Source organism: Motacilla alba, chromosome 4A, assembly GCF_015832195.1.
Source record: "Motacilla alba alba isolate MOTALB_02 chromosome 4A, Motacilla_alba_V1.0_pri, whole genome shotgun sequence".
Taxonomy (NCBI): domain Eukaryota; kingdom Metazoa; phylum Chordata; class Aves; order Passeriformes; family Motacillidae; genus Motacilla; species Motacilla alba.
In genome coordinates, this window is record NC_052045.1 from 5,134,423 (window position 1) to 5,203,327 (window position 68,905).

The window sequence follows — 68,905 nt, forward strand, 5'->3', positions numbered from 1 at the left end:
TCTGCTTTGGTAGGAGAAGCTGTAAACCAGCCCTTTTCATGGCAAAAGGAGATCTCTGGGATTCCACGGGTGGCTCATGGTGGTGGCAGAGGATGAGGAGGATGCTGGAAGTGTTGGAGGACCCGTGGCCCTGCTCACAGCTCAGGGGCAGGAGGTGGCCGGGGGCTCTGAGCTCGGGGACATGTCACCTGCCCCGAGGCTGGGGCACCAATCCTGCAGAAGAGGAGGAGGAGGGGGCAGGAGGGAGGGACACCCAAAGGTGCCATCATGGGACGGCTCAAAGCAGCGATGACATGGAGCTAAACAGGGAATTCAGCAGCAGCGACCTCAGGGCTTGCTGGGGGTTCAGGAGGGGAGTGGGCTCTGATCCCATCCGGGAAGGGAAGGGAAGGGAAGGGAAGGGAAGGGAAGGGAAGGGAAGGGAAGGGAAGGGAAGGGAAGGGAAGGGAAGGGAAGGGAAGGGAAGGGAAGGGAAGGGAAGGGAAGGGAAGGGAAGGGAAGGGAAGGGAAGGGAAGGGCGGCTGTGCTGCCGCTGCTGTGCCAGCTGTGAGGTGCAAGGGCAGCTCTGAGTCTCAGCATGCACAGAAAAAAGCCCCGAGGCGGCCGCTGGGTTTCTCCTCACGGTGCCCTGGCAGGGGAGAGGCGGTGCCCGGGGGGATGAGTGGTTGGGCAGCTGCTGCTGGGCAGGGAGCACGGGGCAGGGTCGGAGCAGACCCAGAGCTCTGCTTCCCCCTGACCCTGCACCCTCAGCCGCCTGGTGCCAGGTGTGAGTAAGGCTCCCGAAACTCTCACTGCTCATTCTGAACAGCTCAAGCTCCTCAAGCATCCCTCAAACCACCCCTGAGTCTGTGCTCTTGCCACAAGGGCTTTCCTTTGGCCCAGCAGGAATTAAAGGTGATTCTGTGCCCAAAAGCCACCTGTCACTTCAGCCCAGGGCCAGCCTGGTGAGGACATGGGCAAAGAGCTCAGTGCTTTGCTGCTCAGTGATAACAACCAGAGGAAACCCTTCCTGCAGAGTAAAGAGGATATTTTGGGGTTTGGGTGCTTTTGTTCTCAATTACATTCTCATTCAGATTCCCATTCCAGTGCTGCAGACCAGATTATTCAGATTATTTTAGAAATTCACAGAATATTCTGAGTTGGAAGGGACTCCTAAGGATCACTGAGTCCAGCTCATGGATCCTGAGACACTAAAAATACAGGGCCATGGCAAAAATACCCACGGCATGAAAATCCACCTCCTGCTAATCTAAGGAACATCTTGATTCTGCTGCTGTTGGTGGCAGCATCCCCAGGGGTTGTGAGACCTCAGTGTGTCCCCAGCAGAAGCCACCTGGAGCAGAGGTGCCCTGGGGGAGGGCAGGGAGGTGTCCCCTGGGTTCATCTCCTGTCACCAACCCCGACCATTGCAGCAGCTTCCTGTAAAGAGATAATTAACGCTCATTTGAATGAGTGTCAGGGGGAAGGTCCTCTGCACCCACAGGATTTTCTGGGTGGAAAATTTCAGCTGCTTGAGGTTTCTGTCCCTGAACAATTTCTGAACTTCTGACACCACTTTATGTAACAACTTTTTCCCCTCAGGAGCTAAAAGTGACTCTGGGGGGGTTGGACAGGGCCACCCTGGTCCCCTCCCACGGTGGCCAGAAGGGACAGGGATGGGCTGGATTCCTGCAGCTGGAGGAATTCCCGTTCTCCTGGAACACCTGGCCCTTGACTTTCCTCCCTCGTGCAACAAGAAGAGTGAAATAATTTCAGAGAAGCATCTAAAATGTTCTGCAGGTGCTCAAGAGGCATCAAATCCAGCTGCTGCCACATGTTCATGTGTATTGGTGATGCAGGGGGAAGAAGGAGCCAGGAATTACATTTTAAAAACATTTTTAGAAACGATTATTTTATTATATACAATAGGAAATATAAAAATAAATATTTTTTTGTCACTGTGAATGTGGTTTCCATGAATTATCAGGGCTTGCTCAGCCATCAGGCACTGGCTCAGATTCCTGTAGGGAAGAGGTGCTGGAGTTTTCTTTTATTATATGAAAAAGTTTTTGAAAAGAAAACAAACTTCTTGTGTTCTGACACTCTCTGGGCTTCACATAATTTTCCTACAATGTGTATTTCCCTTATATAAATTATAAAACAACATTTGCATAAATAAAAAATGATACTGTCACAGTATTTTACGCTTCCAAATGTAACATTTGCAATGTTCACAGAAAAATAACATTTTATAGGAAGGTGCAAATGAAATACCAAAGTCAAGCCTGAAGTCTCTTTGGTTTGAATTTAAAGCAAATATTAAAACAACATCCACCTCTGAGCGTTTCTTAAAAATCTCCCATGGCACCTTTGACTTTGCTTCCAGGGAGTTCCCATTACAGCAAACTTTGGGAAGGTTTGGATCCTCTGTTGGGATCCTGCTGCTGTTAATGGGGAGTGGATGTGATGGCTGTGGGTCAGTTATCAGTGAAAGGGAAATAATTTGCCCCATTTTTGGTACAAAGAGGACCTGAAAAGCTTGAGGGACACCTGCCTTGAATAAATACCCTCCAAGCACAACGCCGTGGTTCAAAACCCAAGGCATGGCTCTAACCCTTGGTGGGAACTGATGGCAGAAAAATAGTGTGTGAAAGCTTCCCTGGCTCTGTGATTTGGGGTGATGGCATTTGCTGCGCCCCCAAATGAGGCTTCATTAATTATTTAAATGGGAAGTCCTTTGGGGCCACCTTCTGCTCCTCGCTCCATGCTCAGCATGGCTGGAGCAGGCTCTGGGCACTCTCTGGAGAATCAGTCTCTGCTGAATTGTCTTGTGCTTCAGAAACAGAGAATATTGTGACATCCAGTGATTTTTAGGATCAAATTCTTTCTGCACAGCAAGACCCCAGAATCTTTGCTGTTTCTTGCTGACCAGGACATGGCTGGGTGATGCCATGGGTGACAGAGGGGCATGGGCCACCTCTCCCATGGGTGTGTGACCTACTGCTGCCCAGCTGAGGAATGGAAATGCTCCTGTTTCTATTCAGTGAAAATTTGCACCTGAAGTATTAAATCAACACATTTTTGGTCAGGTTTGGGTATTTTTGAGGAGGGGGCCGTTTGTTTATTCCAACCCTCACCGAAAGCAGAAGTTTGAGTTGTTGTTCTCAGTGTCCTGAGGGAAAAAATTGTGGCAAAGGTCAAAATGTAACGAATATTGGAAGTGCTGGCAGCTGTTTGGGAATCAGTACTCCGTGGTGTCCTCCCCAAGCACATCCCTGGAGTGCCTTCTGCCGTGGCTGAGGTGCTGGAGCTGGATGCTGTCCTGCAGATCCTGCCTGGAGAGGCGTCTCCTGAACTCGTCCGTGGTGAAGTAGTAGATGATGGGATCCACGCAGGAGTTGAGGCTGGCGAGGCACAAAGCCACGGCGTGGAACACCGAGATCTGCACACAGCCCTCCCAGATCTGCCCCGTTTTCACAAAGAAATCCAGTGGGAAGCTGATGTGGTAAGGTGCAAAGCAAATCAGGAACACCAGGGCGCAGGTGAGGATCATCTTTAAAGCCTTCTTCTTCTCACCCAGGTCCCGGGAAGCAGAGTGCCTCTCTTTTAGTGATAAGATTGTCTTCCAGGAGCAGTACAGGATGATGAGCAGGGGGGTCACAAACCCCACCAACTCCCCTATGGTCATCAGCATGATGGAGGTGGGGAGGTCGAGTTTCTTGATGGGAAGATCCACAAAACAGGCGTTTTTATCCTCCTGGTGCTGCATCCTGAGGAGGGGGAAAGGCAGGCAGCCCACACAGACCACGACCCAGCCCACAATGCTGATGTAGACATCACAGACACGCCTGCAGTCACTGAATTTGAAGGGGTGCATGAGGAACAGGTACCTCCTCACGCTGATGCACACCAAGAAGTAGATGCTGGCGTACATATTGACATACTTCAGGTAGAAGCAGAGCATGCAGAGACCTCCTCCAAACTCCCACGTGCCCGTCAGGTAGTAAAAAATCCTCAGGGGCAAGGACAGCACCTGTGATAAGTCAGCAATGGCTAAATTGATCATAAATATCACGGCCCTTTTAGTCTCTTTCATGTAGCCATAGAAGACCCACAAGGCCAGGGTGTTCCCGATGAGCCCGGGGATCAGGATCACTGTGTAGGTGACGGCGTAGTAGGGCTTGAGGTCTGTCTCGCTGCAGTTGGAGCTGTTGCTCATGGTTGTGCTCCGGCTCCGTGCTCAGCCCCGGCATCATAACACGTCCATCCCGCCTGTCCTGCAGCCAGGGGGGCTCAGGATCCCAAGGGAACAGTCCAGCCCTGGAACTGGTGGGGGAGGCTCCGGTCACCGGCTCATCACGGGCAGTTTTGGCACGGGGGGAGTTGATTGCAGTCCTGCCCTCGTGCCCTGCTCATGGATCAGAGCTCGCTGGGGTCACCTGCAGGGTGGGCAGGAGGGATCCGCGCCAGGAAAAGCATCGCTGTGTGCCCAGGGGACAATTCCTCACCGGAGCTGTGCGTCTGTCACCTTTTGGGTGGCATTTCAGCCTCTTCTCTCAGCACAGGTGTTCAGCAGCTGACGTGGCCCTGCAGCTGGAAGACAGAAAGGTGCAGTTGGAGCATTGTTGGGAGACAGGGGAGGAACAGAGCAAGGGTTATGGAAAAATCTGGAGCATCTCTCCAGCAGGACCCTGTGTGTCTTTGGTGGTGATCAGCTCTTGTGCTGCCCAGCAAGCACCATGCCCTGCCCAGTGGAGGTGCAGAACCACCAAGGAATAAACAGAAATTGTGCTCATTTTCTGCTACAACACCTGGGGGTGTTGCTCTTCCTGTGTCCCAGTACGTGGGCAGTGCTGGACCTGCCTCCGTGGAGATATTCTCACCTCCCAGAAACTCCTGAGGGGAACACTCCCCTGCTTCCCAGGAAAGCCCTCAGAACATTCCCACCATCCCCAGCTGCAGGTGACAAGGAAATCTGCTCCTCGTGTAACTCCTGTGCACACAAACCTTTCCCCTGACCTCTGTGTCATGGGCTGGAAGTCCCAGGTCAGTGGCTTTCACCAAACCAGGGCCAACTTTTAAAAATAGGGTCAAACTCAGGTTCATCTTTTAAAAATAGGACATAAACTACCCTTTGCAGAACTAGGGGACCTACATTTGGTCCCCTCTGACTTCCTCACAGCTGCTTTTTCTAAGCCTGTCCTTACCCATCCTGCACATCTGAGGCTGTTGGTAACACCAGAACTGGTACTGAGGAGGCTGGAGGTGGATTTTATTGAAAATTGCGAGCCAAACAGGTGATGTTATCTGAATGTGTCAGACACAAAAAAACCTCAGCCAGATCTGATAAATCTAGAGGAAATTCGGATCTCTGCCCAAACTGTCTCAGGTTTGCATTTGGCTTCCACATGAAGAATTATCCTGCAGGTCTAAGTGGGAGAAGTTTGTAGGTACCAACCCAAATGCCAAAGGCACATTTACTTAATTTAAAATGTCTTAGTGTTCTTAATTTAATTTTTTTAAATTTTAATTTTAAAGTTAAAATGGCATTTGCTGCAGTACCTGCTGGTTTGGTTTTTTTTCCCGGTGCCCGGGTACAAAATGTTCTTAATGATGGTCAACACTTGCTGGTGTGATGGTACCGAAACTTTGAAGTAGTTTTGGGTGGAAGCAGAAAATCTGCCATAAAAGGAAACGTGTCTATTTTTGTATTTTCTCTCACCAAGGAGACTGAGATGTCTTCCTTCCTTCCTTTTAAAGAGGGAGCATCTCACTCAAGCAGTGGGGTAAAATGGCTTGTGAAATGAACTGTTATGGTTCAGAAGTGACAATTAATATTTTTATTTTAACAGTTTTTCTTATCAATTTAAACTAGCTTGCCTCTCCTCTCCTGTTGGCAGAGGCTCCTGTCACCCACTGAGGAAGACTCGATCCAACTCCTTTTCCCCTGGCTGCATTCCCAGGTGGGAAAACCCACCTTAACTCCATCTCTGGGCCATGGGACACACAGAGGGAAGGACAAAGTGCACCCCCAGCCCTTCCACACGTGCACATCCTATTTATCCTGCTGCCCCTCAGCTCCTGCCCATCCCCATCACACAGCAACTTTCCTGCAACTCCATTCCCTGTCCCTCCAGCCTGGCCCGGGGGCAGGGAGGCACTTGCAGGACTCTCTGCCTGTCCCTGTGGCACGAGGGGTCCCCAGGGCTCAGCTGAAGATGGGGAGCAGCGAGGGGGCTCAGCCAGGGCATCCAGAGGCACCCTGAGGGCTGGGAAGGGGGTATAAAAACTCAGCAATGTGAGAAATGGCGCTTTGGAAATCCCAAGCAGCAACATCACAGAGTTCAGCCCCGTGTGCTGTGTAAAAAAACCAGCAGGATGCTAAAAAAATCTCCAGAAAGAGGAAATTTGGGTTTTCATGCTCTGTGCTTGCTTCCCCCTCACTGCGAGGGGGTGGGTGAGAGACTCTCCACAGGCACAGCCTCCTTCTCCCCCTGAACAGCTTTTCCCCCTGATTTTTCCATGGGTACCCCCCAAATCAGCCACGTTGGGGCACTGGATGAAGATTTGTGCCTAATGAATCAGAGCAACAGGTAAAGTTGCAGCCAGCCTAAAATCAGCTTGCAAGAGCTGGGTACATCCTGGGTGAAGCATTTTCCATGTGCTGGAGGGCAGCTGGGTATCCATCTGCTTCATGAGAACCCCTGCAGGAGCTGGGGCTGTGAGAGCAGCCCCTTGCCCTGCTCACAGCTGCCTCTGCCCCACAGCTGAGCCTCAGCAGAGCTCATCAACCCCCAGCTCAGTGCTCAGGCTCCTCACCTGAGGCTGCTTAAGGGTGTCCAATCCTCGTTAGCAAATCCTGGGGGTTTAACCCACAGCAGCTCCTAAACCCAGCTGGGTGGGGAGAGGCTTTGGGAGCAGCTCCTGGCTGGCCTGGGTTTGTGGGTGCTGTCCCTGCTGCTGCCTCGTGCCTGGGATCCCCCCTCAGAGCTGGGATCTGCCAGCACCTCCTGCTCCTGCCCAGAGCCAGGTGAGGGATCAGCCTGGATGGATCCTCCACCTCCTGCCCAGAGCCAGGTGATGGATCAGCCTGGATGGAGCCTCCTCCTCCTGCTCCTGCCCAGAGCCAGGTGAGGGATCAGCCTGGATGGATCCTCCTGCTCCTGCCCAGAGCCAGGTGAGGGATCAGCCTGGATGGAGCCTCCTGCTCCTGCCCAGAGCCAGGTGATGGATCAGCCTGGATGGATCCTCCACCTCCTGCTCCTGCCCAGAGCCAGGTGATGGATCAGCCTGGATGGATCCTCCTGCTCCTGCCCAGAGCCAGGTGAGGGATCAGCCTGGATGGATCCTCCTGCTCCTGCCCAGAGCCAGGTGAGGGATCAGCCTGGATGGAGCCTCCTGGTCCTGCCCAGAGCCAGGTGAGGGATCAGCCTGGATGGATCCTCCTGCTCCTGCCCAGAGCCAGGTGATGGATCAGCCTGGATGGATCCTCCACCTCCTGCCCAGAGCCAGGTGAGGGATCAGCCTGGATGGATCCTCCTGCTCCTGCCCAGAGCCAGGTGATGGATCAGCCTGGATGGATCCTCCACCTCCTGCTCCTGCCCAGAGCCAGGTGATGGATCAGCCTGGATGGATCCTCCTCCTCCTGCTCCTGCCCAGAGCCAGGTGATGGATCAGCCTGGATGGAGCCTCCTGCTCCTGCCCAGAGCCAGGTGAGGGATCAGCCTGGATGGATCCTCCTGCTCCTGCCCAGAGCCAGGTGATGGATCAGCCTGGATGGATCCTCCTGCTCCTGCCCAGAGCCAGGTGATGGATCAGCCTGGATGGATCCTCCACCTCCTGCTCCTGCCCAGAGCCAGGTGAGGGATCAGCCTGGATGGATCCTCCCCCAAGCCCTGCCCTTGCTGCTGGCCCAGGTGAGCTGGGGGTGCTCAGTCCCCTCGTGTTCAAGGCGAGGATGTGTTTTAAGAACACATAAAACCTGTGACAGGGGCACAGCAGCAGCACCCTGGTGTCCCCTGCTCACTTACCCTCCTGGGGGAGCTGGGCTGGGCCGTGCCTGGCACCTCTCTTGTGTTTTTCCTTCTTCTCCTCCACAACCTAAAATAAAAGCAGAACATGCACAGGGGAAATATCAAATGGAAATTCAGTTTCCTGTGAGAGTGAAGGCAGGGTGAGGGTGGCTCTGTCCCTCCAAAGGGGCCCTGTGGGGCGGGGAGAGCTGGCCCAGGGGTGGCCTGGGCTTCTCCCAGTGCCCGCTTTGTTCTCTGGCTCACCTGAAATGCTGCTGGCCTGCCTTGGCAGGAAGCAGAATTTACAAGGTATGAACTGAAAAGAGAAATGCTAAAACCAGAAACTGAATGTTGTATGGGGTTGGTTTTTTTGTTCTTTTAACAAATGACAGAAGAAGAGGCTTCTCTGCCTTGAAGTAGTTTCCTGGTAGGTATTTGGGATTTATCTCTTTCTCCATCAGAGCAATATTTCCCCTTGCTGTGCTAACTAAATTCCAAGAATATGAAGCGGAAAAAAAATAAATGCTCTGGTTTAATGCCATGTGAAATACTCTGCTTTTGCCTTTTAATCCTTTGCAAAAGCTCTTGTCCTCCTTTGTTAATATTTATCCTGGTTAAGAAGGGAAAATAACCGGCAGCAGCAGTGCTGTGTGTCAGCCTAATCCCCCACCCTCCTTCTCCCTTCCTGGCACATTCTGATATCCCTGAGAGATGTTTCTGGCACCAAAGTTGTGAGTTATCCCCCCAAACCATCAGCACGCGGCCCCCAGGGATGCACAGCCACGTCCCTGTGCTGTGATAACCCCGTCCTCCTCCTCCCTGGTTCTTGCAGTCAAATGGAAATTGGCCCATGGAAAATCGGTGTGGTACCACTTGTGAGGAACAGACCACTTGGGAAAACTCATGGGACAAACAGAGAGAGACAAACCCAAGGAAAGTGTGGGAACTGGGTCAGTTATCCCTGTGCAGGGGGGATGGGGCTGCGTGGCCTCATGGGCCCCTTACAGACCAGTCCCATCCCAGGTGGTGCTGGGTTTGCAGAGGCTGAGAATCGCTGGAGTTGAGGTTAATCCTTAAATTCAGCTGCTCACTCAGTGATAGCAGAAAACACAGCTTGAAACATCAAGGCTGGGTGTTTTAGCTTCAGCCATCCCCCTGCTCTCACTCGGATGCTCAGAGCATCCCATGGGCACACCCGGGAGCTCTTCAATAAATGAAGTTTTATCTCTTCAATAAATGAATATAACTGGGCTTTGCATCTCCTCCCTTCTACCATTTACTCTGGGAGTTCCACCAGGTCTGTGGTGAAGGCAGGACCCCCCTGGCTGTCCCTGGGCTGTCCCATCCTCTCTCATCCCTCCCGGCAGAGCCTCACCAAATCTCCGGCACAACAACCAAAAAAATCCCAGCTGAACCCCTCCAGCGTGACCCGAAGGTAACCGGGACAGAGCAATCCCAGCCCTACCTTTGCCGGCCCGCAGGCTGTCCCGGTGTGTCCCCGCGGGGCTGCAGAGGTCCCCACGGCGGGTCCCTCCCTCGCCGCTCAAAGCAAAAGCGCAACCGCGGGGAGCGGCTGCGCCCTGGGAGCGGGACGGGCACGGCGGGGCCCCGCTGCGGGCTGTGCCTGCCCCGGCTCCTGCCTGCGGCCCCCGCTCTCCTTCACAGCTCTTCGTCAGGGTGCTGATGCTCTCGGGGGTTTTGGGAGCTGTCGCGGTGAGGTCGGTGTCACCCCAGCTGTTGGCGCTGCCAGGGTGGGGTCAGGAGCCCTCAGCCAGCTCCTGGGGACGGGGAGCTGCTGGCAGAGCCCCTCTGGGACAGCTGAGGATTCATCCATTATTTTCCTTCCCCAGCTTTCTGGGAAAGGCTCCATCCCGCTCCCCTGGGTGTTTGCCCCCCTGTGCTGCAGTCCCTGCTCCCAGGGGTTTGGGGGGATTTAGGGTCCCCCGAAGCCGATCGAGGGCACATCTGGGCTCCCCAAAAGCAGCGAGCTCTCCGCGGTCATTATCACCCCGTTCGGGGGATTCCCACAGCTCCCATGGAGCAAACAGGGTGAGAGCCAAGGGCTCTTCTCTTCTCTTCCAAAAGTGCCACGAAGTGGTGTCACCTACGGCCACTTTCCCGGGCCACCGCGGTCCCCGGCCATCGGCAGAGGGCAGAGCTGGCTGCGCTTTGCGTTTGACGAGCAGCGCTTCCCTGCTCATCCAGCGGAGGACTCCAGCTCCAGGAACATCGACAAGAATTCTTGTTAAGGGAGCAATGGTTCAGTTGGTTAATTTGGAAAAGTGCCTTCGCTAACCATTTCCAGAGAAGCTCTGTAGAGATTTGCGACTTCTTAATTTGCATTTATTCATTTTTCTTCTGCATCTTCCGAGGAGAACAGCATACATATATATACATTATATTACACCTGCTCCTTTAAAGCATCACTGGTTTACCCATATCCCAACTCCAGCTTAGGGTTTGTAGCTCTCTACACTCCTTTTTTTTTATGGTGGTTTACAGATTAATGGTTCCCACAGCCTCTCAGGGCACAGGGTTTGTCACCCTGTGGTGACAAACACCTTCTCCAAGGCTTTGGGGACCACATCTCCCAAAAATACAGCTGTGTGCCTCTTCCAGCAGCTGATGCTCTGCTGGTTAAAGCTTCCAGCTTTATTCAGAAGCTGCTGATGACTTGATGGGCTTTTATTAATGTGGGAGCCAGAGCTTTCAGCCCTGTGGGATCTTCTCTGCAGAGTTGTGCCCGTGGTGCAGGGCTGGGTTTTGGACTGATGTTTTTGGGCTGGCAGCAGTGGGGGTTGGGGTTTAGTGCTGAAGGGGGGTTCTGTGGTGCTGGGGTCTTGCTGAGCGCTCAGAGGAGGATGCTGCCTCAGGTCATGTCAGTCCTGGGGTGTTTCCCTAACTGCAGCAGGATCTGGGCTGTGAAACCTTCCCAGCACCTCCCACCAGCTGCCTCTGCCGTGCTCTCATTCACTTCCCCTCCCTCTCCCCAAAGCTGTGTGATGTGACACCCTGGGGTCCCCAGGCTCTCCACCAGCATTCCCGTGTGACCCTGGCACTTCCTGCCTCCCACGAGGATTGAGGGGGATGGTTTGGAGGTGACTTTAATAGACAAGAAAACTGAGGCCAGTCCCAGGAATCACCAATCCCTTGTGGCAGAGCAGCACCTGGGCCTGGGGATGCTCCTGTGCTTTCCCCACTGCAGCAGGTGATGGATTCTCTGCTTCACTGCCATTTCCACAGCAGTCAGCCTGGTTATGGAAGGCAGAGCCTGAGCTTGGGGCAGGGAGTGGATGGATGTAGGCTACTGAGGGAGGTTTTGTCTCAAAACCACCTTGCAGGGCACCCTAAATCCTGTTTTGCTGGTGCCACGTTCTGTGTGCATTGCACTGGCATCCATCCCATTTCCCATCACTCCAGGAGTGTTCCTGGGCTGTGGGGTGGGAATTGAGGGTGCCTTCACCCTCAGGCAAGCGCCACTCTCTGAGTTCTGCTGTCCCCAGGGAAAACCCTGGCTAGACCTTCCAATCCTGCTGCAGTTGAGGCCAACAAAAATCAGGAGGTCTTGGAGCTGGGCATCAAATCACTAAGTAATTATCTTACGGCATAAAGTAAAATTTTTAAATTGTGTTTTTCTCTTGTATTGATAATATATTTTTTTTTCTTTACTTACATTTGTGTCTTAAAAGAATTGGAAGTTCTCAGTTTATCTGTGCTTGTGCTTCATGACCTCACAGGAGCTCCTCAGAGAGAACCTGCTGAGGTCTGTCTGATCTGCACTGCCTGTCTTTAATAGAAATAATTCCTGGGAAGAGGTCGTCTGCCTGCTCTCCACACAGCTGGGGCTGTCTCAGGGGAAAGGAGCGTGTCTGGAAAGGGGGAGCAGGCTGAGGTCCATGGATGCAGCTCCTGCATCAGCAGGGCTCAGGCGGAGCCAGGGATGCAGCCGTGCTGCTGACACCAGGCTGAGGGCTAAAAACTGCTGGGTTTCGCTGCCCTGTGTGCCTGCAGCAGGGAATTCTCTTTAAAAACCAAAAAATCCCTGCAAAAGGAGCAGGGCCGGGCGATGGCGTGGCAGAGTCTGCCGGGAAGGATGTGCTGGCTGTGCCGGGATGAGGCTTCGGCTGCTCCTTGGAATGCTGAGCGCCCTCCCAGTGCTGAGCGCTGCCACGGCATCCACGCACAATTCCCAAATCCTCTCCCCGTGCCCTGAACAGGACCCTGGAGCGTGGGAGGGGTGATGGACACACCTGGGGCTGTCACACGGTGCTGTCCCACCACACCCCAAAACTGGGCTTTGCAGAGCGTTGCTGGCTGAGCACACGAATCAAAAAATTGGATTGGGGTCTGATGATATCATGGCTGTCTGTAAAACAGCTCCCTGGCTTGCAGAACCACTCCTTGGCTTGGAGAACTCCTCCCTGGCTCGCCTGGGTTTGAAGCAGCAAAATTCTCTTTGGGTGTGTTGGAGCTGTGCTCGGGGCTGGAGCTGCTGGTGTTTGTTCCCTTGCCAGGGACAGCATTTCCCCTCTCCAGCACGAGGTGGGTGGGTGGAGAAGCTGCCCCTTGCCAGCAGTGGTGCCAAAAGTCAGGAGAGGCTCGGTTGTGAGGGCTCCACAGAGGCTGAGTGGTTTTCCAGAGGCAAAGTCACTTTGGGGCTGGACTGGGAGCATGTGGTCATGGAGGGAGGATAAAGGTATTTTTAGCAAGGAGAAAAGCAGCTCCCTCCCTCCCTGTGGGGCCCTAAAAAGTGCCGTGCAAGGGACAGCTTGGATACTCCCAAGTTCTGCATAATTTTAGGGATATGTAAGTGTAGGTTTTGATGGGATTTTGGGAAAAAATTCTTCCCTGTGAGGGTGGGGAGTCCCTGGCACAGGTTGCTCAGAGCAGCTGTGGCTGCCCCTGGATCCCTGCAGGTGTTCCAGGCCAGGGTGGGTGGGACTTGGAGCAACCTGGGCTAGTGGAAGGCGTCCCTGCCCATGGCAGGGGTGGGATGAGCTTTAAGGTCCCTCCCAACCCAAACCATTCCAAGATGAACCTACAACTGATAAAGCAGGAGCCTGGCAGGCACTGGAAGAGGAGGAAGCACCAGTTTGTACTGGAAAAGGATGTTCCTTCAGGGACTGATTTACAGAAAACCCAGCAAAATCCTTGCTACCCAGGGCGTGCCACCCTGCAAGGGATTTTTCTGCTGCTTGAGGCAGACACAGCCTGAGGGAGGGTTTGCTCTTGAGTCTCCATGTGACATTAGGGAGAGTTTTGGGTTTGCTCTTTCCTGTTCTCTGTTTGGAAGGGGCAAGCTGTGTTGCAGAAATGCCAGGAAAGCAATCTGAAAACAAACTGGCAAAGTCCCAGTGGGAACTGGAGCTCCTGGGAAACCTGGAGCTGGTGCTGCCAGTAAAGTTACAGCCACCATCCAGGATTTGCCGTTGCTCAGGGAGGGCTTATAAATCACCTGTCCATGGTCATTCAGGGCCACTGGATGTCCAGCCCAGCTCCTCGGGGTTGTGCCATTCCCAAAACACCTGGGAAAAGCCACAGTCCTGGTGAAGATCCTGCTGGTGTGGCTCGTCCTGTCTGTGGGAGCTGCCCTGAGCCAGTCCTGGCATCGGTGAGGTTTTATTGGGTTTCCTGTTTTGCCTCCACACTCTGCTGGGTTTGGGCCATCTGAAACAGCATTTTCCAGTCCTGAAAGCTACTTTTTCCCCCCCCCAGGCAAACAAGGAAAACATGGCCTTTTGTTATTTATATTTTTTGTGAGAGGAGGAGGAGATTTGGGACAGAATGAGCCCCAGGGCAGCGGCTTTTCTGCCTGCTCCTGGAGTTTTCTGCCTGTCTCTGGCACACTTTAAGTACCAAAGCAAATTCCTCCAGTTTGTCTGGATCTCCCATCTGGTGTCCCCCATCCAGCCTCAGCACCCATTCTGTGCTTCCCAGAAATGCTGCACGAGGTGGAAATGTGCATCCAATCATGAGAAAAGCTGTTTTCTATCAATCCCTCTGCCTACATTTACTTAAAAAATCCCCTGAGGGTTTTTTGGGAGGAGGAGGCCTCAGAACCCCTGCACTGGCCACTCTTCAAGGCTTCTCCAAGCCCCAGACTTGGGTGTCCCCCCAAACCGTGTCACTGCTTTGAGAGCAATGTGGAGCATAATGAGAATATTTCCAAGCATTTAAAATAATAACCTGAAGCTCGAATACACATTGGGATCATTTTATTTCCTCAGAGCTTGAAGCTTTCAGGGCGTACTGGAGCCAGTTTTGTAAATTTTCTCGGTACCTGGTGAAGGTTGGGATGTTTTTTAGTGTTCAAAGCAAAACTGAAACTTTGGATAACATCTTCATGTGCAACCACACACGTCAGCAACATGACAAATGACACAAGATTCCCAAGAACAACACAAGAGACACCAATGACAAGTCCCTGTTTTTGCAGCTCCCACCAGAGCTCTGTGAGTTAGTGTTCCCTGGGAGGTATCACATCTCCCTCTTTGCTTGTGGCATATCTATCGTAATTTGTCTTCCAAATATTGATCCCCCATAATCAGCCAAGCACCTGCAGCTCCCAGCAGCCAGGTGGATCCTTCTGCTCAGCTCTGGGTGCCTTTTCCAGCAGTGTGAGCTGAGGCCAGTTTGTTGAGCCCTCCCTTGTAACACTGATGTGAAATAGGTTAATACTCTGTTTGGTTGCATCTTGCAGTTGGATTAGGCTGCACTGGAGACAGGCGATGGATTTTTTGTGGCGGAAAAGGTTCAGTTTTCGTGGAGATAATGAACTGTCCTGATCCAGAGCCCCGTGTGAGCATGGTGGATGCTCCAGGTGATGGTGGCTGTAGGTACCCAGGATCAGGGCTGAAATCCCCAGAGCTGTGCCAAGGCTGGGCCTCCCACCCACAGCTCAGGGTTCAGAAGCATTCCCAAATGGCAAATCTGCAGAAGCACTGAAACACCTGAAATGAGGCACCTGAACAGTGCAGTTCAGCACAGGGGAAACTTTGGCATCAACACTGGCTTTTGAGGGGATGGAAGACAACAGTCCCCAGCAGCAACAGCGCAACCAGCAAATCTTTTGGCATCACAACATCCTCGTGGATCAGGTCCTGCCATCTGCGGCACACAGGGACAATTCCAGACAGATCTGGAGAGCAGAGCAGTCCTCACTGCAGCTCTGAGAAGCCTCTCACGAGAAGCCTCTCACGAGATGGACTCCAGCAGCAGCTCATCGGGTGGCACAGTGGGGATGTCCATGCTGTTTATTTGGCCAAAGAACTTGGGAAGAGACCAGAATTTGAGGCGGGGGAGATTCCTCTTCCTGACGCGAATGTCGTGGGCGGTGTCGGTGCCGGAGGCGCTGCTGCGGCGGGGCGGGAGCCGTGTCCTCAGGGCCACGCAGCCGTGGCGCAGCAGCTGCGCCTGGAACTCGGAGGTCATGAAGTAGTAGAGCACGGGGTCCAGGCAGCAGTTGAGGCTGGCCAGGCACAGGGAGATGGGGTGGAAGCGCAGCGTGCTCCGGTGCACGGCGCAGTCCCGGATGACGTTCTCGATCACCATCATGAAGAAGGGGAAGTTGATGTGGTAGGGGGTGAAGCAGATGAAGAAGACGGCGGCGCACATGAGCACCATCCTCAGGGCCTTCCGCTTCTCGCCGGCGTCCTGCAGCGCCGTGGAGCCCTCCCGCAGGGAATGCCACATCCTCCACGTGCACCAGGCGATGGTGCCGAAGGGGATGACGAAGCCAAAGAGCTCCGCCACTGTCACCAGCGTGATGGCGGCCCCGGGGCTGAGCTGCTTCACGCCCAGGTCCGAGAAGCAGCTGTTGATGGAGCTGGACAGGGCTGGGCTCCTGACGATGATGAGGGGCAGGCAGGCAGCCCCCACCAAGAGCCAGACCAGGGCGCTGATGGCCACGTCGTAGCGGCGCTTCCAGCCCTTGGCTCGGAAGGGGTGCCGCAGGAACAGGTACCGCTGGATGCTGATGCAGCTGAGGAAGCAGATGCTGGCGTACATGTTGAGGTACTTCAGGTAGAAGCAGACCTGGCACAGGAAGCTCCCGAAGGGCCAGGTGTGGTTGATGTAGTAGTAGGTGCGCAGGGGCAGCGAGAGGACGTGGGCCAGGTCGGCCACGGCCAGGTTGATCATGAAGATGACGGCTTTGCTCTTCCTGCTGAGGAACCGGCACAGGACCCACAGGGCAGCGCTGTTGGCCAGGAGCCCCGGGATGAAGATGAGGGTGTAGGTGGTGGCGTAGAGGGTGGACTGGAAGGACATCTGGGGGTCGGAACAGTTCCCGGAGGACACATTGCTCTCCATCCTGGCTGGGTCTCTTCGCTCATGGGGTGGTCATAGCAGGGGGAGGGGTTCTGGAGAGGGTACAAAGATGCTGTAAAACCAAAATCTCTCCATGGAGTAAGTGTGATTTAGGACAGAAGAGTCAGTTGTGTGTAGGTGTGTGGGGGGGAAGGGTGACCCCGCTCCCAGGGAACGATTCCAGGCATCCTCCACCCTCTCCCTGCAGAGGTGCTCTGCAAGATCTCGTGAGATGCCCCAATTACAGTGAATACCCTGAGCTCTGTAACATCCATCTCTTGATTGCCAGAGAGCTTCTGCAGCTCCTCAGGTTTTCCAAAACCACTTTTTATTTTATCAAGTTTCCCATTGCACTCTGTCAAACTGGTGCTCTACATCTACAAGCAATTTCAGCTGGACTGTAAATAAACAAGGAATTGAAATGGATTTAGGCACTGTCTCTGCAGATCCATGCAGGGATGTGATGTGAATCGGCAGCAAAGGCAATAATTAACATCCCCAGGCAGCTGCAGCCAGGGGAGAGCTGCAGACAGATCCATCAGCTCTGGCTCCAGAGTTAAGGCTGGATTTATAAGTTAATAACTGGCCGAACACACGCCAGTTGCTCTGCTGGTCCTGCTAACTCAATTCCGGCACTCCCGGCACATTGTGCAGGCATCGTGCTGGAGCAGCAGGAATTATCCCTCAGCAGCAGGAATTATCCTTCAGCAACTGCTCAGGACATGCAGGGAGATAAATACAGCTCCTTTCTAGTAAAAGTAGAAATCCTTCTCCTCCATTTACCCATCCCAGCTCACGCAGTGCTGAGGGGATTTATTAGCAGGTCACGGGGAGTTCAGGTGCTCCTGCTGCTCTCTGGAGAGGTGATGGATTTTGCTATTCACGAGCAGATCCCATGGGAAAGAATCTCTTCTTTTGGGAAGAGGGGATTTGGCAGCAGCAGGAAACAAACCCAGGGGCTGCAGCATCGTCTGTAACAAAGAGTGGGGATTTTCCCCGTGGAAATGGAGCCTGTGAGAGGTGGGCAGCCTGCCCTGCCCTTCCCTGCCTGGAGCTGGGGCTGGCAGAGCCCTCAGCACCTCCTGTCACTGTCACCCAGCCCCTCATCAGCAGTAATTAATTAAGAAACAGCCAGAGTGCTGTTTCCCAGAGCCTGGTGTTGGTCACAGGGATGGATTTCCAGCAGTGAATCCATCCCAATGCTTCAAGGTACAGGATTAAGTCTCCTCCATCCTACTCTTCCTCACCTGGGCAGCTCTTTGATGGGGTTACCACATTTTCAGGATCAGCAGGAAATCATAATTCTAGATATTTTATATTTTTATGTGCAGATAAATATCTAAAATACAGCCCTGGCCTCTTTGCTGGCTGCCCCTCACCCTCACCTCTGATGTCAGCAGGGTCAGTGCTCCCACCCTGCTTTCCAAACTGAGCCTTTCCCAATCTGCCTTCCTGCTTTTCCTTGTTTTTCCAGTGGAACTGGGGCTGCTGAGTGAGGGCACCTCTCGGCTGCCGACTGTGCCAGAGGTTTTTGATTGCTCCACTGAGCTGGGAAAGGCAGGGGAGAGTGGACATCTGTGCTGAGGGAATACTGGGAAACAGCTCCTTGGTCCCTGCAGGATCCCTGTGCTCCTCACCTGCCCAAAAATCCATCAGGGACTTGTGCCCTTTGCACTCAGTCTATTTAACCCAGGCAAAGGGGTGGCAGGACTTGTCTTCACATCCCTGCAGAAAACAGAGAGGGAAAACTGCCAGGGAGCGTGGGGGATGCAGCTGTTCCCAGCTCCTGGCGCAGCTGTCCAGTGACAGAGGTGGCGCTTGGTGTGGGGCTCATGGAAGGGGCTGCAGAGCCCCCGGTGTCCCTGCCACACAACTCAGCCCAAATCCCGCACCTCTTCCATGGGGAGCCTCCCTGCTGCTTTTCTCCACGTTTTTGACTTTTCCTGGCAGCACGGGAGTGCCTGTTCCCGCTGGGAGGGCGGGCTGGCACTCCTGGTACCTCACACAGCTTTGGAGGGCACCGGCAGGAAAGCAGCAGAGATCCCCACCCTGGGCGTGGGTCAGGCCAGGCTTGTTCACTGCAACAATTCCTGGGAAAGTGGAGTTGTACATTTTTTAATTGTTTTCCAGTTTTCCCTTTGTCCCACGTCCCTCCAGCTTCTCCCTACCTTGCTGGTGGTGTCAGGACAGAGATGCTCCTGTGGGCTCTGTCTGGAGTTTGGTTCTTCTATAAAATATTCCTGCTGTTCTTTGATTGTTTTCCCATTTCATCCACACATGGATTTAAACACAGGCAAGAGCGGGGAGTGTTTTTTTTGGCAAGGCTGAGTTTTAATCAGCTGAAATTCCACGAGGGAGCCCAGTATCAGTGCCCGGGGAGTCAGAGCACCGACTGTGGATGAAGCACCGCCATTCATTAAACATCAAATAACTGCAATTAATTAGGAGGCCAAGGCAGCTCTTAGAGCACCCGGGGCTGATTTTTGGAGTGCTCCTGGAGGCGAATGTGGCTGTCAGCGCTGGAAACCGCCCGGCTCCTGTGAATCAGCCCGGGCCCCACCCAGCCACACACCACCGGGGTGTTCCTGCATTTGCTGCTCCTGATCCACTGGCAAACTCGCCCTCATCTTTTCCATGGGCTGCTCGGACAACCCAGGCTAAAGCTGAACTCCAGGCATGGCTGGGGAGAGCCCTCCGAGCTGGGGGATGGGGGCAGAGCTGCCTCCCTTCAGCGCTGGGATGCTGGAGGGAAAAACAGGCTTGGGAAAAAAAAATTTAAAAAATCCACTTATGGCTTAAAATAATGTCTTGGTTTAAGCAGTGGAGTTTTCTGGCCCTGCAGTTGTAAGCAACAATTTTGTTTGTTTAATCTAGGCACTAATAGGAAATGCGTAAATAGAGCTGGTCGCTGATGGCAGCCTCTGTCAGTAAGGACAAAATTGAGGTTTTTTTGGCTAAAACAGCCTCCCCCCATGTCCTCCCCCCACACCACAGCCTGCCCTAGCACTGACTCCCTTCACCCACCCTCGGAGACCAATTTGTGGGCACAGCAGAAGCGGCTGAGGATGTTGCACCAGCTCCTGCCCGATACCATCTCTTGAAGAACTACAAAAAAGTTGCTCAAACTCCAGTTTCAGTCTCCTGAAGAAAAGAGCAGAAATACCACTCACCTTGCTGTGCTTGCCATGCTCCGGGGGGGTCATAGCCGTGCTAGGGAGCAGCAGCAGCCAGCGCGCTGCTTTTATTTCCCACTGGTTTTCTCAGCAATCCCAGCGCCTTCTCGTTTAACTTCCACATGGTTTCGGAGCGCTGGAATCCTGCCCGCATCTGCAGCCCGGTCCGGTGGCTGCAGAACAGGAAATCCCGTATTTTCTTTCTCTTCTCCACACCAAATGTGTGCAGTTAATGACGTTAAAGCCGCTGGGAAGACGATGACGTCGTTTGGTCCCAGTGCCCTGGGATGGAGACCACGGATTTCTGTCCCCGCTGGGCACAGGGGCTGTGGGAGGGGATGGTGCCCTTCCCTCCGGCTGCTCCTGCTCCTCTCCACGGTCACTTTGCCCGGGAAGAGCTGTAAAATACAGAGGCAACCTCCCAACCAGTGCTCACTGAAGGAAAACCGAGCACTCTGCCAGTGTATGTTACTGGAAGGGAGTAATTTTCCCTCATTTTCTTGGAAGCTTGGTTAGCCTCAGACTATCAAGGCTGCAGGCTAAAGCTGGAGGGTTTGGACTTTATTCCTGACATAATGTGATGGTTTAAGGTGGAGATTTCCCCAAAATACTGTTGTTTAAAAAACCCATAACGTGCATCATTCCCACTCTATTTCTTTAATTCCTTTAATTCCCTTTATATACATACATACATACATATATATATATATATATATATATGCACATACAGAGAGTTTTTAGCTGTTTTCTGCCTGCTGAGCATGACCTCCTTTCTGCATGGCCAAAGGCGTGCTGTAACTTCATGGTGTGACTTCTGAGCTGCCTCTTTTCCAGCTGAGCAGTTTTACCTGATATCCAGGGTCACGGCTCCCAGCCCAGGGCTTGTACAGATAATTTGGCTGTTGGCAACTTTGCCTTCCTAGAGGTAACATAAAAATAGAAATATTCTTACCCTATTTTTTGTAAGCGGTTCTGTGACCTCCCAAAATTAACAGGAACTGAACTGTGGAAGAGAAATGAAAGAAATGAAAGGAGGAAGATCTTATAAACTTGTTACCAGCTCAGGGGCTGGAGTCATAGTGCACCAGAGCTCTGCCACCCACTCAGCTGCCAGGTCTCCTTGTGCCCAGAAATCACAGAATCTGAGTGATTTGGACTGGGGACCCTAAAGACCCTCTGATTCCAGCACCCCTGCCATGGGCAGGGACCCCTCCCACTATCCCAGGTTGTTCCAAGCCCTGTCCAGCCTCAGACACTTCCAGGGATGGGGCAGCCCCAGCTTCTCTGGGCACCCTAAATCCCCACGGTTCTCATGTCAGAGGATTTGGGAGATGCAAGAGCTGTTTGTCATTCCCAGTTTTCTTCCCGTGCATCTCTTCCAGCCGCTGGTGCTGATCCTGGGAAGAAGGAGCAGCACTCGTGTGTTTGTGGAGCCTTCAGAGAGCACAGAAGGGAGGCTGGCACTGTGCCCTGTCCTTCTCCAGAGGGCAGAGGTTAATCCCAAAGTGAAGGGGCTGTTTTATCAGGATATCCTGCCTGGGACATCCTATTTCTGTGTCTGCAGCAGCGTATCCAGCCATCCCTGGACCCTATTTTTAGGTATCTGTTTCCAGCTGTGCTGCTGGGGAGGGAGAGATCAGTGGGTGTCAGACCCAAGCAATGGCTTTGTAACCAAGCTGAGCCCTTCCTCTGCTCCTTGGCATTTTGGAGAGCTTTTGCAGAGGATCACAACATTCCTGGCCATGAAAAACTGAGGGACTGACAAGCCTCAGTCCTCATCCTTCCACACACACGGCTCAACCTCTCCATTCTTCTTTCAACTGGAGCATGTTTTTGTTTAGCATTTCTGTTTCTCTGGCTCATCCCCAACGTGCTTTCACACTTGGCAACGTTCTGCTTTCAAAGGCAGAAGACACAAAGGAACTTTTAAAGTCACTTTTTAAATAACTGTGAGGCTTTATCTAAGGCCCCCAGATAAAGGTCTCTTCTCCTGCAGCCTGGTATCCTGTGGGCAGGAGGCCAAATGCAGATGATCAGCATCTCTCAAGCGCTCAGCATTGAGAATATCTGACAGGATGCACCTGAAGGATGTATGAAAAGCAGGGGGAGGAGGAGGTTTGTTCACACAAAGGGGAAGGAGGAGGTTTGTTCACACAAAGCACCCTTCACACCCTTCACCCTTGTGCAGGGAGCTGAGCAGGGCTGGGTGAGCCCCCAGCTCATTGTCCCTCTCGCTGTCACACAGAGTTCTCTGCAGGGACAGCATTTTGGGAAGCTACGATTCTTTTTACAGCAAATAATTGTCAATGCCTCCCTTAATTTTTGAGCTAAGCCTTTGTCTAATCCACAAACCCAGCATTTTTGGTTAAAACATACATTTGGTTAAAACATCCCCAAAATCTTTGAAGTGTGATGAAGTGGTTTCATGTTTTTGAACTGTGGGGTTGTTATCCTGCATTTCCAGCATATTTTGTCTTTTCTCTGGGCAGAGAGCTGGTAATTTCATTTAAAGAAAGCAAGGTACTGCAAGATTCTGCAGCTCAGAACCTGAAGCTGCAGAAAGGCTTTAGATCCCTGAGGAGTTTTTCCCAAATATGTTTGTCCTCATGCACAGGAGGGCCCTTTCAAGGAGAGGAGGTACCAGACATCTGCTCCTGGCTAGGATGGGGTGGCACTGCAGAGAAACTCATTTGCTTTTTGCTAAAAGGTGAATGGCTCATGTTCTAGAGGAAAAGAAATGTATTTGCCCCGGGCTGTGCCTTGGGGATGGGCCAGTGCAGGTGGCTTGGAGACCTCACCACATCTCCATCCTGAACAGTTCCCTTCAGGAGATGCTCCAACCCCAGAAGCCCTTCAGATCCATCTTTGACATCTTTGGAGCTGTAGCAAACCTCTTGATTTGGTTCAATTCTGCCTTTCTGTGGCATGTCTGTTAAAGCAGCTTTTTTGTGTCTGCCCAAGAAGGAAGAAAAGTGTTTTTCTACTCGTGAGTCTGAGCAGCAGGACCAGCACAAGAGATAATCCAGAAGCAACATCATGAAATTATATTTCCTCTTGTCAAAATAATAAACATGTTTTTTGGTCACAGGAAATGGGGTGAATTACAGGAACCTGAGCCAGGCTTGTTGTGCCTCTGATTGTGTGAGGCAAAGCAGCCCCTGCAGCCCAGGTCCTGGGTCAGATCCAGCACCAGCCAGCCAGGAAGGCAGCTGGAATAGTCTCCTCCTCACTGGAATGCCTGTTCTCTTCTCTTGAGATGCACACTGAGGTTTTGGAGGCCTGAACTAAAGGGTTTGGATATCACACGTGGGTTTTTGGAGGCCAAATGGATCATCTTGGACTTTCAGAAAGCTGCAAGTTTTCCCTGATCTCTGCTCTGAGCTGTTGCTCTCTAGGCTGGCCCACCCTGACTTTCCCTGGTGGTTTAAACCCATCTGGCAGCTGAACCCCACAGGGGTGGTTTAGCTCTCCCCCAGCCAAAACCAGGGCACTTTCCCCCACACCAGAAGAGACTTTCAGTCAGAGTTATCTGATGCCCTGCACACTGCAGGCTTGAAAGTGGTGAGTGTGTGACTTTTCCTCACAGGCTGGGGCTGCAGTATGGAAAAGGAGCATTTTGGGCATCCTAAGGGAGTTCAGAGGGTGAGTGAGGCAGGAAAATGTGGGGAGCTCAGGTGCTTGGGGATGCCATCATGGAGATGGAGAATGTTATCTCTGATGGAGACACCAAATCCTTGCTAAGGTTATGGGCAGGAGAGCCACTGTCACTGCTGGACACGCAGCAGCTGGAGCAGGTATTCCCATGCCTTGTCCATCTCCCACTACCTAGGACACCTTCCCATCCTCAAAATACTTCTAAATCTAATAGAAGCATGGTAGATTCAGAAATTAAATAAATAACCACTATGCAGAGTGAAAACAAGCAACAAATCTGTTTAAGAATAATAAAAGTTGTGCTCCTTTGCTTGAACCCTGATCCCATGAGGAGCTGATCCCACGCAGTTTTTCAGGTACCAGTGATAACTACAAAACTCAGCTGATTTTTGCAAAACAGTCTTTATTTTTTTTTTTTTTTTTTTGAGCATCAGTTCTTGGGAAGTAAAACCCACAGAAGGAGCTACAGAGTTCCAGTAAGTGCCCTCAGTTTGTTTTCACAAGCTGATCAAGGGAGAAGGGTGCGAAAGTGAAGGGACAGGAAACAGCTCCCAGTCACGTGGAGGCTGAGCAAGGTCTATAAAAATCCTCCAAACAAGCACTGAAACTGAACTCTCCTTCTCTGACAACTTTATACAGAGCGTAGCTTATGAGAGACTGCTGAATGGCAATAATTGAATTGTGTGAGGTCAACTCTGCCCGTGAGCATCCACCCCTTTGGAAGGGGACTCCTTGCAGTGTGTAAACATTTATTGTGTCAGTGACGTCAGAGAGAACATTTCCATCGACCCCAGTGCATCCTACTCAGCCCAAAATCATCTTCTCACACCTGGGAGGAGAACTGTGACAGCTTATTGTGTTTAATCAGTGCCGTTGCCTTTTAGAGGGAAATGGTTGTTTAAACCCCGATGTTTGGCTTTCCTCCCCCCTACCTTTCTTTTTTTTTTTTTTTTAATTTATTTTGTAAAACAGAGAAGCGGGAAAACACAATATACATAAAATATTTGGCTGAGTTACATTTTGCCTCAGTGGAATTGAATGGTTGGAGTTAAAATACGCACAGCAAGTGTTTCTGGTATTCCTTCTGCTTTTGTAGCACTGTTGCAAGACTGTACAAATTGTTCACATTCCTTTGAAAATATACTGATTTCCAAAGGCAATAAATTGGTGACTTTTTGTTCAGCCAAATCCATCCCCAGGTATCACAAGATACCCTTGAAGATAGAGAGTGGGGGGACTTGGCTGAAGAGCTGTAACTAATTAAAAATAAGGGATAAATTAATCCTTCCTTGTCGCTGCTTTGCATAGCTACTAAAATGTAAACATTAGGATCATGGCAGGACCTGGTGGAAAAAAAAATCACAATAGTTTATGAACTTAACTTCTGGTCTGTCTGTGAAACTGTGAAATCACCTTGGCAAGGACTCCTCTCTCTTTTAAAAAAGATGCATCAACTGAACAGGTTGAGCTGAGCTTTTTTGGGGCGGATTCATCTCAGGGATCTCTGGACCACACAGAGAAGGGAGTGAGAACCTGAGTGGTACCACCAGCACCATCAAACCCACCTGCACTGACCCCAGGACCACCATGGTCCTGTCCCAAGGGGTCCAAAGGCAAAAGCCACCTGCCCATGTCCACCTTGCCGGGTTGGAGGGGAACAAAGTCACCTGGAGCAAGGGAAGGTTCCACGCTCTGGATGTTGGAGGACAATTTGTCTTGCAGAGGGGCTTGGACCAGCTGCAGGTGCAAGTTCTGGGATGTGTCAGCAATTAGGGAGCAGAGCTGGGTGAAAAAGGAAAGGAGGAGCAGAGCAGAGGGTGAGTGTGGAAAGGGGGAGCAGAGGTCACTGGTGATCAGTGGGATACACCAAACCCAGGAGCACATGGAAACCACCTTCACCTGTCCACAGCCCCCACTGCACAAACTCAGTGTCCTTTGGTTGCTACTGGCCAGTTTTAGGTTCTTGTGTGGTTTTCCCAGAGAAGATCCTTCAGCAGATGTCAGTGTATGAATGTGGGATTGTCTCTGGCTAGATCACAGAGCCTGCAACTGGGAAAACAGAAGAAAAGCCTGGGACTTTACCACCATTTCCCAGTATAAGTTTTTTCCCTCCCTCCTGTGTATTTTCAGTCCAGTGAGGCCTGGTGGGGGTGGCACAGGGACAGTCACATCAATTGGGTCACTCACCAGATTCCAACACACCAGTCTTAGACAAGGTTTTATCTTCTATACACTGAAAAAATTCCACTACCACAAAACTCCCTTGGACAAACCTGCAGGATCTTCCACAATGGAGTTGGTAATGGAGCATCCCAGACCAGTCTCAGATTTCACATGAAATACCTTCATTTCTTCCAAGAGGCTTTCTTGTCACTCCTTCATCGAAGAGGCGCTCTCTTTGCTCATGAGCCTGCTCCGGATGGCCATGCTGCTGTGCCTGGAAATCTGTTCCTGGAACTCTGAAGTCATGAAGAAGTAGATGATGGGATCCAAGCAGCAGTCGAAGCTGGCGAGGCTCAGGCAGAAGGGCTGGGTGTAGAGCGTGATGGTGCTCAGGAAGCAGTCGGTGATGACGTTCTCCTTCACCAACATGTAGAAGAAGAAGTTGATGTGGTAGGGAGCAAAACACACACAGAACACAACGGCACACATGGAAACCATCCTGAGGGCCTTCCTCCTCTCCCCGCTGTTTTCCTCTGGGATATGGAAGCCCCGGATGGAGTCTCTTGTTTTCCACGTGCAGAATAAGATGATGACCAACGGGCCCACGAAGCCCAGGAGCTCGGCGGCCCCGGTCATCAGCACCGTGCCTACCTTGCTGTCGATGGGCTTCACCTGCAGGTCAGCAAAGCAGCTGGTGGTGTTGGCACCCAGCCCGTGGCTCCTCATGATGGGGAAGGGCACGCAGAGGGCCCCCACCACGAGCCAGACCAGGGCGCTGATGGCCACGTCGTAGCGGCGCTTCCAGCCCTTGGCTCGGAAGGGGTGGTACAGGAAGAAGTAGCGCTGGATGCTGATGCAGGTGAGGAAGCAGATGCTGGCGTACATGTTGAGGTACTTCAGGTAGAAGCAGAACAAGCACAGGACATCCCCAAAGGGCCAGGTGTGGTTGATGTAGTAGTAGATGCGCAGGGGCAGCGAGAGGACGTGGGCCAGGTCGGCCACGGCCAGGTTGATCATGAAGATGACGGCTTTGCTCTTCCTGCTGAGGAACCGGCACAGGACCCACAGGGCAGCGCTGTTGGCCAGGAGCCCCGGGATGAAGATGAGGGTGTAGGTGGTGGCGTAGAGGCTGCTCTTGAAGGTGATGTCCTGATGGGAGCAGCTCTGGTTGCTCTGGGTCATGACTGGGTTGCTGGAAGAGGCTGTGGTGGTGTAGAGTGGGTGGGTCATTCCTGTGGAGACAAAAACGGGATGTGAAGGCAAAGGCACTGCAAGAGTTGTCAGTGCTCACGTCTGCATTTCCCATTTGGCTGTTCAGCACAAAGCAGAGGTTTGGGAATGCTGTCTGCATGAAACATCCTGGAATCGTGTTCAGAGCTGCCCTGTCAGAGATCCCACTGTTCCCTCAGGCGTGGGAGACCATTCCTGGTGTGTCAGTCCCAGGAGCACAAGTGAAGCTGTGCCATACTGATCACAGGGCTGCAGGAGAAGCTGCCCATCCTTTGCCCATCTCCTCGAGGTCTCCAGTGGTTTGGTCTCTAGGAGCAAGGCAAGAATACATGGATGAAAGGTGGGCATATCCCAGCCTCCATCATGGTCATGGTCCAGCGCTCAGAGTGTGGGTGCCAAGCACTGAATCATGGAATGATTTGGGTTGGAAAGGACCTTAAATCCCATCCAGTGCCACCCCTGCCATGGGCAGGGACACCTTCCACTATCGCAGGCTGCTCCAAGCCCCATCCAACCTGGCCGTGAGCACTTCCAGGGATATGTTGGGCTGTGTTGGGCATTATGGGGGGCACAGGCCTCCAAGCCCCTCAGAGGACCTCATGGACCCACTTTTTCTGACATTACGGGCACAAATCACATGCAAAAGGGTAGCAGAGAGTGGACTTGGAAAATGTGACTGTTGTGAACACAGCCAGTGCTCCTGAAGTGTTCTGTTAATGTGTTTAAGCTGATGGAACACACAGAGACCTGGTCACGCCACCAACTTCTATTTCTCATCACCATGGCAGCCTCAGTCTGACTCTTTTTTCCGTCAGATAATTTTACTTTTTAGGTACTGCCAATTTCTGCCTCTCAGCCACCAGCAAAATGCCACGTGTTGAGCTGTTGGGCCACTTTTCTCTTGCCAGCTTTTGTAACCAGGACCAGTGAATTTGGTAAACTCATCCTCAGCAAGGCAACACAGACGGGAGTTGGGGTTTATTGGGGGTTTCCTCTCAGGGTTATAATTCTCATTACAGTGATTCCCTCCCATGTTGAATATAACGGCTGAAGTTGAAAATCAGCTTCATATGGCACTGCAGACACTGATTCACTCCTCTGACTCATTTCCTGCAAGGGGCATTTGCCAGAAAAACTGTCTCTGTAGGTAGAAATTAGTAACTCCTACTCAGTTACTGAAGCTTTTTCCTTCGTGTTACCAAAAGAGTTGAGTTTAGAGCTCTCAGTCACACAGAGCACAAATTGCTGGGTTTTCAGCCTCTTAATCATTGTGGTGCTTACATCTGGCAGCTCATCCAGACTCTGTCCAGGCTGCCATGGAAGGGTTGGGATCCAACCAAAATGCCCAGACATGGCAAGGTCCCACATGGAACATGGGCAGTGAGCAGGGCCTTCTAACTCTGCTCCTGCAGGCTCCCCAGATTCTTGCATTTCTTTCTCAGCTTCTCTCTCACATTCCCACAGCCTTCAAAAAGCAAGGTGTGTGTGTTTATCTCCTGCAGCAGCCTCAGCTCCAGCAGCTCCAGCTGCCCCGGGCATCAGGGAAGTGCTGTCTTTGGGAAGCTCTCTGGCTCGTCCCCTTCCTTCACCAAGATGCTGGATCCCAGGCCCTCAGAGCTGCTTTTGTCCCTCCAGCTCCATCCCAATCCCCTCCCCACACGCAGCTCTGGGACAGGATGCTCTGCTCCGTGTTCCCCATCCCAGGACACCACAGCCTTGTTCCTGCCATGAGGCCAAAACAGGCCCATGAGGAGGGAAGAGACTCGAAACAGACAGAAACACAGAAAAAAGATTCCTCTGGCTCCTGGATTTATCTCCCCTGAGAAGCAGCAATGGAGGCCTCCTGCTCTCCATCTGGGAGCTGCCAGGACAGGGAGTGAGCAGGGACTGGAGCTGAGCAGGGGGTTTTCCTCCCCTCAGAGTGGGGGATGTGGGTTACGTCCCATTTCCTGGGACAGCTGTGAATTTCTGCTGCTCGGGAGGTTTTGTCCCTTTCCAGCTGCTGTCCAGCTGGCCATGGCCTTGTCTCTGGTAAAAGCACACCCACTGCACCTTCTGTCCCTTCAGGTCACCTCTCCCTGTGCCAAGAAACCGTTTTCCAAGTCCTCACATGCCTGGTTTTCCTTGTATATCAAAGCTGGAAGATCTGGCCTGCTGCTCCTCCAGACACAGCTTGTGGGTGACCATTAAAACCACACAGGATTAGGTACAACTGCAAAATGTTACATTTTGAAGACATTTTTATATTTGATTATCTAATTAAATGCTGACCATGTGTGCTTGTTCTTCAGTCCAATGAGTGACAGCAGCCAATTTGCTTATCAAGGTTCTCAAATACAGCTAGGTCTTGTTTAGTCCCTTCCAACCCAGAATATTCTGTGATTCTGTGACTTAGGTCTCATGTGACACTAAGGACAATTGGGGTGAAGGTCTGCTGACTCAAACTGGGCTCTGACCAGAGGTTTTAGGGCCAACTGCTGTGTCCAGGGTGTGTCCCTGGAACATGAGGGTGATGCTGAGGGCACACAGTCCATCCCAGAGCTCAGCCTGGCTTCCTGGTGGGACAAACCCTGCCCGGAGCACAGAGAGCTCCCCCCTCATCCATCACCTTCATCTGCTAATTGTCCACAAGGTGTCAGAGTTCATCCAAATCTCATTTCTTGGCTTCTTTGAGCTATTTTTCTCATGCCCAAGTGCTGAGTGGCAGCAATGGGAGCTCTCATGAGTCCACCTTGCCATCATTTAGGAGGAACCCAAACAAAATATCCAGTGTTGCTGAATAACTGATATTAGGGGAAAAAATTGTTCCCAGGAGTGGGCCTGGTTGATGGTAGCTTTCCTGATGATCTTTAAAGGTCTTTTCCAACCTAAATGATTCTATGATTCAATTTGCAGGTAGAAGAATCCTGAAAAGCTGCACTTTGGTGGAGATCATTGAGCTGTGGTGAACCTTGGAGCCAGGAAGTTATAAAAGCCATCCTGCAGGTGATGTCCCAGCCCCACCAGCCCAGCAGATCTAACTGAGAGACTTGGAACAGGAAGATGGATGCCCTGGAGTCATAAAATCCCTCTCTGCATTGGGGAACTCAGGGTCTGAGCAGGATGACCTGGCTGGCAGTGCACACAATTAATACATTACCACAATTAATATGCATGGGGTGGTGTCTGCTGGCTCATCAGCAGGGCCTTTCTGAAGATTAAGAATTTCATTACAAAACCATAAAAACATAACCAGATTAAGTCTTCTTTTTAATCAAAATGTACCCAGACACACAGAGTCCACCACAAAATTACTGCATTTCTGCCTTTCCTCTCACTTGGGCTCAGACTGAGACTTAATTCCACACCAACCCCTTCCCTTCCCACTTGTGCACAAAAGCAGACACTTGAGATACCACTGAGGGTCCTAAAATGACATCTCCAAAGTCCTTCACTGCATGGTGGGTGTGCAGCAGAGGCTGCAGAAAACTGAAATCTTCAGAAGATTTCGTCAGTGCTCATTTACATCCTGCAGAGAGGTGGCTCCCACTGCAACACTGCTCTCAGAATATGAATTTTTTTTAAAAAACAGTATCAAATAAACACACTGAGATCCAACCACTATTTTTTTTATATTTTTGTGAGATTCTGCCTCCCTGATGCTGTTGCAATAAGGATATAAGAAGAGAGCATATTATTACTGGAAATTAAGCATAGCATCCCTAGGCAAGAGATGTTCATCTGGATAGACTGAGAAGCACAGGGATGTCATTCCAGAGCCCTGGACCTGTCTGAGGTGCCTGTCAGAGCCAGGTTAATTGATTTGATTGGGGCACAAACGTCTCCAGGGTCTGCCCTCAGTGTGCGGCCATGACACCGAAGTGAAACCTCTGAGCTCGGAGTGGAACATTTTACAGTTAAAAGTGCTTTTTTGGGTTCTCTTTCACAGAAAAATAGCAGGTCTGGGCTGTCTGCTGTAGTTTCGTTTTGCAGCACTGGTGGAACTCCTTCCTGCAGCTCCAGCAGAGACAGCAGCAGCCCCCTCAGGGCACTGGCTCCAGGCTGGGCAAGGGCTGTCCCACGGATGCACTTCCCTCGTGGATGGAATTCCCATGGCTGATGGTGCTGGCACCGGGGCCAAAGTCCCTGCACTTTTACTTGGCACCAAAAATATGCCCTTGAAAAGAACCCCACTGTCCCTGCACAGCTCCTGCTCCACCCTGCTGAGAATCCCCTCCTGCAGATCCTGACATCCTGACTCACCTTCTGTGAGATTCCCTCTTGATCCACGTGCAGAAATCCTGGATTCAGGGGCCACCCACTCTAAATCCTGGCTGTGACCACCCTGTTTGCTGGGCTGTTTGCTGGGCTCCCAGCAGAGCTGAGCTGCTGGTGCAAGTGAAAGCAAAGCCAGCAGAAAAGCACCTTCTATAAAGTACAGCTGGAAACCTGCAGACCATGAAGTCAAGTTGAAAGCCTTCAGCCCATGAAGTTAGGTTTAAAACTTTCAGCCCATGAAGTTTAAAACCTTCAGCCCATGAAGTTTAAAACCTTCAGCCTGTGATGTCAAATTTTAATCTTAACTACAGCCTGAATTAGGAATTAAAACCACCTCAAGATTCTCGTTAGCAAAAGCAAGTCCAAGCAATCCTGCTGTTTTTGTCATCTCGTGTCCCCTCACCATTACCAATTTCCTCCTGTTGCTGCTCGCTCACAGAGCCTTAGATGGCACAAAGATGGGCAGCACATGGATTTTATTTGATGGCAACATAAATCCCCGTTGGAAAAAACAGATTTGCATTTTACCCTTATTGTCAAGTGTGACTTTAAAACGAAATATATTCCCAGAGGAATCAGGCAAGGGACAGAAACGATCCCCGTTAATGAGACTGGAGAACAGTTGGAGCACTGCTAATTGCCCACGCCTGACATTTGTTTCTGCAGGCGCAGCAGCCGCTGTTGAACTCCTCCATGTGTTCACCCAGAGCACTGGCACACCAGGAGAGCAGCGGCTGCTGCTGCTGCTGCTGCAGGGCTCCGAGCGCCACAAAACTCCTCCTGGCAAGAGCCACCCCCTAAGGAAAAGCCTGAGGAAAGAAAGGGACGTTTCTGCAGGAAGCAGCAGGGTTCTAGATCCCAAGGAGAGGGTTTAAAGCAGCCTTACCTTGGCAGGCAGAGCCGTGCTCAGCGCAGCCGAGTGCTCAGGAGGAAGTGGAATGTCTCCTGCACCACTGTTTACACCAGCGAGGGGACCTGGGTGACATCATGAGGTGCCACAAAAGGTGCTGCTTTTGTCAGTGCTAGGCTGTGGCTCCAGCCTCCAGCCCTGCTCCCAGCCCTGCTAGCTCAGTCCTGGCCAGGTGTCCCCACAATGACCCCAGAATGGGGTTACGTGCCTTTGTCCCAGGTGTTTTCTGTCCTGTGGCTCTGCTGGGTTGGCTCGGCACCCACTGGGAAGATTACAAGTGGAGTTGGGTGCAGGGCACCCCTTCCTCCTTTCCAATTCTTCCTCCTCTTCAGCTCTTCCTCCCCTCCAACTCTTCCTCCTTTCCAACTGTTCCTCCTCTCCAAGCACAGCTCTGAGCAGACCACGGAAATGCTCCCAAGGTTTCTGCCCGCTCCAGCTTGGCAGCTCAACCCTGCTGTCCCCTCCTGCCCCTGGGGCTGAGGACCTGCTGGGTGCTCTGATCCAGCTCAATCCTCCTGCAGATGAGGTCTGACTTCCCAATGGCTTTTTTTAGCACAGTGTGAACCTTGCCTGACATTTCTCCTGAACTAAATAAGTCCCAGCTCGGTTTACACTCACTGGATCTCCCTGCCAAGGGTGGCACTTCTGACATTGCTTCAAGGAATGGGCACAGATCCAGCCTCACCTCATCCCAGGGGATAAATACGTGGCTGGGGCTACAGCTTTACCCCCTAGGAGGATCTCACTGTTTGGATTTTCAGAAAGCCACCAGGAATCTGCCCTGCTTTGCCTCTCTGGGATCTGGCTCTCAGCACTTGACTGTTGCCAGTTGAACTCTGCTGTGGTCTGAGTGTGAAATCAAACATCACAGCAGCTCCTACCTGATCTGGGGACAATGTTAGTGTTGATGTCTGACAGCTCAGAAACCTCAGAAACCCAAAACTGACATCTTATTTGGGTAATTCCACATGAGCACCCCCTAAAGTGCAGTGCTGTGCTTCCAGACAGTCTCATTTCCATCACTTGTCAAAGGAGGTTGGTAGAAGTTGGGAGCTTGCCAGGTGTTTATGTTAAAATTATTTGTATGGACCTTGTGAAAAGCAATAGTGAGGTTTTGGCCAGTGCTGCAGTGTTTATCAGCACATCCTGTTTAGCTGATTTTTTTTTTTTCCTCAGCAATGGAAACATATTTGTTGGAATTTATCCAATCACAAAATTGTCTTTCATATAAAATCACTGCACTCTGCAGCCTGGCAAGCTGAGAATCAGGAACAGCAGTTCCCTGACTGACCCCACCAGCATCTGTGGAAAACAAACATTCAGAGAATCACAGAATCATGGCATGGTTTGGAAGGGAAAGGAGTTTAAAGCTTATCTTGTTCCACCCCCTACCATGGCAGGGACACATTCCCCTATCCCAGGGGGCTCCAAGCCCTGTCCAGCCTGGCCTTGGGCACTTCCAGGGATCCAGGGGTAGCCACAGCTTCTCTAGGATCCTGTGCCAGGGCCTCCCCACCCTCATTATGAGCTCTTGTGCAGATGCTTTTCTCTGCATGAATCTCCATCTAGGAGAGGTTTGACTGATCTGAGCAAAAGCCACAATCCTTGTGAAAAAAAGGGGAGGGGAAAGATGCAGCTGCTGTTCCTGCCTTTCCCCATGGCCATAAACTGCTCATGAGAGTTTTAGGACCACGTAGGAAATTTTAAAGTGCAACTCATTGCACCTGCAGAATATACTCCTGAATTCTTCTTCCTTAAATAAGTACAGTTGCAGAGGGTCTAAACCCTGTTTACTGGGGTGGTTTATCAGTTATCCTGCAGACAAGGGCTCAGGAAGTGGCTTTTTCTGCTGATAAACCAGAACTGCCTGGAGATTTTGCAGACAGTTACGCTGGGTCCGATGGAATTTCCCTACAGAGCTCTTTGCTCTCATTCTGAGGGTAAAACTTTGGTTTGTGCAGCGTAAAGGCTCTTCCTCCTCTTGGTTATGGCTTCCCAGAAATATTCATTGCCATAATTACCTGGATTACAGGAGAGCTTGGATCCTGCAAGGCCACCTGGACTTTGGTGCCATCATCATGTGACAGATTAATTGGGCAATATCATGGTTTTAACCCAAAAAATTAGCTCCAGCTTTGCCTGTCTGCTGTTCAGAAGCTGGGTTTGATGTACAACAATCCCAAATAGAAGTTTCTATGCCTTTTTCATGCTTCTGTTTCCTTTCCAAGTTTTTCCCCCAAATCCGAAATTAAGTGGCTGCTCTGTGGCTTTTTTTGTGGTTTAGTCCATAGAACTGCAACTGGTTTTTTAGAGGTTTTCCACATCTATAAGGGGAGAAATCAAATAAGGAAAAAACCCTCCCATAAAACAAATTACAACCCTTCAGTGGGAACCAGAGGAAAAGCAGCTGCATTTCTAAATTATTATTGAGATAGGTATGTAATTTATGAAAATGTATTATTTAGTATATAGAAAACATTAATATAGTACATTGTATAGTATTATTAATACAGCAATATTCATAATCGTGCATAATAATTAATTTTTTTTCTAAAATCACAGAAATCCAGGATATTTGGATGGGAAGTAACCTCAAAGTCCATTCAGCTCCACTCCCTTCCATGGACAGGGACACCTTCCACTATCCCAGCTTGCTCCAAGCCCCATTGAACCTGGCCTTGGACACTTTCAAGGATGGGACATCCAATAAATAATAATAATATTGGATGGAGCAGCCAATAAATAACACCAAGATTTAGATTTCATGTCAATTTTTTTTTTGCTGTCATGTCAAGCCTTTGGAGTGTGGAAAAGCAGACATTCAACAAAAGAGCACACCAAGAAATTTATCTAAGTTTGGTCAATTGTTGTACTCTGACAAGGAGAAAATAAATCATTGTATCCTGATTCAGTGATTCTTCCTATGGAGAATACAAAGGATTATTTAAAGGAGAGTGAAATGTATATGTGGAGGTTGAATTACATAATGGTGTTGTTTACTCTGATATATCAGATAACAGAAAGAGGAACAGAGAATGACAAACATTTCAAAATTCTTCCCTTTTATTTCCAATTTTGGGCCTCAAGCTGATAATAAATTTTTTTCTTGCAACAAAAAGGAGCAGGAGGCACATGGAAAAAGTCAGAACAGGCTGTTCTGTGAGAAATCATTTCTAATTACCTGCATTTTCTGGCCCCTGAAACATCATTGCTCATTAGTGCCTCTCTCTCTGCTCTTACAGAGCTTCAATTGCACCACCTCGTTAATGATTTCCTTTGCCCCCAGTACAGACACACACGTTCCTCCTGTCCAAAAGAGAGGCTGATTCTGTTCCAGAGAAATGAATTTTTAATTCAAACCAGCTCTTTTCCTAACAGAGCTGCCCAGTAGCTGTGTCTCAGCCCATCCCTGCATCCCACGACAGCCGTTCCCTCCCGTGGGCGCTTGGAACAGGGATAAGTCATGAGCTGGACACACACCAAGGGCTTCTACAGGAACAAAAATATTCCCCCCGACAGCAGAGAGAGAAAGGAGATCTTGGAATGCTGGTGGCCAAACCCTTGGAAGGTCGCCCTGGATTTTATCGGAGCAGCTTGAATCCCTGGAGCAGGAGGAGAGTCTGAGGAGCTTTTCCAGTGGGAGATCCAGGGCTGGCCAGTGCTGGCCGCAAGGATTTGCCCGCCAGAACCATTGCTCTTTGTCAGAGTCATTTACTTCCTAAATTCTGGGGTTTTAGCAGAAACTAAAAAGGAGAAAAATGTGTCTTCCCCTCAAACCAACCAGAGCCTCTGAGAAGTATTTTCCATGCAGCTGATGCTAAAAATAATCATTGGTTTTCTTTGCTGAAACTTCTGCTTCATCCCTTGCAGCTCAGAATCCCTTGACAGACAGATTCCAGCAGCCTTTTTGGAGGGGATAAATGAACATTTTGAGGGAGAGGAACCTGGGGAGGAAAATGAACTCTTAGTTTTGCCTGTGGTGGTCTTAATTTCTTTGCCCAGTTTAATTTCTTAGCAAAAGGTCTGTTCCCAAGGGGGTCTTTGTAGTGGTGAGTTCCCCTGGAGCAGCTGCCACAAGCTGGCACATGGAATTGTGGAATTCCTTTTCCGTGCACAGGGAATTGAGTGCATTGTTTGTGATCCTTCCAGAGCTTTATGCTAAGGCCATTGCTCTCATTTTCCTGGGGGAGAATCATCAGCACAGTCTGGTGAGGTACAGTGAAATGTAAAGGTTATAATTTGTTAATTTAGAGCTTCCAGCAGAAAGAGCTACTGGTGTTGGAACATCAGCCTCAGGGAACCAACTCAGCCTGGAAGTATCTCCTGGAACTCTGTCACCTCTCACCCACAGGTGACTCACCTCTCTGTAGAGCAGGAAAAGTCTGAGAGTCACAGTGTGAGCTTGGACACATCCCAGACCATCCTGGGATCCCATGATCCAAAAGCCAGTGTCCCAGATACTGTCTGTGACATTGGTGCAGCCTCCCCATGAAGGCTGCAAAGAGAAGGGTGAGAATTTTCATGAGAACTGGAAGACAAACCCAGTGAACTCCGTGGGGAATTCCCGAGACCAGAAAACTCCCTCCCAACAAACATGATCAACCCCAGTCATGTTCTTCATCACATTTTCTTCATGAGGCTCTGCTTCCCCTTTCACTTCATCTGGAAACAGCACCAAAGACTCCAGCAAAGAGAGAATTTGATTGCATTTAAAATTAGGAGACTTTTAGATGAGATACTGGGGAGAAATCCTTCTCTGTGAGGGTGGGGAGACCCTGGCCCAGGGTGCCCAGAAAAGCTGTGGCTGCTCAATCCCTGGAGGTGTCCAAAGCCAGGTTGGACTCATTCCTGTCAGGTTATTCATGGAATCACAGGACTGTTTGGGCTGGAGGAGACCTTAAATCTCATCTAATTCCAACCCCCTGCCATGAGCAGGGACACCTTCCAGGTGTCCACCTAGACTAGGTTGCTCAAATCCCTGTCCAGCCTGGATTTGGAAGCAGTCAGGTGCTATGTAGGACACGTGTGGGGTGTGTTACAAACATGAACACAGGCTTAGGCCTGGGCCTAAGATTTAAATCTGGTCAGAGAAAAAAATTAATTCTGCACTATCAACAACTGACAGCAAGGAATCAACAGCAGCAGTTGTGTCTCAGGTCTGCTCTGGGTGCTCCTGGCTGGGGAAGGACTCCAAGGAAAGTGATTCCTGGGAGAAAACAGCCTCATGAGACATTTTATCATTTCAATAAAGACTGGCAGCACGTACAAATCACAACAGCTACAGCCCAGATTTCACTGGCTGATTGGAATAATGAAAAGCCACGAGATGGCTTTGCTCTATCACTGCTTCCCAGGATTCTAAACGAGCAGGACGGAGTCCTGGGAGCTGGTTTGATTTCCCTGTCCAACAGCAGAGGTGCAGTGATGTGTGCAGATGTCGATGGAACAGCTTGATTTCAGCTCTTCCTGAGAAACATTAGCTCAGCATCATCTGCTTGGGGTTTTGGGCTTATGAAGATCTTCTGTCAGTCCTTAGTCCTGCTCCAAGTGCCTGGATGGGCCTGGATTCTGCTGAAGATGAGCCCCACCAGTCACAAACTCCAACTTTTTGCCCTCCAGAGCTACAACTGAAGACCTTCAGTTCAGCAAGATCTCAGCAACAGCAAAGGAGAGCTGGGAAGGAGCCATGCCATCCCACAAGGTGCATTTGTCTCCTGGGGCTGGTGGGAGGAGCAGAGCAGGAGCCAGCAGCTCCTGGAGCCTTCCTCCCATTTTGGAGAGCGCTGTCCTTTGCTCACATCCCACAGGGATGTAAATCCAGCCGAGTGTTGGAAAGGATGAGTAAGTCTTTACTCTTACAAGAGTTCCTTTGGATAGAGGAGTCAAGATTTCCTTGGCAGCCAAAATTCATTGGCCCTGCTGGATTTTTCTTCTTGTTTTGATGGTTTCTCCAGTAGCTCTGTGTTTAGGTTCACTCCTTGTTTCTATTTTCTCTTTCAAATCTGTCTTTCACTCCTCAGTTTTCTCTGACACCTGGGGAGGAAATGCAGCACAATCATGTCTAAGTTGTGTTTGCAGCATCCCAGTCTTGCAGAAAGAATCCCTCAGGTTCTGGGCTCAAACAACAGTTAAGCTACACCTTGTTTCTCCAGTGTTTTTTCCTGAATGTTTCGCTTTTTAATTTCATTTTCTATCCATAATGTGGATTGCATCAAACTATCAATTCCTTGGATAGTATTTCTGAGCAGGGGGTATCGGTTGCTGTGCTAGAGGGATTTACTCTAAATGGATATTTCTAACCATGTTTTCCCAGATTCAGGGGTTGGGAGAAGGAATATTTGTTGCCTTTGAGCAAAATTGATTTTTCCCCCATATTTCAGCTGTAGTCAGAGAAGGAAAGCACAGCTTCCAGTTCCACTCCCCTTGAACCAGTACCACAACTTTACTGGAGTGAAATCCAACCTTAACTGGCAAAATCACATTTTTTAGGGACATTTCCTGCAGACACATCCCACAAACAATTTGCAGTTTAGCTGAGATATCTCCTCAAGGCACCAGATCCCTGGAGTCCTCCCTCCCTGGAAAAAACAAATATCCCACCAACTTCCAATGGGTTTTCATTGGATTGGAACTCTCAAATCTTGCTGCTTTTAAATGAGAACCTTTGAGAATCCATTTCAGAGACTGAGAAGAGGCACTTGGGATTGGGATAACTCCTCCACCTTTTAAGATCTGTTGAGAAAATGGAGCACAGGGGAGGCTCCACACATACAACATCCCAATGAGAAGTGAGAGAGCAAAACCATTCAGAATTGGCTTATTAAATCAACTAATTTTAGACTAAAAGCAAAGTTCCTTCTTTCCCTTCCTCCCAGAAATCAGTGGAAAAATCCACAACAGTCCTATGATTCCCTCATAAATCAGGCCATAGGTAATCCCAGTTAGCACTGGGCTCTGACTGGGAAATTATAATAATCTGTGAATTAGAACTGGACTTCTCCCTTTCTCATTTCAGGCTGAGTGATTGGGGTTTGGGTTTTTTTTGTTTGGGTCTGGTTTGGTTTTTTTGCTTGCTGAGTTTACATAAAATTTTGGGGTTGAATTTTTTTCCTGTCTTGTCTTCATAAGCAGAACCCAGATGTTTCCCAGATTCGTCAGTAACTCTCAGGTTCCTCTTCTACCTTGATATCAGCCCCATCTCTGCTTTCCCAGGGTGTCTCATCATTTTATGTCTGGATAAAAAACCTTTGTAGCCACCACTTAACCAAACACCTCGATTGGAAGAGTTGCAGCTTGTAAATTCATCATGCAATCATATTATTCTGAGAATTCTTATGCAGGTGGAGGAGGAAGAAACAAGGAAACTGCTGGTTTGTGGTCGATATCAGTGAAATTGTGTCACAGTGTCAAGATGCAAAGATCAGCTCTGCTAATTCCTTTTTCTTCCTTTCTTTCTAGCTGGAAGGAGAACTGAAGTCTGGAAGAAGCACTGGGCAGTTGCTGGATCAGGGATTCGGAATTAGCCTGATTAACATGCATTAATTAGATTTCTGCAGAGCCAGAGACAGCAGGCTTCAGGAAAACGATATCCTGCCTTTTGTCAGCAGCCTCGCAGATGCCCCGGAGGAAGGGGAGCTGTGCCTTCCCCGGGGACAGCAGCTCCAGGGCAGGAGGGACATTCCAGAGGCAGCACCAGAGGCTGAGCAGCTGCACCAGCTGGGGATGCTCGGACAGCCCAGAAGTGCTGGAAGATGCTGCCTGGGAGAGGTGTAGGAAAGGGATAATCCTGTCCTGAGCAGTCCTGGGCTGGCAGGTGGCAGCAGGGACACGGTGTCACCACGGCCCCTGAGCAGTGACAGACACAGGGCAGGTGCAAGTGAAGTCAGGTGGAAGGTGCAGGCAGGAAATGCCCATCATTTGCGGGCAAGTTGGTTTTTCTCATACCCAAATCACTCCCAAGGATCCAAAGTCCTTTGTTCAGTTTCAGCCTGAGTGTCTGGGAGTGTCCTTGCTGAGGGAAAGGTCACCAGGGAAGACAACAAAGGATTTCCCACAGACAAAGCTGTCTCTCCAATGACAGCTTGGAGGGGGAAGTGCTTTTTCTTTAAATAAAAGAGTAAACTTGGGCAAAAGGCTGCTGAGACTGGCACAGGGGCCTGCCTGAATTCCCTGGGATCTCCCATTCCTTCAGGAAATAGTCCCTTTGGAGCGGCAAGTTGGGAATTCTGTCCCTTTCTATAAATTTGGCCATTCCTCCCACTGCCCATCCTGACTGGAGTGTGACTGCCTTGGCCAGAACCCAAACCAGCCCTGGTGTCTTGGGGAATCCCATGGGATAAAAATCCCACATTCCATGGGATCCTGTGGGATACAAATCCCACAGATCCCCGTGCTGCAGCTGCTGCAGAACCTTTTGAACCTCAGAGTGTTCAGCACTGAGCAGGGGCTGCAGGAGCACACAGAGCAGGAGGGGTGGGGACATTTCTGCAGCTTTGTGGGCATTTCTGCAGCTCAGAGCCTGTTCTGGTTTCGTGCAGCTGTGGCTAAACTGTCATTAGCTCCCCAGGTTTGCAGGCCACCGAGCTGTGACAGAAGTGTTTGTGCATTAGATAAAGATTCTGATCAATTATCTGAGCACCTCGTGGCCTTTCATGAGCTCAGCCTGCCTGGAAGGGCTGTGGGGTGAGCTCTGTTTCACAGATAGGACCAAGAAACAGCAAGGGCTAAGAAATTTCTTAATTCTTCTTCTAATTTCTCATGTAGGGCTTGGTCCCTTCGTCCCCTGACACTGTTGGTTTGGCTCCTCTGCTTTGGAGCAGCCTGTCCTGATGAGAGCCCTCCCTGAGGCCATGGGCCAGACCACAGCCCCTCATAGATTTTAGAGTTTTTTCACCTTCCTAAAGACCACAGCAGTCCCAAATCCCTCCCTCTGGAACAGCAGCAGGTTCTCAATCTGTTCTCTGTTCCATCCAGAGAGGGAAGCAGGGATGGATCTGAGAGCTCTCCCAAATTTCAGTCCCTGGCCCCATCCCCAGGCACCTCCTGCCCTGGGCTTGGAGAGCCCAGCTGGGACCTGCTGCAGGGCAAGGACCAGTCCTGGACCCACAGGACACATTTCCAGCCTGGAATCAGCACTCAGGGTGGTGGTCAGGAGAGGGAAGAGGCCTTGACTGTGCAGAAAGGACAGGAGTTTGCAGGAAAAGAAAGGAGGATTTTTAGGGGGCTGCTGGAAGGAAGTTGGTGTGGGAGACACTCTGTGACTTCTTGTGGAAAAGTCTGGAAGCTGCAGAGCTCCCCAGTCTCCCAGCAGGGATACTCAGCAGCTGTTCCATATAAACTTTTGGAACCCCAGCACCCTTTAATGGCCCTGAGCAGCCTCACCTGGGGCTCCATTTAAGCTCAGCCTGGAGCCCTCTTCCCTTCCTTGCCTTGGGCACTCTCAGCTCTGACCAGCACAGACCTTTCAGCAGGTAATTTCCCTCTGGGGTGAGCCCTTGGCTGCACATTTTAATTTATTTCCAGGCTGGGTTTTGATCCTGGCTCTTGGAGGAAGTTTTGGGGTCTTGCTGTAGCCTTGTCTCCAATCCTGGCTCGGTTTCCTTTAATTCTGGAATTCCTGGCTGGACCCTGGGCTGGGCTTGTCCTGGCTGGGGTTGCTCAGGGGCTGAGCTGCCCCTCCAGGAGGGTTTCAGGGAGGGCTGAGGGTGTTCCCTGTGCTGGGGTTATCCCTGCATCCCAGGTTCCTGCTCTGCAGGGCTCAGCCACCCTCCTGCTCAGCCCAAGGCTGCGCCCAAACCCCTGAGGGTGCCTGGAGCTGCTGCCTCCCAAAGAAAGTGCTTGGAGCAAATAATGGATTCCAAGGCTGGTGTTAGAGGGGGAAATTTTAGGATTTGGAGTGGAAGCAGGGCTTGACAAAGTGTTGGTGCTTCCCATGCCTTCCCAGGGAAAAGGAAAAGATCTGAAGATTTCAGCTGCTCAATTTCCCTTCCCATGAGCTGCCAAAATCCTTTTAGGCTCTCACCTGACACCTTTGGCATGAAAGTCAAAGCAGGGCCCCTTCTCCTTCAATCCAGGGCCTATCCTGGTGTTTGGTTTTTGGGGTTTTTTTGTTTGTTTGTTTGTTTTTCTTTTAAGCATGAAACCCCCAGTAATGGGATGATGTGGCTCTCTCTTCTTCCCTGCCACCCGTTTCTTGCTTCCCTGGAGTTCATCCCAAATTCAGACAATTGTATTTCCAGGGTAAATAATTTCTCTGACAATGATTTTTAGTTTCTGGGGCTGACTTGCTGATTTAAGTTTATTTTTCAGCTCCAAGCTCTGCCTAAATAGACTTTCCCTTGCTGAAAATGTGCCTTCAGAACAGGAAGGAACTTGACTTTGTGAAGATTTATGGCCCTTTTAACCTCATTATGGGACTATTTGTAACAATCAGCTTCAGTTCCACTTGAGATAGTAAAATTTCTGTAAGCCCTTATTTGCCTCAGGCTGGAAGGTATCAGCTACTGAAAAGCAATGAAATGAAGGAATTTATCCACATAAACCATTGCAAATGTGCTGTTAAAAGCTGGATCCTGTCTTGAGTTTTTAATGCAGAAGCCTAAGGATGTGGAGTTGGGACTAAAATGGAGGCGGAGAAGAAATAGAAGAAATTGTTAATTGTTTAAAACACCAAAACCAACAAAATAATCACAAAACCCCCTCTACTTGAAGTAGCTTTAAATGAACATTTAATGTTTTCTAGCTGAAATGAAAACAAGATGAAAAGGTGTAGGGAAAGAGAAGTTGTTATTGAGAAGATTTGAGAGGAGGAAAAGATGTTTTATTGAAACAAGGAACCTGATGAAATTTTGATACAAAGCACTTTCACCACTTTTGGTGTGACACTTTTCCATCCAACCTGAATTTATTTTAGCAGCAAATACAAACCTCGGAGAGTTTAAAGACAGATTTCCCTCAGCAAGTGCTTAATGTTTCCCTGTTTCCTTCTTCTCTGCAGCTGCTGGTTTGTCTTTAATTAAAAATAGATTTAGAGGGGTGCTGATAATGGGACCCTTTCCAACCCAGGAGAGTCCATGACACAATTCATTTCCCAGAACTTATCTGGGACATCCAATGTCATTATCAATGCTTTCAATTTCGAATTCAATAACTTTCCAAATGGTGTGAAAGTGATGAGGAGACAGAGTTTTGTTTTGTAAACCTCAAGGGAGATATAACTTTGCTTGGGCTGACAGCTTAACAGGTGTTTTTGGTGTGCTGGTTTGGGGTCAATAATTTTTTTTTTTGGTATTTTTAACCACTTCTTCAAAGCTGTGTCTGCTTTGAGGTTCAGCATGTCCGGGGATATGGGACGATTTTCAGTCTGTGTCTGCCAGGGATGCTCCTGATTTACTGTGGAATTATGAAGATACCAAAAGTTCAGCCTTTTCATGCCCATAAACTGTTTATGATTGTTTGAAAAATCTGTTACAATGACCAAGGGAGCTTGGGTTGCCTTTGAGGGCAAGGCGAGTCTGGATAAAGGGGTTCATGAGGAGGATCACTGAAACCAGCACCTGTGTTTTTAGGGTCTCACAGTAATTCCCAGAATTTCTGCCTCTGGGATCGTGGCTGTGCTGTCTCAGTGCTGAGGGGTGACTCTGAATTGCAGTTTTGAAGCAATTTTAGATCTGTGAGCAATTTCTCATGGGAGGGGGGGGATGGAAAATGGGCCCAGCTGGGGCTTGTTGCACACCTGAGCCTCAGCTCAGAACCAGATGGGGACAGCAGAAGAAGAGGAGTTTGTGTGATGAGTGGGTTAATAATTGGATTTAAGGTAGCTCTGGGTGCTTTTTGTACTCTGACCATCTTCCTGCGGATTCTCTCGGTGCCGTTTGAGGGGAGGGTTTGCTCCACACCCTGAGGAAGCACTGCAGTGCTGGTGGGGGGAAATTTCCTTTCTGTAGGGATATTTTAGAGCTTGGACAGAGCTGCCTGGAGCAATAAATCCACACCAAACAGCTGATGTTACGGGGGTCGCACAGCAGAGCTGGTGCTTTGAGCTGCTGTGAAGTTCCTTTTCTTGCCTGGAGTGTTTCCTCGGGCTGTGGGATGGTAGCAGGTGCCTCAGCACTGCTTGTGCCAGGCCATGGTGGGAATAATGGAAAACAAACTTTGGCAGGCTGAGCGTGCTGGGTGTGTCCAGCCTGGGGGAGAGAAGCTCCAGGGAGATCTCAGAGCCCCTTCCAGGGCCTGAAAGAGCTCCAAGAGAGCTGGAGAGGGACCTGGGACAAAGGATGGAGGCACAGGACAATGGGGAATGGCTGTAAGCTGAAGAAGGGCAGTGTTAGATGGATATTGGGAAGGAATTCCTGCCTGTGAGGGGGACAAGGCCCTGGCACAGGGTGCCCAGAGAAGCTGTGGCTGCCCCTGGATCCCTGGAAGTGTCCAAAGCCAGGCTGGACAGGGCTTGGAGCAGCCTGGGACAGTGGAAGGTGTCCCTGCTCATGGCTGGGGTGGCACTGAGGGAGCTTTGAGGTCCCTTCATCCCAAACCATTCCAGGATTCTCTAATTCCAATCTTTTCATTTGCAGTAGCTTGGAAGAGATCAAGCAAGGATTTATTCCCCCGTGCCTGAATCTCTCCCTTTCCCTTAGAAAAATGCAATCCATCCCTTATTGTCCCCCTTTAATTAATTTCTGCCCTTATCCCTGACACTGCTGAGCTTCCTCCTGGGGCTGTGCCTGTTTGAATCCCAGAGGGATTTGGGCAGGATGGGGCTTCCCCTGGCAGATAACTCAGATCTGGCTCTGCCTGGCACTGCGGTGGCAAAAGCCACTCCTGGCACGGGAATAACAAACCTTTCATCAAAGGAATCTGTCAGTATGGAATAAAGAAGGTGTCCCAGGGGAACAGGACCCTCAAAGCAGCTGGAAAGGGAGAAATGAGGATAAATGGCAGAGGATTTGCAGCATCTCAGGCTGCCTGGGATAAGCAGCTTTTGCATGAGCTGCTTTTGAAGAGTCCTCATGAATTTTTTTCCCTTATCTTCCCTCTACTTACAGGGCTCATGTGGATGCTTTCCCTACAAAATACCCTCAGGTTGTTGCTTTTTTGTTTTTTGGGGGTTTTTTTGTTGTTGTTGTTGTTTTTGGGGTTTTTTTTTAATTTTTTTGTTTGTTTGTTTCTTTGGTCTTTTTTTTTTGTTTTGTTTTGGTTTTTTGGGGGTTTTTTTCTTTTTTTTTTTTGTTTTGTTCGGGTTTTTTTTCTGTCAGGGGATGAATTTACCAAGGCAGCTCTTTCTGTGTTTTCCTGGTTCCTGTGAGCTCCAAGGAGATTGTTTTTGTGTTCCACGGCTGCCCTCTGGTGCTCTCTAAACCCAGAGCAGCTCCCTGGGTGTCACTCAGCACATTTTCATCGGAATTTCATAGCCTGCAGCTACCGAGGGCTTGTTTCATGTTGCTTCTCTTGTGCCTTTACTGCATTTGAAAGTATAATTTAGGACTTTAATGGACAGCCCCTAATGAAGGCACCATTTTGTTATAACAGATTTTTTTTTTTGCTAAAATGTGGTTTCTTACAACTACATTTGTGTTCTTCACTAAATGCCTCACCGTTTCTGCACCCCTTTCCTTCTGATTTAACGTTTCTTTTTCATTTATTTCATCTTTTTTTTTTATACAGATAACACTTTTGTGATGCACTGTATGTCACACAGGAAAAAAAAAAAAACCACAAGAAGTGGCCCTTTTCTTTAATTATGCAGCAATTAAGACTCTGTTCCCTTGAGTGGGATGATGCTTTTGGTCCAGAAAGCCAAGCAATCAAATTAATGAATTTGCACCAAGGAGCACCTTGGATTTGCCTTTTTGAGGTTGCTGAAATAAGAGGCAAAAAACCTGTGAAATTCAAGGCTTAAAAGTGAGATTTTTGTCCCTTAGTGCACATATTCACCTAACTGTGAATAAATAATACTTTATAAACCCTGTGAAGAGCATGTTCCTGCTTTTCTAAGCCCCAGAGAAGAATTGATGGTGTGGATGGAATTATTCATCACTGGAGAAAGCTCTCAGTGTGCTCAGAACCCAAATCATGGTGTGGGTAAAATTGAGGAGCATCCTTCAGCACCTTCAGGGATCAGACTTTTCCTTTAAGGCATTTTTTGGGTAAAGGTCGGGGGGGTTTTGAGAGCTGTCCTGTGGGAAAGGGAGCAGGGATTTGTGCCTGCCTTGGAGAGTCCTGGAAACCCCAGGATGTTGAAATCCAGGTCTCAGCACAGCCCTTCCCACCCTGAAAAGGTTAATTAATGAACCCAAGTCCTAATGACAGTGAGGGCAGAGCTCCCAGTCCCTCCCGGCCTGTGGAGTTTATTGACACAGGATTCCTGCAGCAGGAGCAGGACAGGGGACAAGGCACTTTGAGCTTGCTGGGAATTGAGGCAAACAAAGCCCCAGTGCTCCCACTGAGCCCTGGCCACCTTCCAGGCCCCTGGTGGGAAAAAATATCGATTGAAACTCGCCAAAACCTCCCTTCTGGCATTGCTAAAAGGGGTCTCAAAGAGTCCTGGTTTCCAAGGTTTAATGTTAATGTCTTGTTTCAGTCCAGTCTGTGAATTAAATGTGCTGCACTTTGGGGAACAGGAGTTTGGTTTGCAGCAAAGCACAGAGCACACCCCTGAGAAATCCCTGCTTTTCCAAGGCTAGGGCTGGTGCCCCCCTCACCTGCAGGAGGGAGGGGGAAATCAGAATCTCTGAGTAGTGGAATTATGACTTGTCACCTCCTGAAGCTTTGCTGAGCAGAAAGCAAGAGAAAACCCTTGGAGAGGGGGACTGGCAGGAGCTGGGGTTCCCCTCTCCCTGGGAACACCTCCCTGGGTGCTGCTGAGTCTCAGAGGGCTGCAGGTTTGGGTGGCAGTGGGGTGGGTATTCACCCTTCAAAAGCATCATGAGTACAAAATGCTAGGGATTGTTTCAAAAGGCAGGACTAAAGAATGCACTGACATCCTTCAACTTTTCTCAGCCTGTTAAAAGCATCCCTTAATTATCTGTATAACGTTAATCTCAGTAACAAATGAGTTAACAGTCATAAAAAAAAAAAAAAGAGCTTTGAAAATCTTACCACCTCTAAAAATTCCCATTCTACTGAGACTCTCTCATCACTTTATTGCCAAGGTCACCATTGCTCACCCATCCTTGGCTGTCAGAGCTCTCCTGATGGATCCAGGAGATCCAGATGGATCCTGAGGAGTTTGGAGCTGGGACAGCTCTGGGGCTGCACAGCAAGCAGGCCCAGTGTCGTTTTGATTTTTTAAGATTTTCTAAGCTTTTTGATTTTCATTCTTGCAACGAACTGTTTTACATGCTTTATGTAAATAACTTATTGTTTTGCATTTTTTTATGGAGGAGGAAAAATTTGATGGACTGTTAGTTTGTCCAGTGTCATTGGAGAGGTGGCACTTTCACCCTCCAATCCACTGTCACTTTTGGAAATCTATAAATGTTGGAGTCAGAAATTCAAAAGTCTCTTTTACCTTGAAAAGAGCAGCGTGTCCTACAGTGACAGGCCCAGGAAGTCTTCAGGAGAAAGGATTATGCAGAAAATGGGATCTGGGGATGCTGCCTGGGCCCTGAGAAATTCCAGAGCAGCTCAGAGTAAATCAGCAGTTTTAAATTGCTGCTATTTTTCCAATAAATCAGCAGCTGCCTTCCCCAGCAATCTGCTCGGTGGGGTCTGGGCTCTCAGTCAGTTCTAATGAGGAGAGGTGCTGTAAACTTGTAGTAGCAGCAGCTCAGCTGCTGTGCCAGGCTCTCACTGCCTCGTGCCTGGCAGTTCTTTGGGGATTGTGTCTGTGACAAGCAGGGAGGTTTCTGCCTGCCCCGCAGCCCCCCAGCAGCAGCTGCCCTTGGCTGGGTTTTTGGCACAGGCGCTGGTGTGGTTTTGGTTCCTGCCCCGTTGGCCCAGCACAGTCATTTCTGCAGCGGGGAGCAGGATGGGCTGCTGGGCTGTGGGTGCTTTCTGGGCTCAGAAATGTCTGTGTAGGAGGTGATATCATCAGCGACTCTGGACCTGCAGCCTCTGCCCTTTGTGAGGTGCCTGGGAGAGGCACTTTCAGCCTGTGGTAGATGGGCTGACTACGACAAAGTGACTCATGCTGGTTTAACTTATTTTGCATTTTATGCTTTGTTTAGGGTTTTTCTTCCCTATCTGTCCTATATCACCTTCTTCTTCTGCCCTGTTAGATATGTTTTCTAAGCAGCTCTCTCCTTCTCTCTAGTTCTTAGAGGCTTCCTTTTGATTTATCTCTTTATTTTCACCCTTCATGTTTCTCCCCCAGTTGTCTGCACATCCTCTTTTCATCTCTCTCCATTATTCCTTGCATCCTCCATTCCCATTCGATCACAGAAGCACTTTGAACCGTCTCCTCTAGTTTTTAATTAGGCAAAGCCTTCAGCCCAGCTTGGCTGATCCCACCCTCTGATTTTCCCAGAGTGTGTCACATTTAACTGGTAAAACCATGCTCAGGATAGGTTGAGGAGATGTCTGGGGAGCAGCAGGTGCCAGGCAATATCCAGGTGGATCTCCAGGGGCAGGTGGATGCTGGAAAGGCAGAACCAGGGCTGCTCATACCTTTAACAGCGCCCCAAGGCTCTGTGAGCAGGACCTGCCTGGAGTGGGTGACATCCCTGTGCCCCCGGGGCACAAACACAGGATCCTGATGAACTGTTCCTTCCCAGGGTGCCAGCAAGTGTTGGAATGACCCTCCAGCCTGATCCTGGCTGATCAGCCCTGCAGTGCACGGAGCATCACGTGCCCAAAGATCCCTGCTCATACCCCTGTGAGCCCTGTGGAGCCCAGGTAAGGAGCCAGAGCCCCTGGCTGAGCACGCAGAGCTCCCTTCAGGCTGGGCCATGCTGGAGTTGCTCATGGAAGCTGGAAGAAAAGATGGTTCATGTTCCAGAGTCTTACCTGAGATGGGATAATTTGCACTTCTGTTTGTTGTGGTGTCTCCTGAGCCATGCCAGGGACATCAGAGAAATGGTGGAGGGACACAGGGGTGTGTTGAGTTATCCCTGAGCCCTGTACCAGGTATTTTTATTTCAGTTCTCACTTGAAATGTGCACCAGAGCATCAAAGCCCAAAGAGAAACACTGAGAGTGCCTAGAAATCACATTTTTGCTATTTTGAAATAATTTCAGAGCTTTTGTCTTGAGCTCCAACCCCAAACCCATCGTGGCTGTGCTGATTTGGCATCTCAAGGCCAGGCAGGCTGAAGGTTGTGGTTGAATCAGTGACCACCCAAAGGGACCCAGGGCACAGCTGGATGTTCACAGCCTCCTTCCCAGCGCTGGGTTTTTGTCACCGCTGTGTCCATAAAACCCCTGAGCAGGTGCAGGGGTGGTTTGGCACTCCAGGTGTCCCAAAGGCAGGAATCTGCAGGCTCTGGGGGTCAGGTTTGGTTGTACAGCTCCTGTCTGGGGGGGTTGTTGTTGTTTTAAGGAAAATTGTCTGGATCATTTCCATGGTTTGGGAGAAACCTGGAGTGTGGGGAAGGGCTGGGGGTGAGCCCTGAGCCTGCGCTTGTGACAGCTCAGGGCCACTCAGCAGAGCCCCCCGAGGCTGCTCCATCCCTCTGGATTTGGGGATGGCTTCAGGAGGGTCTGCGGAGCCCCTGGAGGCTGTGCTGGGGTCACATCTGTCCTGTGGCACAGCTCTGAGGCCACTGCTGGGCTCTGTTCAAACCAAATGAATTTGGGCAGCCGTGTGGGTTGGTTTTCTCCTTTCCTGTGTGTTTCTAAACGAATTCCAGTCCTCCAATTAACAGAGACAATCTAGATTATTTAAAGGGAAAACAGGTTTTTGTCAGCAATCTGCCCTGGCCTTTCCTCTGTCCATCAGTGTGACTACAAACAATAACTGCTTTAACATCAGGGGCTACAGCAGCAAAGATTAATTAAAAGTATTTCTTCAAGATTCCCTAGAAAATAAATCCTCGTTTGCTCTCTTGCCCTGCATCTTCACCAGAAAGATTTCCATTTTTCCTCTTGCATTAGGAAGCACAAGTGTTGAGGGATGTGTGGATCTGCAGGCAGTGGGAGCAGACCAAGAATTTGCAGCTCCTAAAAGGAAGGATTTTCACATTAGATTTTCACCTTAGAAGGGTTTTTACTTTTACCCCAAGCCTAAAAAGAAGTTGTTCTTGGGTGTTTGGCAGCAGCTCTGCTGCAGAAGTCAGTAATCAGGTATTTAAATAATGCCCTTTCCCCTTTGCCAGCTTTTCCTGCTGAAAAAGAGTTGCTATGGGAATTCCAACTTGCCATAGGATTAGAGTTTGACTATGAATCAAGAAACAAAGGGAACTGGATGAAAAGTCTTTTTTATCTGAATACACATCTTCAGCAGTGATCACTTGTAATCAAAATTCCTGCCTGATTTCCTGCTGGAGACATCAGGCTGGCTGCAGGACAAGCAGAGCTCACAAAAGTGATTTTTGGTCGCTATGGAGCTGGGAATAAACAGCCTTTTTCTTGGGATGGTCTCCAAAACACCACTGGGGTTTGCTGGCTAACACACAGCTCAACCCCTGAATTATTTGCATCCCTTTGTGTTTCAATTCATCCTGGGTTTCCTTAGTTAAAATGTTGAATTCCATGTGGGGATGGAGCTTCCTTCCTTTTTCAGGAGCAGAAATCTGAACTTGTCTCCAGCTTTAGCTTTTTTTATTCCTTTTTTTTTTTTTTTTTCCTGAGGAATTAAGTGGCAGCCTCTGAGCCCACTTGTTTTTTAGCCAGTGTGGAATGTTGGGATGCTAGCTTCAGTGCTACACAAACACCTGGGCAGGTGGAGGTTTGGGAAGAACAAAATGATGAAAAAAACAGCAAAATAACTGAGGAGGGAGGATTTCTTTTTTTCCCCTGGTGTGAGACTGCAGCTGGGCTCTGCTGCTCCTGCAAGAGCAAGATGTGACCTTGAGCTGCCCAATCTTCCTGGAGGTGATAAACCCCCCCTTAGGGGGCTTAGAGGGTGTTACAAAGCTGAGCCACAGCTTTCACCAGCTCCAGGAGGTGCCTGCAGGCTTCTCCCAGAGCCCAAAAATGAGCTGAATTCTTCCTGGAAATGCATCCTTCAAACTGGGACGGGCTCAGCTCATCCAGTGCGTGTCACTGATCCAGACAGACACCAGGCTCTGGCTCTGGGCTTTATCCAGAGCTTATTGCAAAAAGGAAAAAGGAGATGGGGGGGAAAAAAAGGAGTAAAAATATGCTTGATATGTTTTCCTAAGAGAGTGCTGTGGAAGAAGTTCTTTCACTTCAAACCCTGCAAGGAAAGGAAGTAAATTTGATCTCTGCTCCTTGCCTAGAGCCCTTAGGTTGCTTTCTGGAGCAGTCAAGTGAGACAAAGCCAGGAAAAATAGATCCTGTTGAAGCCATTGGTCTCCCCCTGCTCCAGCTGCAAGTGTCTTTTCAGCCTCAGCAGAGGAGATTTCCCTGCTGGAGCTGTGAAACTGAGCTGGTTTTATGGGGAAGTGCTTTAAATCTCCCATGTTATCCATTTTCCCTCTGAAATACTGAGCAGAAGAGCAAAGGGAAAGAGAGCAGCCCAGGAGAGGTGTGAAATTTCTGCTGCTGGAAAGGTCCCTGTTTGCTCTGAGCCCTCGTGGTGCTGACTGGGATCTCCTGTTTGGGGCAGGGAGAGCTCTGGGCTGATCTCTGGTGCCAGATAAAGGTTCTCCTCTCATCTCTAAGGGAGAGGCTCTGCAGGGAGCTCTCAGGGTCTCTGTTCTCATCTCTCAGGGAGCTCTGGAGAGTGCACAGGCTGCTGCTCCCCTGGTGGGAAGCTCTGGGGACATCCCCATGGAGCAGAGGATGTGTTCCCCTTATAGGACCCCAGGATGGCTGGGGATTGATGGGGCCTTAAATCCCCCCCTGTTCCGTGGGCAGGGACACCTTCCCCAGCCCAGGCTGCTCCAAGTCCTGTCCAACCTGGGAACACCTTTGGCTGGGATTGTGGTTTTAGCAGCTCTCAGTTCCCCAACAACTCCTGTCAGGGTGGAAACTCTTGGATTCTCCTTAAAAACAGACAGAGATGTAAAGATTGCACAGAGCTCCCACGCACGAGATGAGATCCTGAGCTCAAGGGTAATTGCAGCTCTTGCCCACTCCACACACCACACGTTTCTCTGCCTAATCAGGATTTTTTCCATCTCTCTGCAATTTAGATCCACTTGTAGCACTCCCCTTGTACCAAGATGTCCTTTTTGAGCCGTGGTGCTTCAGTGTGTCCTTTCCTGTGAGTATTCCCGTGGCTGGCTGTCCTGCAGCACATTTTCTGGGGCCAGGCTCCATGGGATCCCTGCCAACTCTAATCTGCAGCTCAAGTGACTTGGCACCCGATTCCCACAAAGCCCCTTGGCATCCTACACCTCCAAACACATTCCAGATACTCAGGTTTATCTTTCCCCGATTAGGGCTCATCTGTTGGGGAGTTTCTGCAGATGTTTCTTTATTTAAACCGTGCTGGATGAAGGGAAGGAAGGGGAAAGAGACCCCTGAGGAAGAAGGAGAGGTTTCACAGCAACCTTTTCTCTGCAGCAACTCCAGTGCCAGGAATACATGTCCATTGCTCATAATTCTTTTTGTCTCATTTGTCCTTCCCTCCTCCTCCTCCCTCCAAAAAAAAACCCCAAACAGGAATTCCCTGCTTCCTCCCTTCCTAATTAAATCTCCCTGCCTATGACCAAGGAGGTCTGTCCATGTGGTCAAATGATGGTTGGATCAGCTCAGCAGGAAATTTGGTAGGAAAATTCAGCCTCAGCAGCTTAGCAGGGTTTATTTTTAGGGGTTGAACTCCGGGATGCAAAGTGCCAGACTCCCATTGTTGTCAGATGGCTCCTGTCCCACCAGGCTGGGTCAAACCTGTGACTCACAGCAGAGGGGGAATGGCTTTGCAAACCACCTGGGATTTTTTTTCCCTCCCCCAGTCTCAGATGTTGACGGTAAGACCTCCAGTTTAAGACAATAAAACTTGTTTGCAGAACAAGTTCCCAGCTTTTTCTGATTAAAAAAGTCCTGTTTGTAATCAAAACCCCGTTGCAGTGTTTGAAAAGCACCTGAGGTTTTGGGGCTGGGGGCTCCTGCAGATGTTGGGGCTGCTCTGCTTGAGTCTGGCCAGGTGTGAGCCAAGCCCTGAATGGGAACAACAGGGCTGTGTGAGCTCAGCCCTGTTCCCCGGCCAGAAATCCTGGATTTATTAAACCTGGAGCTGTGCTGAGGCAGGATCAGGTTCAGGTGTGAGCTGCTGGGCACCTGGCCAGCTTGGCAAGGGGAGGTGACCCCTGTGGAAGATTCAGGCCCATGAGTTATTTGGGGAAATTTATGATCTAATTCTAACACACAGCTTCCCTCCTCTCCCTCAGCCTTCATCCTTCCAAATCATGGAAATGTTTAGGTTGGAAAAGACACCTGAGATGGAGTCCAACCATTAACCCAGCGCGACCATAAAGCGTGGCTGTGTTCAAGGGTTTCTAGGACGAAGGAAGAGATGAGAATCTTGACTCTGTGTTTCAGAAGGTTGATTTATTATATTATGATATATATTATATTAAAAATGCTATACTAAAACTATACTAAAAGAATAGAGAGAAAGGATCCATCAGAGAGCTAGAAAGGAATAGAATGGAATGATTATATTAAAAATGCTATACTAAAACTATACTAAAAGAATAGAAAGGATCCATCAGAGAGCTAGAAAGGAATAGAATGGAATGATTATATTAAAAATGCTATACTAAAACTATACTAAAAGAATAGAAAGGATCCATCAGAGAGCTAGAAAGGAATAGAATGGAATGATAACAAAAGTTTGTGATTGACCAGAGTCTGACACAGCTGGATCAATGGTTGGTCATTAAGTAGAAACAACTCACATGGACCAATCAAAGATGCAACTCTTGCATTCCACAGCAGCAGATAATTGTTGGGGTTATTTCCTTCTGAGGTTTTTTTAGCTTCTCAAGAGAAAAAATGTCCTGGCAAAGGGATTTTCATAAAATATCATGGTGACAAGAAAGCATGGTCCCAAATCCTCGCCTTCCTTTGTAGGACAAGCTACTCCTCCTAGAATCCCATGAATTAGTTCCTGGAAATGCTCATGGAGTTATCCTGGACTCCTTGCTGCCTCTCTTTCTGCCCTTGTGGCTTTTCCAGCTCTGTGTGGGACACAGCACAGGCTGGGATGCAGCAAGGATGGGCTTCCAGGCCATCATCCATAGGGATGGGAAAACCCTGCAGCGTTTCTAGTGAAGTTTTGGGAACAGACAAATGCAGGTGTGATTTCAAATCCCTAAACACCCAAAGGGTTCTGAGGGTTTAACATCAGTCCCAGTCTGGCTCAAGGCTGTGGCAAGTCAAGGACTTCTCAGGAATTCAGGCACTTATTCTCACTGCTGCACAGGGGTTATCCTGATTATTTTTTCCCCTCTTTGCCTTGTGACTGATGCCCACAGTCTGCCCTGCTATGTCTACCAGGAATCCAGAGATAACTGTCCCTCCACAGCTGCTGGCTCCCAATAACTAAAGGATGTTTTTAGCAGTATTTTTCATTTCTTTCCCAAGGGCATGGTGCTCTATTAGTGGAAAGACTCCGCTGTTGTGAGAGTTGGAGTGCAAACCCAAACAGGTTTAGCTGATGAAACAAAAACGAGAGTGAGGGGTGAAATCATGTGGGAATCACCCTTTAATTCTGATTTAAACCACGAGTCTCCGAGGATGAGGTGGCTTTGAAGGGCTGGTGGTGTCAGCCAGGCAGTTTCAAGGTTCAGGAGTTGTATTCAAGACTTCATGTGGAAATAAAAGTCCACCTTCAGCACCCCCCTGCTGTTTGTCCTGGAGAGGGGCTCTGTGGGATTGCAAAGTTGGCTTGGAAGTTCCCCTTGTCCTCCCTCCATGGGCACCTTCTCTGTGCCAGCCCAGGGATGGATGGGATAAAGCTGTTCCCAGGAATCTGGTTAAAATATTCAGGATAAAAAAAAAATCCCTCATTTTGGGGGAGGTAGTGGAAAGTAGAATTCTGTTTAATTTTCATTTATTTTGCAGAGGTCTGGGGGAAATGTGCCCTCCCAAGCAGGTGTTGTACAGCTCAAGGCAATATGGAGAGGAGAAAATGAGGCAGCCTCATAAATCAATATCATTGTCCTCCCCCCCTCAAAAAAGAGAGGGACAAGTGTCCTGTGAGCCCTGGATTTAAAAAGTATCAATGAAGGAGTTGTGTTTAAAGGGGGAATTGGAGGATAAATGTTTGGGAAGGAGTGGCTGTGGCAGGACAGTGTTTTACAGGTGTCTCCCCATCCTCAATGCTGCCTGTGATCCCTCTCTGCTCTGCCAGTTTGGAATTATGAGGTAATAGATGGAAAAAAGACAGGAATCTGAACCGCCAAAAAGTCACTTTTATGCCTAAATTATGACAAATTTCCCCAATATTTTCCTTTCCCTTGGATCAGGATGGTTCCATATCATCCATGTCATCTCTCACAAGTGGGAATGGGGTTGGAAAATGCAAAATTATTCTCCAGAGCAACCCCGAGGGAAGGAGCTTTCCAAATGAAGTCATTTGCAATGCAAAATCTGGAGGTGAGTGCAGGAATTGCAGTGGATCCTTTGGGCCCCTGTCTGTGGCCTCCAGCTGTCCCTGTGCCAGGGGGAAAACAGCAACCCTAAGCCAGAAAGAGAAAATTCCTCCTCCAGGTACTCCAGGATGTGATTGTTGGACTTGGGACTGAAATTTGTCCTTTAATAAACCTGAACCTTTTTCCTGCCCAAACCTGAAAATGAGGCAAGGTCTCAAATCCCTTCCTGGGCCTGTCAGGCTGTTCCAGGCCAGGCTTAATCCTGGTTTTAAGAGGACTTCTTGCCCATGTGCTGGAAATTTGGGTTCTGCTGGCTCCACAGTTGTGTGAGCAAATCTCAGCTCCACTGTGACCTCGAGCTCTGAGTGGCGCTGATCATGTTATAAATAACAAATATTCCCTGCAGCTGCACAGTCACACCTGGCCCTGCTGGGTTATGGCCTGGGTTTATCCCAGGACTTATTTTGGGGGTTCACTTTAGTCCAGGCTTTCAGTGTGTAATGGGCAGTTACAGAGCAGCCAGAATTGATCATGTTAATGGTGCCACAGTGTCACTAAAACAGGATAATTTTTTTCCTTTGTGTGACCTATGTAAAATTTGTAAATGATTTCCCAAGACTATCTGTGCAGCAGGAGATCTGAGGCACCTCTTTCACAGCACTTTCCTCGGCTCCCTAATGCAGCTAATATTGATTTAGGACATAAAGTAACACCTCCCCTGGGGATCAGCTGCTAATTCAGTGTCATCCATGAGGTTCTCAGACTCCCTGAGTAAGATTTCAACCCTCCCTGGTGCTGAGAGGGCTTTTATTCCATGGAATTTCCAGGGATAACACACAAGGCCAGCTTTGGAAGCAGCACAGCCCTTCCAGTGGTCAAAAGATATTTTTAAGGTTAATTTTATTCTGCTAGCAGTCTGTCATCCCGTGCAGGAAAGATGAGAACTTGGGGAAATATAAATTAAAATAGGTTCAGCGCAACTGCTTTGGTTTTTTCCTGTGTGTTGTGGTCTTAGAAGTGATCTAGGGAATGAGTTCCAAGAAAATATTCCATGACTGCAGAGGTGATTTGGGTTAATGATGGAAGAAATGGGGGGATTTGTACACACCAAGAAAAAGGAAAGATCAGTTTCCATGCTGAGGGTTTCCAGGAAAATCTCTGTGTGTGCTGGATGTACCAGGATTTGAGAGGGCTACAGAGAAAGTGAAATTTAAATATTATTCCAGCTAACACTGTGTATTTATGTAAGTCAGGGTAAATGAGAACACTCACACGTTCTGGTTTTGCAGAAAAAAAACTTTCTTTTTTCATCATCCACACACATCCACAGAGATACAGAAAAGAGCAAACAGTGCAAAACACGGGCGTTGGTCACTTCTATACAATATTTACATTGCTCAAATCCCTCAGGCAGGGAAAAGCCAGCCCAGGGTTTTCTTAGGAACTGGACCGTTTTCTTGGAAAACATATGCCAAGTGATCCCAAAAAGCAACCACCCCACTCCTTGTTTGTCCCAGTGGTTTAGGGGTGTGAAGGTCCTGGTGTTTTGCATGGAAATTAAATTTAAGAATTAAAATCAAGAACAGCCAGCAGCGTTAAAAGTTAGTTTTAAGTGACGTTAAGTGTTAGTTTGAAGTTGTATTTTCCAGAGGTAAAAAACAGGAACAGCTCCATGTTTTGCTGTGAAATATGAACATTTTATAGAGCTTAAAATCACTGTCTTAAATAATGGAAAGGTTTGGGTTGGAATTGGTCTTAAAGACCACGGGCAGGGACACCTCCCACTATCCCAGGTTGCTCCCAGCCCCCTCCAGCCTGGCCTTGGACACTTCAGGGATTTCACATTGGGCAGAATGAGCCTTTAAACACACCCAGGTCCTGACAGGACAAACAGGAAAGGCAGAACATTCCCATGGTTGGAATCTGTACCCAGAGAAAAGGAGCTTTGACCACTCTTGTGGGAAGCAAAGCTGTTTTGGATACGTCTTCCTCACTTGCTTGAACCTCCCACAAACCTGATTTTCTCCAAGTGGCATCTCCATGGCACAGAATTTCAGGGAGATGTGGGAGATATGTACAAATATCACAACAGGATGAGAGGGAATGGCCCCAGGTTGTGCCAGGGGAGGTTTAGATTGGATATCAGGAAAGATTCTTCCACAGAAAGGGTTGTCAAGCATTGAAACAGCCAAGTGGTGGAGTGCCCGTCGCTGGAAGTGTTCAGAAACTGTCTGGATGTGGCACTTGGGGACATGGCTCTGTGGTGAATGTGGTAGGGCTGGGTTGATTGTCGGACTTGATGATCATGGAGGTCTTTCCAACCTTAATTCCATGATTCTAGGGGTGATTTATGGTCCGTGGAGTGTCAGAGGGTGTGCACACAGCTCAGACCAGCCTGGGCTCTGGGGTCAGCCTGGGGGCAGCATTCAGAAATAAAAATTACAGCTTTCCTGGAATTACAGCAAAAACAAGGCTTGGGCTGCTAATCCATGGAGAACAACTCTGCCTCTTTCTTCAGTTAATGCTGAGCACCAAAACCTGCTTAGTGAAGTGAGGGCAGCTTTGTTCCTGTCCCCAAATCCTGCCCCAAGAGCTCTGTAGACGCAGCAAAGCTTTGGGGCTGCCCCATGCTGAGGGCTCCCTGTGGCCAGCAGGTCACACCAAAGGACACTGTCACAGGGCAACTTCCTGCCTGTGGACAGCAAACCTTCCTGCTGGGAACGGCATGGAGTGTCATGGGGGAGCTCTGCAGGGCCACAGCCCTTGAGAGGTTTGTCAGAGGTGCTGTGTCTCTCTGGCACAGGGAAATTCCTTCTGGGTCACCCATGTATTTTTGCTGGGTCAGGAGTGGAGCCTCCCTCCCTCATCCACTGAGAACTTCAGGGAGGACCATCAAAAAAACTTCTCAGGGTTAGTTTTAGAGGGATTTCAAGGCTGGATCCATGCAGGGAGCAGGGATAGGAGGAGCAGAGCCTGGCTGGCTGGTGTCTATGTGCAGCACAGGGACTGACTCTCCCTCTGGCTCATCCAAGAGCTAATCCATGGCTTTTATACGTGACTTGTGCTGCCTCTTTGCCCTTGTGGCTCACAGATGTGACTCTGGATAGTTTGCACTGATTGTGCAAAGCTGGTGGAGATTTTCACAAGATTTACCCAAGACCTGGCACCTTTCACCCATCGTGGGGCCACCAAGAGCAGCTTCCCTGGGACTGCAGAACAAAGCCCTGCTTCCTCCTCTGGACTGGCACAGAATTTCACCAGGTGTGGGCACCCCGGGGTGGGTTTGGGCTGAGCAGAGGGCCCAGGAGCCTTTTGGAGCTGCAGCTTTTCCAGCTGGGCAATGGGTTGCAAAGCTGGTGAATGAATGTTGTGGGAGGACTGGGGAATGGGAGCAGGGAGCTGGCTGGGAGCAAGGAAGTCCATGATTAATGTTTGTTTAGGATCTCTGGGTCCCGTCTGAGCCTCTAAAGGCAGTGACTTTTAACTAATTTGATTTTGTTTTTAAAGTTGAAGTTGTGGCGTTGTCTTTGCTGACAGCAGCCCGTTGTCAGGGGGAGGAACACTCAGCTGCCCCTCAGCCAGAAAAGCTGGGAATCCACTTTTCTGCCACCCTCTCCTCCCAGCTTGGCTTTGCTGACATCTGAAAAATGACTTTTCCTCCCTCTGAATGCATAATTGGTTATTTATCCACAAACCATGGCGTGTGTACTCAGTGTACCTGACCTAGAAAAAACCAGATTAGTCAAGACCTGTCCCAGCAGATGTGAGTGTCAGTCATCATGTGATCTCCATATAATTTATGAGGTCTTAAATTACAAAATAATGGATCTTTTCAGTTGGCATTTTGGCACAGGATGATAGGATTACATTTTATGTGAGAATATCCACCACAGCTCTTGCCCCATAAAACTGCAAACAGAAATTTGTAAGCATTGGCACTGGTTTGGTTCCCAAAAAGACACCCATTATGCTGGGATTACAGGCAGGCCATGGATGTGGGGCCTGGAGCTTGTCCAGTCCCAGGCAGTTCTCTCCCTCCTCTCTTTACCATTTCCTTCAGAAGCCCAGACAGTGGTTTCTAGCCTGGATTTTTCTTTCTTCCCTTGGATTTTACCAGAGGAAGGTCTGTGGAGCACACCCAGAGCAGAAGGTGTCCCAGGACTCTGGAAATGAGAGGTTCTGCAGCCACCAGACATGAGAACAGCCCTGTCCCACAAAGCTCCCAAACCCCACAAACTCTGGAATCTCTTCTTGCTTTGCAAGTGTAAAGCAGCAGCTTTAAAACAAGATTTCCAAGCTGGCAGTTGGATGTTGCCTGCTGAGAACAAGCCGAGTGTAAACAGGTTTCTCATCTCTGTAAATCTGAATTAAGCAGGGCTTTGCCTCAGAGAAGAGCGTTTTCTTTTGTTCCAAATATTTTTCTTGCAAGTAGGAAGATGTTTATAGGCATAGGGTGGGATTCTTGGGGCTGTCCTGTGCAGGGCCAGGAGTTGCACTTCCAGGATCCTTGTGGGTCACTTCCAGCTTGGGATATTCTATGGTTCTAAATGCACTCTCAGTTTTTTAGTGAATCCTTCTCACTCTTGTTCCTTCTCTCACCCCTAGAAAGCAAGTTTGTCAATGAATTCTTCCTGTTCTTTTCCCTTCCCTCTCTCATCCCTAAAAAAATGCAGCATTGAGTCCAGTTCCTGGCAGGGTTTGGGATGGGGTGCCCCATTTCTCACAGGGTTTGGGGTGTGTCAGAGCTGCTGATGGCTCCCCAACCCTCCTCTCTGCCATGGGATGAAGGATTTGTTCCATAGGGAGAACCCAGCCTGGCAAATCCCTCACTTTGCCTTTTGATCTGAAGGGAACAACTACTCTGAAATGCACACGTTTCATGGCAGGGGTTGAGATGGGCTGATCAGCCAAATGGAACTGGGATTTTAAAATTCCCTGTCGAGAGTTTGGGTCCGGTAGGAAAGGGGCACAGGCAGGAAAAGTGACAAGGCACTGGTTAAATGGAAATATTGCTGCTTCCTAAAGCCCAGCTCATCCCTTGGGCTGCAGGTAAACCTTTCCCAGCTGCTGACAAATTCCCTGTCACTGCCTATCCCTTGTCCTGCCACACTGACCTCATTCCACCAACTTTTTTCAACGATCTCTCCCTGTTTTCACATTTTTCTGCTGCAAAGTGCAATTGTCTGCGGGTTTACTCTCCAGAAAAGCCTCCCAGGCCAGTCCTGTGTGCAAGTTTCCAGTAAATATTGCTGTAACTCAGAGCTGAAATAGAATATTTTTGGCTGCTCTCATGCTCTCTGCATATAATGAGTTGATCATATGCTTTTCTCCAATAACTGACATTTTAGGGCTGAAATAGAATCATTTTTGGGGTCTCTCAACCTTGGTTAGCCACTGACTTCTTTATTCAAAGTGAATGCAGTGCTAAATAAATATTCCCTTGGAAGCATTAACATTTTACAGCTGAATTCTTCTCACACTTAAATCTCTGTTGCTTTACATGATCACATTTGAGGTGCTGCTCTTGTATCTCACGAGGCTTCATCAGAGAGACTTAAAATAGAGTTGAGTGGAAAACATCTGCTCAATTAATAATTTGTCTCTTTTTTTTTGGCAATAATTCCCTAGAAGTAGCTTTGCCATAGTAATGTAGATTGCTGAGCTAACAAGTTGTAACTTTATATTTTTTCAAATGAAATTGTTCTCCTCCTTTCTGTGTCTTACACTTAAGAATGAACCAGCCTGGGAAGGGCTGGAGAGCTTCAAACACGAGCCAAGAGCAGGAGAAAGAAACCAGGTGGTAAAATGCAACACATACAAATAATTAATTTTCCATATATTTCTGTAATCTATAAAAAGAAAGGTAATAAATTAATTGGAAAACAAGACAAGATTGCTGTAACCAGCTAAGAAAAGAGTGCAGTAAATTGTTTTTTAGTTACCTTGAGCCCTAAAAACCCATTAAGCAATCACAGATCCTCCCTTAATTGGGTGCTGTGACACCTCTTGTCCATATTTCAGTGGGATCAGCACTCCTGGGCCTTCAGCTGCCTCAGCTTCTGTATGGGAGCTTTGCCCTTGGAAGAACTCTGGGGTTTCAGGCCCTTCTCCAGCTAACTTTACAGTCCAGCCCTTCCCAGAAACAGTAATTTAATCCCCTGGGATAAAAGAGCCCAGGTGCAACAGATCATTAATGAGCTCTTTACTCCTCCCCAGATGTGGCATTAAAAATAATCAAATAAATTAAATGACAGCTTAATCTGATAAAAATGAAACTTTTTCTTTCAAAACTGTAGTAATAATTATCTTTTTTTCTTATTATCTTTTCTGTCACCAAGCAACTCTTTTGCCTAACTGCTAAACAATTATTTACACTTCAAACCTCTCCATAAATTCCAGTCTCTAGGAAAACCAGGCTCTGCACTCTGGCAGTGGAGTAAGGAAAAGCCACAAGCTTTTATTATGCCTTTGTAAGCAAACATACATATTGTGGGAAGTTACTGAGTTAACATATGAGGATGCACCTGCAGAAGGCAGAAATATTGGCAGGAATCTCTAAAAAAATGAAATTTTCTATTTCCCAACTGGTCCCATGTCAACTGCTGAGGGGGGAAAATGCCAAATGTTGGCATCTCCTGGTTAAAGAAACTGTTCGGTTCCCTCCTGAGCTGATGCATGTGTTGTAGCCTATCCATAATCTCCAAAGGGAGATCCATTGGGATTTTCATACTTTGTGTTCACCTGTGGAACATGATGGGACCATCCCAGTGTGAGGATCTGTCACCCCCCAGCAGCTTTTCTTCATTAACCCCACGTGTGAGCCCCCATTTTCTGGTGCTGCTCTTTGCCACGTGGTGTTAATCAGGAGTTAATGGGGGGTAACTACCTGTGTAAACATCTCCCTAGAAATGGGATTCAGATGTGGGATCTCCTCCGTTGGTGATGGCCTGGTCACTGATCTCATCCTGCGGCGCCGGCAGCGCCGTCTTTGTGAGCGGCATCTCTGTCTTGAAGAGAGATTCCATTTTGATCTGGGTTTTGATGTTGAAGGACTTCTGGAAGGACTCAGAGGTGAAGTAGTAGATGAAGGGGTCGAAGCAGCAGTTGAGGGTGGCGATGCACAACGTGATGGGATACATGGTCCTGGCAAACCTCTCCAGGGAGCAGTTGGCGATGGCCTGGGAGCGCACGAGCGCGTACAGGAACAGGATGGAGTTGTAGGGGACAAAGCACACGACGAAAATGGCCACGTGCACGATGATCATCTTCAGCACTTTCTCCTTGTTCGTCCCAATCTGGGACAGGGTGGCCGGCTTCCGTAAAGTCCGGAGAACCAGCGAGGAGCACGTGAGGTTGAGCAGCAGAGGGATGATGAATCCCACCACCTCAATAAATATGGTGATCTTGGACAGGTAGGTTTTCCAGATCCTTTTGGAGAACCCTTCGAAACAGGTGGTGCTGGTGTTGGACACGTTGGTCGTGGAGAACAGCGAGGCCGAAATTCCTCCGCTGAGGACCAGGATCCAAACGCCGGCGCAGACGATGGCGGAATTCCTCCTGGTGCGGATGGTGCGGGAGCGGAAGGGATACACGATGGCCAGGAAGCGATCCACGCTGATGCAGGTGAGGAACAACATGCTCCCGTAGATGTTGGTGAGGAACGCCGTGCCCGAGATCTTGCACAGGCTGTCCCCGAAGGGCCAGTGCCTGTTGAAGTTGTAAAAAATCTTGAAGGGCAAAGTGAAGACAAAAAGCAAGTCTGAAACCGCCAGGTTGGTCATGAAAATGGCCGTCTCGCTCCGCATCTTCATCCGGAAGAGGAAAACGAAGAGGGAGGCGCAGTTTGTGATCAAGCCAAGGATGAAGACCACGCTGTACACGGCTCCGTACAGGTTGTACTTGAAGGAATCATCTGTCAGGCAGGTATGGTTGTTGCTGTGGTTTCCCATGCCAAGTCTGGGATGGGCTTCCAAAGGCCTTCAAAGTCTACTTCAGTGACATCCATAAAATAAGGCAGGGAGCTCGTCCCTTCCCGAAGGAACACATTCCAGGGAGGTGGCTGGACTCCTTCCTACCGCATCTCCCTCATGGATCCTTTCATCCTAAAAGAGACAGAGAACTGCCATCAGTCTTGAGCAAAAGTGGCTGTGCAAGAGAAATTCCCAAATTAATGGATGTGCAAACAAGAGCAGGAATTAGTTTTCAAGCGAGTCTTTACAAATTCCACTATTATTGGGGTTTTTTCCCAGTTGGAGATGGAATTTACTGAATTTGGCCTTTCCTTTCCTTCCATTCCTCCTCATCCTCCTGTTTGAAGGAGAGTGATTGTTCTGAGCAGCCAGGTCTATGGAAGGTGTCCCTGTCCATGGCAGGGGTTGGAACAAGAGGGGCTTTAAGGTCCTTTCCAACCCAAACAGTTCTGTGATAATTCCAACATTCCCTTTGGAAAGGTTTTTCTTTAAAATCTGAGATGGAATCTGCCCAGTATGTTTGGAAAGAAGTTGAACAGAATGAAACATCTGAAATTTTGCCCTAAACCTGTAACAGGAGAAGAAAAGCTGAAGGTTGTAGTGTTTGCTTTAAACTGTGCACAAAGGCGAGTTCCATGGATTTTCAACCTTTTTTGATGGAAAAGTATTAAAAAACCCTGCCAAAATCTATGATAAAGAAGAGCTGCTTTGCCTTTTTTCTAATTGAAAATAGGAGCATCCTTACACATGTTTTCCAAAGAGGAAAACTGTTGTAGCTCAGAAATATTTACCAAAAACACTTCCCAAAGCCACGTTTCTCTTTTTTTCCCTGCTTAAAAATGTCTGCAAATATGGTATTACTTCCAAAAGGAATTTTTTTGCAAGTGTAAAACTTTCCCAAGAAAGATTCCTCTAAGCTGTACCAACAGCTGCTTTTCATTCCTACTCTTTGTCGAGGTTTGGAATGTGAAATTTGGGAAATCTCATGGACTACACTCTTGTAAGACTTTGTCCCAACTCAACAAGCTTCGGAGACACGTGAAGTGAGCATGTTTTTACTTGGACATAGGTGCTTCCTGAACTCCCTGGATCATGTCTCCTGGCTATTTTAAGTATTTTTAATGCCTGTGAGAATAATCCCTTGGAAAGTCACCTCGAGAAAAGTCCCTCTGGAGCAGGGGGGTTTGTGCGTTGGATCATGAGCTCAGCCCTTCTTGGAAATGTGGAACAAAGCTGGGTCATGAAGGGAAAGACCTTTTCCTTACAAACTCCAGCCAACCAAATAAGAACTAGTTTGGAATCTTCTTGTAATCTAAGAAATTTAGGAGCTACAACTGGGAGCAGTTTGGAGGCGAAACCCTTGTGAAGAGTGGGATCCTTTCCAGAGTGAACCCCTGACAGAGGAGTTTCAGTTCCAAACCTGTCACTGAGTTGTGTTAAAGGTTGCAATGGCAACAAATAAACAAATAAAATGGAAAACAAATCATGGTTCCGAGACAATTTGGGATGCAAATGATCAAAATCAGATGTAACTTTCCTGGGAGTTCTCGCATGCAAGCTGTCAGCCTTGCTGGTAAAATGGCAAGTCTTGGGAAAGCTGGGATAGCCACGGCTTTGCTGGGGGAAAGGGGCAAATTCCTCACCTGGAAATGCCTGGAGAACCACAGGCTTCCCAAAATCTGGTGCTGTGACCCTGGGAGCAGGCATCACCTCGCCTTTGTACCTGGCAAAGTAGCAAGAAAGGAGGACGGCCAGATCTGCCTTCCCAGATGACTTCATCCTTTGGACATCCAAAAAGATGAATTGGAACTTGGAGGTCTCTCCTGTGGAGATGTTTTTACTCCTAAATTCACGGTTAAATTAGCTTTATTGGGAAACAAGCTAAAAACCCAATATCAAATATTTAAATTTATGGGAATGACAGGAGTAAAATCCCAAATGTGGGATTGAACTCACTTTCTTTGGATCTGTGGTAAAAGGTCTAGCCTGAAAGTTCAAATGCCTTTAAACAAGAGCTAAGTTGGATTGGAAAGCTGACATGAGCTCCAACAGGAATAGCTGAGCCTTGGCTTAACCTTCAGCCTAAAGCATTAAATCCTTGTCTTGGAGCTCCCTCCCAGTGCAGACACTCCCTGTTATCTCCATCAGGAGTTTGTGTTCATGCTGGAATGTGACTCCCTGGGTGTGTGAACCCCAGGTGTGCCACACTCTCCTGGTCCAGGGTCCACTCTGGGTCTTGCTGGGGAGATCTCAGAGGGATTGGCTGTCCTTGGAAACCTCACACAGCCTGGGAGCCCCATGGAAACCCCACTTTCCAGCCTGGCCTGGATTTTGGCAGTTCCTCAAGACCCAGGTTTGAAAGGTGCCTTTGGAACTCTCACCTTTGCTGCCGACCTCGTGCTGCCAGCAGCCTGACCCAGCTACTCCTCACGCAAGAAAAAAGATGCTCCATCACCTGACTCTTCTCTCCCTGCTCTGCTCCAGACAGCCCCAAGGTCAAATCCCGTTTTTTTCCAGTGTCTAATCTCTGGGAATTGCCTGCCAGCAATTGTCTAGTTAACTTGTGGGCTTTAAAATACAGCCTGCCTTGTTTACCTATGGAACCCTGAGGTGTTTAAACAAGCTGACAAGTGGCTTTGAAACCCAGCCATGTGCTTTAAATTCTGTAGGACACAAATTGAGTTTTCCGAGTGTAAAATTCCCTTTCCTTCCTTTCCACTATGGATTAAAGCAGTGGGATGCTCTTCATGGACACCACGGTCACCACTGCTGTTGCCTTGCTGGGAAAAAGTAAAGCAATATATTTCTAAAAAAATGAGTAAATACAGGATGACAAAGTAGAGGTTTTTTTATATTTCAGGCAGGGCAAAGCTTTAAATCCTATATTTCAACTGGGAGCCAGTCCAGGAGGGGAGGAATGTAACAGAATAAGCCCCCTGTTTAGTGTGATAAAATTCAGAATATTCTCTCTCCTAGCAGGGATGGTACCAGCAAACCTCCAGCAGCCATCCCTCACAGAATCTTGTAATTCAGAGTGAGATTCAGCAGAGTAGCTCCAGGCTTTGCTGTTTTATAGCAGAAATTTCCCATCCTCCAAGGACTGAAAAGAGAGGAAAACTTGGTGTTACTTCCTATGGTGCCTGAGTATCCTGTTTACAGTTCCTGTATTTCCTCCTCCCAGCACCCCAAGACACCTCCAAACTGCCAGACTGCAGCTCCATCCAGAGGAGCTGTTTGTTAGAACAGGAATTACCGCAGGGAAAAAAACAAATTTAAAAGCAGCCTTGTCATTCCATTATTCCATTCTTCCTGCTCCACACTGATCCCATTCTCCGCATGTGCAGCGAGCTGAGGTCAGACAAACAGCAGCGTGAAGTTTGGGGCTGGCATTTTTGGCATCATCACATTTTCTTTTAGTCATGTGAGATGTCAGATGAGCGGAGCTTTATCAGTCTGGACGTGAAGGACACCCTGTGTGTTCATTTGAACTCTGGGCTGGGAGGTCTGGCACAGCCCTGATGGGAAAACCTCCCAGAGCTGAAGGGTCTTTGCTGGATTATCATGGTGTGTACTCAGGTTCTCTCTTGAACCTTGAGAAACAAAGGTTTGTAGGTGGAGAAGCCAAAACCTGCAGGACAGTGGGGTCTGGGGAGGTTTCTCTGGGTTTTCTCCCAGGTTATGGCACCACTGCTCGTGTTTTGAGAGGGTCTCAGCCCCCAGCCTGGGGCACAGCAAGAGCTTAATTTCTGCCTTCTCCTGACAAGAATTCCATTCACTCCAGGGTTTGCAGCTCCATGCTCCTCACCCCATGGCTACAACGCCTGTGGGATGTGTAACTTACTCCCACCACGCAGCCCAGGGTTACAGCTGTACAACAAACTCAGCTCTGCAGCTTCTTGGCCTTTATTTCCTTCCTTTGTTCCACTTTAATTAGGCAGAAGGTACAAAAAAAGGGTTTTTTTGTGAGGAGATGTTTCGGTTTTGGCAGATTTTTGCAGAGATGATAATTCTGTGTAAGTCTGTAGGACTTGGGTTCTTCTAGGCTGGTGACTATAGATAAAATAAGATTAAACTGCATTTGTTTGAACAGATAAAATCAAAACTATTACATATTTTTAAAAAAACCAAAGCCTTCTTCTATCTGAAAAACTGAACATCTCAGTTCCTGCAATGGAATCTCCACTTAATTCTACTTTCTTTTTTTTCAGTAAAAGTTGGTTTTGTTCAGGGAGAGCTCTGAGAGTGTGAGCTGGCAGCAGCTTTAAGGACAAACCTGCAGCCTGGGGCAATCTGGTGGCTGATTTTCCCCTGCTGGAGGCTGCCAGGGCAGGAGCTGGAGCTGCACAGCGATGCTGCCTCTCTTCCCAGTGCCAGCAGTGTGGGCTTATGGAAAGCTGGAGCAGGTGATGCTGCCTCTGGCTCCTTCAGAGAAAGGTGTAGGGATGGGAAAGAGCTTGGGACTCCAATTTTGGGGTTGGGCCCAGCTCGCTGAGTGTCTATGAGCGCTCCATCCTCCCTGGAGCTCCTGGCAGATTCTCAGTTTCCTTCCCTGGTGCGGTAGGAGCAGGGGAAGGCCGGGATTAGAGGGTGGGGAGCGGGGCAGCTGCCTGTAAACAAAGCTCCATTGAGGATCCCAAGCGCTGGGAAGGAGAAACGCTTTAATCTCTTTCATTTCCTAATCCTAAGTGATGTATTGGAGAACAGTGGGGAAAGAGCAGACACAAGTGGGACTTTGAAGTCCACGGAGGTTTGTGGCGCTTCAAAGGGCCATTCTTGCCCGGTTTATCGGAGTGAATGCCCGGCCGGTATGCCGGGGAATGGGGACGTTTGCGGGTGATTAGCCTAAAAAACAGGGCAGGAAGGCTCTTATGCATGGCTTTGACACTTATTGTGTTCGGTGTCACCGGACCCGACAGTCCCCAGCCCTCGCTGCGACAGCGTCTCCTGTACCTGTGGGAAGCTGGCGTTGGGAGTGGCTCGCTTCAGCCAGGTTTCAGCAGCCGGGTTTGCAGAGAAAAACCCGAAATACGGGGCTGCTTGGGGAGGCATCGCCTCTCGCTGAGCCGGGAGCGAGCGCAGGGATGCGGTGGCAGCCACCGGGCGCAGCTGTCCCCTGGTCTGGGCTGGCCTTGGCTCCTGGGGACCCTCGCACCCCTCCAAGTTCAGCAGCTCCTTTCTGTTGTGCGCCACTGCAGCAGGACCCCGATTTCATTCTTCTCCAGGATGGAGCAGGGAAGGAAACCTGAGCCTCTCAGCCCGAACCCTAAAGGCGCTCTCCTTTTTTCTTCCTTTTTTTTTTCTTTTTTTTTTTTGGTTGTTTTTAATTGCTCAGCACCGCCGTTGTCTCCTCACTGTCCTCTGAGACTTACAAAGCATTTCCTGCTGGTGGTGCCTTCTCTGGGCTGTATCTGTTTTGGATTGAGCTAATTAAAATGTTTCCTTCAGAAGAGATTCGCGAACTGCCTTACCCCATATTCAGCCACTGATCCTCAGGGCATGACTCTCCTTTTGTTTGCGCTGAGAATGTCTCTCTCCATTTACATCACCCTTTAACCCTTGGCGTGCTCTGCCTTTCCCCATCCCCAGCAGCCTCCAGAGGGGCTGGGCCGCAGCCAGGAAACGATGGGATTCACCCCAAACTTCTCGGCGAA

General features: G+C 49.3%; 4 protein-coding genes across 11 annotated transcripts in view; all 4 read right to left on the bottom strand.

Annotated features, from left to right (window-relative positions):
• Positions 1-1,874: 1,874 nt before the first annotated feature.
• On the bottom strand, positions 1,875-19,600 carry GPR174 (G protein-coupled receptor 174). 2 transcript variants are annotated; one of them, XM_038164785.1, is made up of 3 exons: positions 19,469-19,600; positions 8,010-8,079; positions 1,875-4,572 (listed from the first exon to the last, which is right to left on the bottom strand). In XM_038164785.1, exon 3 carries the CDS (start codon positions 4,196-4,198, stop codon positions 3,221-3,223), a length of 978 nt encoding a protein of 325 aa, XP_038020713.1. In that variant the 5' UTR covers positions 4,199-4,572; positions 8,010-8,079; positions 19,469-19,600; the 3' UTR covers positions 1,875-3,220. The 2 variants fall into 2 exon arrangements, with proteins under 2 accessions (XP_038020713.1, XP_038020714.1); XM_038164786.1 differs by lacking the exon at positions 19,469-19,600 and adding an exon at positions 9,457-9,809.
• Positions 11,878-19,603, bottom strand: LOC119712913 (putative P2Y purinoceptor 10). 2 transcript variants are annotated; one of them, XM_038164778.1, is made up of 3 exons: positions 19,469-19,601; positions 17,936-18,023; positions 11,878-16,351 (listed from the first exon to the last, which is right to left on the bottom strand). In XM_038164778.1, the coding sequence occupies exon 3, from the start codon at positions 16,299-16,301 to the stop codon at positions 15,186-15,188; it is 1,116 nt and encodes a 371-aa protein (XP_038020706.1). In that variant the 5' UTR covers positions 16,302-16,351; positions 17,936-18,023; positions 19,469-19,601; the 3' UTR covers positions 11,878-15,185. The 2 variants fall into 2 exon arrangements, with proteins under 2 accessions (XP_038020706.1, XP_038020705.1); XM_038164777.1 differs by lacking the exon at positions 17,936-18,023 and having other exon boundaries at positions 19,469-19,603.
• Positions 19,604-23,511: 3,908 nt separating this feature from the next.
• Positions 23,512-32,855, bottom strand: LOC119712916 (putative P2Y purinoceptor 10). Of its 2 annotated transcripts, none has more exons than XM_038164782.1 (2): positions 31,662-32,855; positions 23,512-26,520 (listed from the first exon to the last, which is right to left on the bottom strand). In XM_038164782.1, the coding sequence occupies exon 2, from the start codon at positions 26,516-26,518 to the stop codon at positions 25,496-25,498; it is 1,023 nt and encodes a 340-aa protein (XP_038020710.1). In that variant the 5' UTR covers positions 26,519-26,520; positions 31,662-32,855; the 3' UTR covers positions 23,512-25,495. The 2 variants fall into 2 exon arrangements, with proteins under 2 accessions (XP_038020710.1, XP_038020711.1); XM_038164783.1 differs by lacking the exon at positions 31,662-32,855 and adding an exon at positions 30,761-31,612.
• A 27,811-nt stretch (positions 32,856-60,666) lies between these two features.
• LPAR4 (lysophosphatidic acid receptor 4) overlaps positions 60,667-68,905 on the bottom strand; it is a 13,233-nt gene continuing 4,994 nt past the window's right edge. For 2 of the 5 annotated variants that reach the window (XM_038164779.1, XM_038164780.1), the window contains one exon: positions 60,667-63,386. In XM_038164779.1, coding sequence (XP_038020707.1) covers positions 62,187-63,233 — 1,047 coding nt within the window. In that variant the 5' untranslated portion in view covers positions 63,234-63,386 and the 3' untranslated portion in view covers positions 60,667-62,186. Of the gene's footprint in view, positions 63,387-64,897; positions 65,042-65,085; positions 66,355-68,499 lie in introns of those variants that run through there. The other 3 variants (XM_038164781.1, XR_005259902.1, XR_005259901.1) reach the window with 3 other exon arrangements.

Bases quoted from the DNA above. Each gene is read 5' to 3' on its own strand.
- GPR174 (XM_038164785.1), bottom strand. From the start codon at position 4,198: ATGAGCAACAGCTCCAACTGCAGCGAGACAGACCTCAAGCCCTACTAC.
- LOC119712916 (XM_038164782.1), bottom strand. From the start codon at position 26,518: ATGACCCACCCACTCTACACCACCACAGCCTCTTCCAGCAACCCAGTC.
- LOC119712913 (XM_038164777.1), bottom strand. From the start codon at position 16,301: ATGGAGAGCAATGTGTCCTCCGGGAACTGTTCCGACCCCCAGATGTCC.